The sequence below is a fragment of the Sceloporus occidentalis genome, unplaced genomic scaffold (assembly GCF_023333645.1).
Source record: "Sceloporus occidentalis isolate IW3139 unplaced genomic scaffold, rSceOcc1.0.p SCAF_5, whole genome shotgun sequence".
Lineage (NCBI taxonomy): Eukaryota > Metazoa > Chordata > Lepidosauria > Squamata > Phrynosomatidae > Sceloporus > Sceloporus occidentalis.
In genome coordinates this window covers 72,182,708-72,254,796 of record NW_028316985.1, presented here as the reverse complement: position 1 = coordinate 72,254,796, position 72,089 = coordinate 72,182,708, and the positions used below count along the sequence as shown (strand labels likewise).

The 72,089-nt window shown below is 39.2% G+C and overlaps 1 protein-coding gene across 4 annotated transcripts; it reads left to right on the top strand.

The window, feature by feature from the left end:
* The first annotated feature begins 25,358 nt into the window (after positions 1 to 25,358).
* On the top strand, positions 25,359 to 69,473 carry LOC149312319 (actin nucleation-promoting factor WASL-like). Of its 4 annotated transcripts, none has more exons than XM_089524391.1 (11): positions 25,360 to 25,686; positions 45,243 to 45,377; positions 46,205 to 46,291; positions 47,382 to 47,478; positions 53,253 to 53,276; positions 55,522 to 55,690; positions 58,702 to 58,744; positions 58,919 to 59,072; positions 62,531 to 63,051; positions 65,418 to 65,526; positions 66,550 to 69,473. In XM_089524391.1, the coding sequence occupies exons 1-11, from the start codon at positions 25,567 to 25,569 to the stop codon at positions 66,609 to 66,611; spliced, it is 1,521 nt and encodes a 506-aa protein (XP_089380517.1). In that variant the 5' UTR covers positions 25,360 to 25,566; the 3' UTR covers positions 66,612 to 69,473. The 4 variants fall into 4 exon arrangements, with proteins under 4 accessions (XP_089380520.1, XP_089380517.1, XP_089380518.1 ...); XM_089524392.1 differs by lacking the exon at positions 25,360 to 25,686 and adding an exon at positions 36,704 to 36,957; XM_089524394.1 differs by lacking the exon at positions 53,253 to 53,276 and having other exon boundaries at positions 25,359 to 25,686.
* Positions 69,474 to 72,089: the final 2,616 nt, after the last annotated feature.

Sequence of the window (72,089 nt, the reverse complement as noted above, 5' to 3'; positions counted from 1 at the left end):
CCAAGACATTTTGTCACCTGTGGCAAAGGTCAAGATGGTGCCCTCATCTTTTCCTGCATACAGAAGATAAATTGGCTAGACTAGCAGCTTGAAATGTACTTTGGAAGTTGTGAAAGGGTAATGTCCTCAGCCACATGTAAGATAATAGGCCAGTTTAGGGTACTTGAAACAGGTTGTATGGCATACAAAGTTTTGTCTTTCAACAGAGGAAGACATTCAAAAGTTTAGAAAGAATAGCCAGCTCTCCAATTTTCCTCCCAGCATTTGTTGCATGAGGCAAATGCTTCGCTCTGTTTAATAATAGAGACAGGCCTACTGATCTTGTGCTGTGTTGTAGGGGGCGTCAAACTCCCCAGCCAGCTTAATGGGAAAAGTTTGTTACTTTCCTGAAAAGTCTTGCCATATTGTGATGACAACAACCATCTAGCCACTATATTTAATGCCACGTACCAATGGTTCATTAATTTTGTACCATTAACATGAAGCAAAGAGTCTGGGGATGGGGCTCGGTCATGCTTTGCTCTCCAACCCAAAGAGCGCCAGACCTATTGCCCACTTCAGCATTGTGTTTGTGTAAAGGTGCTGAAGCAGCAGAGACAGGGAATTGAAGAGTGTAATGCACAGTTGTGTGTCTGTATTGTTTAGCTGTTGCAGTGTAGAAGTCTACAGTATAATCTGAGATCTCAATGGTCTACTAGCAAGAGTAAAGAATCTTCAGCTTTTCAGGTGTTTCGGCTGCAACTGCCACCAGCCACACCCTGCTGAGCAGTGATAAAGGATTTGGGGAGTTGTAATTCCAAACATCAAAAGATTGAGGGGTTCCCACCATAATCCAAAAAGTTATCAGTTTGGAATAAGGGAATTTCCAAGACTCTTAGTATTGCTCTGATTTCTACAATGAGAAGGCTGGGGAGTGTCATGTCGGAGGTTGATTGTGGGAAACACCCTCCCCTATGCACTATAATTCCCAGGGATTATGGGACATTTTAATTGAGTCTTCAGACCACTTGGGACAGATTGTAATATTGCTGCTCATGCTTCTGTTTGCCATCACTAGCAGGTCAGGCCTCCAGGAGGTGACTCTTGAGGGGCACTTCACCATGTAAACCAGAAAATATACAATCTAGCACAGAATTAATGGGCTTATGATCTTGGACATATCTAACAGTATGGTGGACTGTGGTCATGTGTGGTCAACTGATACCTTGATACCAGCAGTTTCTTTACACTCAAATCATTGTATGGTTCTTCTGTACTCTGGTCAATATACTTACAAAGTGGTTGCAAAAGTTAAATGTGCAATGTAACAATACTTTCCATTGTTCATTCATGAAATAAGGTCTCAGTACTTAACTATTTATGGCTACTTTCAAGAAACATTGTGTGTGCATTTGTACTCTGACATTGACATGAAAGCTGATTGCAAAGCAAAGTTCAATTTTGTAATAGAGCTATGGCCATTTAAAAAATAGTCTATTTTATTTTATTTAAAATAGAGATTTTAAAAAATATATGAAATTAATATATTCTTTAAAAATGTATATTCAGGTTTTCACATATAGTTCTGAAGCTGATAATAATGTTAACTGCTTTAGGCATCTCACATATTTGGCTTAGTTTTACAAAAGTTTCCTTAAGGTAACTGTTCAATTAGTTGGGAATAAATTCAACTGAAGAGCCAATGGGGTACAGTGGGTTTGACTGATGGACTACTACTCCAGAAGACAAGGGTTCAAATCCCCACTTAGCTATGGAAATCTATTAACTGACATTGGGCAAGTCAAATCCTCTTAGCCTCAGAAGAAGGCAATTGCAAAGCCCTTTTGAACAAATCTGGATAAGAAACCCCCATTATGGGTTCATCTTACGGTCAATTTGGAAATGACTTCAAGGTACAGAACAACAAGAAGTTCTACCATACTAGATGGGGATACCTCTGAGTACACATGTATGGGATTATACTGTTGATGGGTAAAGAAAATAGTCCTATTTATCTGACTAGTATTCCCAGGCAACTAGTACTGACCCTTTTGTTAACTGCCATTGTCTGACATTTGATTTTCAAAAAGCTAATAAAAATAATAAAATAAAAAGTTTATTTCTATCCCACTTTTCCAACTTTTGATCAAAGATTTAGATAAAAAATACATCAAGATAAAACAATTAAAACAGCATTTAAAAACAATCACAATAACAACAACAGGGCCAGCTGAGTGGGGGAATCCATAAACATTGCAAGGTCGTCAACAGAGGGGGTAAAATATAAAATGACATCTCATGGGGGGAAGGCTTGGGAGAAGAAAAAGGTCTTAAGATTCTTCTTGAAAAGATCTAAAGATGTGGTGGAGCGGAGCTCATCCGGGAGATTGTTCCATATTCTAGGGGTCGAGATAGAGAAGGCCCGTTGCGAGGTCCTCACATAACGTGTAGTTGGGACTGCCAGCAAGTTCTTCCCTGCCGACTTGAGTGTGCGGGACGGGTTATATGGGGATAGGCGGTCCTCCAAGTACCCTGGGCCCAAGCCATTTAGGGCTTTATAGGTCATTACCAAAACCTTGTATTGAGCCTGGAAGCAGATAGGCAGCCAATGAAGATCTTTCAAGATAGGTGTTATGTGGTCTGACCTGGAACACCCAGCGACCAATCTCGCTGCCATATTTTGCACTAACTGTAGCTTCCGGGTTTGGTACAAGGGTTGCCCCATGTACAGCGCATTGCAGAAATCCAATCAAGAGGTTACCAAAGCATGTACTACAGTTTCAAGGTCCCTCCGGTCCAGGTAGGGGCACAGCTGGGGTATCAGCTGAAGCTGATAACAAGCGCTCCTGACTGCCGCATCCACCTGAGATGACAGCTGGAGCGACGAGTCTAGGAGTACTCCCAAGCTGCGAACTGAGTCCTTCAAGGGGAGCGTGACCCTGTTCAGGGCAGGATGGCAAATCTCACCACCCGGACCCAGGGAACCTATCACAAGTACTTCCGTTTTCTCTGGATTCAGACTGAGTTTGTTTTCCCTCATCCAGCCCATTACCTAGGGCTTATTCAACATATATGCTGTAATTCTGCACATGTATTCAACAGACATAAAATTTAAAATTGAGGAAGATTCAAAATTCTGAGGATCTCCACCACCTTTTTAAAAGCCTTTTGTTTTTCTATGAAAATACGCTTGGGTCATTCATTGTCTGAAATATCAGAAAACATTGAAGAATTCAGATTTGTCTGAGTAAGATGTCCAGTAGTCAGGAGTTGCCTTCTTTATTTACAGCATTCATATTTCACTCTACAGTGGGAAGGGCTTCCGGAGCAGCTTAAATATCAGTCAAAATGAAATAAGATAGTCCCTTCCCTCAGATGTACAATCGAAAAGAAACAAAATATATAAGAAAAGGGGAATGGAGAGGAGAAAGGAAACAAAGAAAGTTAAGGTGGAAGTTCTTAATGCTCTAAAGTTTCTCAGTCTGGTGAAACAAATGCTAAATGACAGTTGGGGATCAAGCTGGTTTAAGAAGGCTGATGGAAAGATTGCTGAAGATGAAGAGGTAGCATCTGCATAGATTCTTCTCCTTCCCTATGGAGAACAAGAGCAAAGTAAAATAAGCAAAACATTAGTGTTTTATTCACTTGCGCAATGTATACAGATCACACAATTCAAATTTTCATGAGATAGAATTCGAGGAACAGGCATAGATCAATGGCAGGGCACATGCTATACATGCAAAGGAGTTTGAGTTCAGTTCCTGGTATCTCCAGGAAGATCTGGTAAAGACCTCTCCCTGAAACCTAGGAGGAAACTACTAATCAGTTTATACCAGCTATCCCTACCCTGGTGCCCTGCAGATGTGTTAGGTTCCAGTATCAACATCTCCTGGTCTTATCATCATTGGCTATGCTGACTAGGGATGACAGAGGCTGTGTCTGGGAATTGTAGTTTGGTTTGACACCAGGGCTCTCTGACAGTGAAGACTAAATATTTCCCAGACACTACAATTGAGCCATGCCATTTGTCAAACTATATTATTTCTGCAATGCAGACACAGCCAGAGTCATAGTTAAGGTTGAAAAAGTTTGGTACAGGCAATAAAAAGCTAGGTTGACCAATCATACAGTGGTATAAGGCAGAATCCTTCATTATTCTTTTTATACAGAGCATGCACAAAGCCCTAATCAGTGTAATGATGCAAACATTGAAGCCAAGACTTTTAAAATCTTTGTGCCATGTTCTGTTCTGATTTTTTTTAATGATATTGATTTATACACTACCACTCCACCCAAGCTCATGAGTAATGAAATATTTCCCAGGGCCAGAGAAGACTCGGAAGATTGCTGTTGATGTATTTCTGGCTGAACCACAAATATGAAGCAAGAGGAAATCCTCCACACAAACCTCTCTCATATTATTTCCTGTTTGCACTTGTCATAAAAAAAAGCCTGAGTAATTCAGAAAATGCTGTTTTGGTTAAATTTATGTGCCAGGAATGGTAGACAGAAGGTAGCTAAAATTAGTATTCTTTTAAATGGAAATACACACACACACACACTTATTAATGTGTTTTACTTCTTCCTGGGATTTGATTGAAGTCAGAAAAGATTATTTCATGTTCTATTGTAGCTGGTGGTGGCAATAGCAAAGTAGCATTCAAAGTTCATCTCTGATAGATTTGTCAGATCTGCAAAAAGAAAAACATTGTTAAAGGTAATTGCTTTCATTTTTAGAACCCCTAGAGGTAGAGAGAGGAAAGTTTAATCATACTCTATGCAGTGCCAGGCTATGTTGTGCCCTACACAAGGCTAACTACCCACACCCTGCACACTCCAAATTGTTAACTTCAGTTTTCAAAAAGAGCAATTGTTGATCAGACACCAGATTCACCCTGTACACAGTCCTGCTTAACAAAATCATCTATCAATATACTTCAGGAGAAACCCAGAAAGAGAATATAAATAAAACAGCTATTCCATGACGCTTATGTATAATAGAAAGGAATGGCCTTATGCATTCCTTGTTACATTGCACATCTTATTGTTTCAGCAATTTTGTTTGGTTTACTAAGAACGGGACCCTACAAACACTTACCTACAAAGTACCCTCCCAGTTTTATGCATAAAATCAGGCTGTATGTAATTACTTGAACCATAGCCACTGGGACAGTGCATTTTAATTCCTTCTGGTTGTCTTGAGCGGGTTACAGACCACCCATTTGGGGCGGGCTGTACCCGCCCCTTTCCCCAGTGTATCGGGGCCTTAGTGGCCAGAACGGCAGCCGCTGAGGCCCCGATCCGCCGCTTTTCAGGCATTTTGCCGCTTCCCCACAGCCTGAAAAGGGGTGTCCCTGGGGCTTCAAGCCCCAAGGACACCATGCGGTGGCGGGGAGGAGGAGAAAGGGGCCATGTGAAGGCTGCACCCAGCGGACCAAACCAGGAAGGAGCTCCGAAACGGAGCTCCTTCTTGCTCTGCACTAAGGGCGCACTAAGCGCCCTGGCACGGAGGGAGGACATCACTTCCGCGCCGCCCCATATAGAGGTGGTGCGGTCGTGACATCCTCATGGCGGCGACCGTGTGGAACGGCCGCCGCCATTTTGTGCATGTGGAGCACGCACTAGGGTTAGGGGGGTGCGGAAGCACCGCCCCTTTCTAACCCTAGTGCGCGCTCCGCACGCACAAAACGGCCACTTTTGTAACGGGCCTTGGACTGGCAAGCCTCAGGACATGGGGCTGAATTCAGCCCTTGTAGAGTCTCACTTCAGTTCCCTGTAGTTCCCCAGGAGACATTGCCCACTTCTTTCTGATACCATCATTTCCCAAGTATTTTTTTTAATTCTGATTCTAAAAGGATGAAGTGTCTGAAGCTAATAAGCAGACAAATTATTTCTTGAAGTTAAAATATGCTAGTATTTTGGCCCTACCTTTTTTCTTTTGAACCCATGGCCATTGCAACATTGCCCCCAAGAATGTATCTGAAACTGACTTTCATCCTTGGGCTGAAAGAGATACTCCACTCTTGTTGATCTATGTTTTCATTTTACAGGCCAATCTGCTGGAACATTTAAGCAGACATAAACTGGATAATGCCTGCCTTTAAGGCTCTGTCAGGTGATTATTAGCACTTGCAATCTGTCAAATAATTATGTTCATAAACTTCAAAATGCATCTAACCTCAATTCATGGTACTTAATATTGTTTTAGTATTACACAGTGGAGGCTAAACTAAGACCAGATTAACTCTTTCATTCCAGAAATGCAGATTTTCCATAATATTTTATATGCAAACACCAACATATGTATTCCCAGTTTCAAACCCTTCCTTTTGACTATATTCAAAGACTTGGTGCTTGATATTTAATTTTTTAAAATGTGATTTCTAATCACGTTCTAAAAATGTAATGTACCATTAGGCCTTGGGTTTTTCTCTGCAACAGCTCTTCTTGCAGACTGAGGTTTGGTTTTCAAATGTTCCATTAATCTTCAGTACCCACCCTATTACCTGACCAAGGCTGCTGCCACATTACAGAATTATTATAGTTTGATTCTGCTTTAACTGTCATGGCTCCATCCTATGGAAACCTGGGATTGGTAGTTTGTTGTGGCACAAGAGTTCTCTGACAGAGAAGACTAAGTGTGTCACAAAACTACAAATCTGAGAATTCCATAGCATTGAGCCATGGCAGTTAAAATGGTGTCAAACTGCATTAATTCTTTGGTCTAGATGCAGATTCAGTCAGCTGACCTCAAGAACCAATCTGTCTTTATCAAGCTACGGTTTATCTATCTGAAGAACATGTTTTATTTATTTATTTATTTATTTATTTATTTATTTATTTATTTGATCAATATACTGCCTTTCTCCTTGAGTGGGATCAAGGTGGCTCACGAGAAGAATCTATTAAAACCTAACAATAAAAAATGTTAAAAGAAATAAATGTCATCATATAAACAATTATAAAATCATTTAAAAGGTATGGCATATATCCAAGGCATATACTACAGAAATAATCGAGTTTGACAGCACTTTAGCTGCTATGGCTCAATTCAGGACATTGTAATTTTGTGAGACATTTATCCTTCTCTGTCAGAAAGCTCTAGTGCCCCAACAAACTACAGTTCCCAGAATTTCATAGCTTTCTGGGAACTGTAGTTTGTTGTGGCACCAGAGTTCTCTGACAGAATATAAATGTCTCACAAAACTACAATGTCCTGAACTGAACCATAGCAGCTAAAGTGGTGTCAAACTTGATTATTTTTGCAGTGCAGATGCAGCCAGAGTGTGTGTTACAATAGTCCAAACAAGATGTAATCAAGAAGTAATCTTAATGAGAGGACTGTTAAAACACCTACCCTCTTGACCGACTTGTTCTTATGAAATCTAACTTCCTGTCTGTCTATGATTAAATGACCTGCTTCTGGCCCTACTGTTGCTACATCTCTCATTATTGTTTACATATTTTGATGCTTAACAGCCTTGGTCCATACTATTAGTCACATGTTGCATCAAGGAATTGGCAGCTAGCTTTCATAGAAACCCAGAATCTGACTCCTTGGTACCCATCTACTGAATCTTGACACAGATACCAGAAGGGTGATAAAATTAGGGACATATCTATATGGTAGTACCCTATATTCCTGATGAATGGATACATCAAGAGCAGAAGAACTTGTCCAAGGAAAAAGCAGAGGAGTCGATTTGTTCAGACTGCAGCATTCAGTTTGTCAGGAGCCCATCCACATAACTCTCAGGCACCAGCATGGACCAAGGTGAAATATTTAAACCATCTAGACTTAGAAAGAGATGAAGGTTGCATGCTAGATGGGTAGACTCTATTAAGGAGGTCATGGGTATGAGTTTTCAGGAACTAAACGGAGCAGTAGAGGACAGGGAGTCTTGGAGATGACTTATCCACAGGGTTGCCATGGGTTGAGGTTGACTCAAGGGCAGTTAACAAAACAACAACAACAAAGACTTAGTTCACAATGAGAGGTATATTGAATGTACTAGAGAAATAATTCATCCATCCCTAAGCTCCCAACCTATCTATGACTATATGAACATCTCCCAGTCACTGAGAGTAACACTGAATCAATGTGGGGCTAGCTCTGACATTAAACAGAACAAGGCAACTGGTTTAAGGAGCTGATTTGAGATGCTATTTGATTTACTATGATTGTATTTTTACTTTCAAGGAAGGATGAGACATTTGTAAGACTTCATGCCAATCCACCTTGCCACTGGAAGAGGGGAATTTTCTGTTTCCTTTCAGGCAGCAAAATATTTGGGGCTGGCTCTGGAAGTCTCTGTACTATATATCTCTGCAGAATCCTATAAACAAATGGTTCATAAACAGTGGAGAAGAGCTCTTCACTGCTATCCAAGCCCCTATGCTATTTTCTGAAGGACAGAAAATATCAATTCTCAATAAAGTTTTATCATCTCTGTCCAATAACATCTCCAAGGCTCTTAAACTGAGTTACACAGATCCTACCAAAATGACAATCCTGTAACATACTCTAGTAATATAGAGTTCTCTCCCAGCGATATTAAACTGTAGCATTCTAGTTTCCTCAAATTCCTTCCATACAGTGAATGCATGCTATTTTTATCAAAGAACTGAGAATCCTAAAGGGAAAGAACAGTGATAACATAGTGCCTAAAGACATCCCAAACAGCATATTGCAAAATTAGAAACCCCACATGCACAAATGACCTCATGTGATCACTGAAATAAGAATTATGTCAAGCAGTGATTAAAGTGCATTGAGAAAACATCATGCCAGAATAGTAATAATCAAGCTTAAAGTAAATTATACATTAGTTTGTCACCACTTTTCCAACAAACATTCAATCACCAATTCTGTAAGTCGTAGCCATTTATAAGAAAGAAAGAAAGAACTTACTATTTATTTGCATATTTGATTGAATATAAAGTATGTGTAATTGCCCTTGGAGGATTTCTAATTCCTCCAAATCCTCAGTCATTTCAGCCAGGTGGCATTTCCAATTCAAGCTATTTTCTTCAAGTTTTTGGAATTGAAAACAGCTGTGCAAACTAACTGACCAAGTTACTCTGTACATGAAACTTTCAGAGAAAGTAGAATCAGGCAGCATGTTGGGCTATGTACAACTTGGTAAGTGATATATTCATAATCAAGTGGTTGCAGTTCCAATCCCCTCTAGAAAATTGGCTGAAACTAGGCACAATATGGACCAACCTTGATCTACCATGAATCACTGAATTTGTTTTGTGTGTGTGCGCATTTGCAAAAGTAGAATTGCACTGAAATTTCTCAAAAGACATTCTCTGTGAGGAAATTTCTGAGATTTTCTTTTGTAATCTCATCCCCTAAAAAAGGAGAGGCAAAAGTTTATGATGGCTGCTGTTTGCACCCACCAACTGCCCTGGAATGGTGATAGGACTGGGAGCAATGATGCTACATGGAAGACATAAAATGGTGGCTCCTAGGATCAGCAAAAGCAAGGAAGCAGCTATGCTACTAGATATTCTTCAACATTTCACGGATTAAAACCAAGACACATATGGCCAAATAACATCAGAATGCAATCAAAATGACAAAGGGTATTGATGAGGAAGACCACACAAGCTTAGAGAGGACTTGGCAGTGTGCTTTTAACTAAGACTACAGGGAAAGGAAGATTCCACTCCATACCCACCCATCCCCGCATTGTTAACTACTGCAAACTACTTTTTTGCTTTGAACTAAGATTGCAGCAATTGAAGTAAGCTGATGACAAGGGGAAAAGTGGGAAAGGGATGACAAATTGGGACAGTAAAAGGGCATTTTACAGCCACTCCAGCCCTCAAAAACCTGTCAGAAGATGTCTCTTCTCTATGGCAAAATACAGTGAAACAGGATAGAGATTTTTGAAAAGCCATTTGAACACAGCTATCATTTGGAACTATTTCCCCTGCCTGTCTGTCTGTCTGCCTGCCTATACATACACACCTCTAACCCTTACAGCATGGGGTACACTGCATTTTTGCAATGTGTTCCAGTCTGCTCCTAGGCACAAATTAGGGTATTATACAGTGATACAAATTGAAGTTTGAGAGTAGCAGACCTGCATCCCAAGAGACAATAAATATTGCTGTCACTGCTGAGCATGGAAAGTTGGGCATAAAATGACTGGGGAAGTAATAGAGAGGTACAGTATCTTCAGAGAAGTGGGTCTTAGTGATGAAGTCCTCAGAGTAACAGCTCCTGTACACTACCATCCTTATTATTTCACTCAGCAGATGTTGAAAAGTTATCTTTTCTGAACTATAGCTGTTACAGTTGCATCAGCCAATATGTCCAGAGGTCATACAAGCTAAAAGATTCTGGGAATAGCAGTTCAAAAACAGTAACATTTTGAAGTTTTGTGACTTCAGAGATGCATCTGTTGCTCTAATTCAGGTATGGAAACTTACCCCCAAAAGAAATATGGTATTTTCTGTGGTTGGGACTGGGCTGGGTAGAACTTAAACTTGAAATGCATGCCTCAATCCTATTGTTAGGTCTAACTAAAGTACAGTGGATCAATTGGGTTTATTTAACTTATGATTCACCATTCAAAATCTGATTTAATGTTGCTACCCTAGCTGGGTCTGTCAATAAAATCCAGGTCATAATAGTCTCCAGTCCTCATTATGTCTGCTGCCATAGGCGTGTTACAAACGTGCACAAAGTACGCGCTCTGCGCGTACTAGGGTTAGAAAGGGGCGTGCTAGGGTTAGGAAGGGTCTTACTTTCCTAACTGGCCCTGTCCCTAGTATGCGTGGAGTGCATAGTAAATGGCGGCGCCCGTCCACATGGGGGCTGCCATCTTTACGTCTCGGACACACAGCGTCCGGACGTGGTGCGGCGGAAGTGATGTCATGAGTGCGCGCGCGCCTTGCGCCTCGCAGCACCACTTTCGGGTGCCAAGAAGAAGCACCATTTCGGCGCTTCTTTTTAGCTGCTCCGGGAAGCCTCGCGGTCTGGCTGCTGGGGCTTCTCGACACAGCTAATGACGGTGGCAGCAGACCGCCCGCTTTAGGACAGTCTGTAATGCGCCTTAGGTTCTACAGTTAGCCTTCTTAAGGCTCTACTGCAGACCTGCACAACTTGGCAGCAGGAAGGAGCCAAAATTAAAATAGGTTACCTTCTTTGGGTCACAGATAGGTTTTAATTAAATATTAATTAATAATTATTAATTAATAATAGTTAAAATTATTAATACTAATTCCGTCCTCCTCCCACTCTGCCTGGCCTTTTCCCCAAGAGAAAGCCGAGCAGCGGAGGAGCATTGCAAGTGTTCCTCGGGAGAAAGCCTAGCAGTGGAAGAGCCTTTAAGTCATTCCACATCCTCGCAGGCCACCTGAAATCCTTTGGAGGGCCACATGCAGCCCTGGGCTACAGTATTATATTCTTTTAAAGTGTTTTAAACACATAGTTTTTTGTGGGTTTTTCAGGTTATGTAGCCATGTTCTAGAAGAGTTTCTTCCTGACGTTTCGCCAGCAACTGTGGCTGGCATCTTCAGTTTATTTCTTTAACTGTATTTTAACATGCAATCATTTCTAATATTGTAATAATTTAATTCTATGTTAATAGACCACTTTTGTATGGTTTTAATTGTACTCTTTTTAAAATCTGAGTCCCAATTTTGAAGAAAATGTGGGATAATAATAATAATAATGTGTTTATAATACCTCTCTGTTTATGGATAAAGGAACTATTGGTGGACTCACCTGCTTTTTGAGTTTATTGTGCCATGTGTTTTAAAGGTTTCTTGCTCTCAAAGTTTATAGATGCACTAGTTCCAAAGTCAAGTGCAGCCATTAATGGTCTAATGTCCTTACTTATCTGATCCAGTGAAAAAACTTTTGAACACATTTAGAAACTCAATGCCAGGGCTTTCCCCCCTACCCATATTCAAGAACACATGTCAGGCAGAGCATTTTTTAAAAAAGTACATAAAATTCTGTGTGTTCAAATTATCTAACACAAAACCATCTAATCTTAATTGTTCTTTATTTTAAGAAGGGAGAGTGGTTAGTAAGGCATGTAACATAAGAAGCAGCCATTTTAATTCAAAGAACAGTTTTGAGAAATGCAGCTTTTTAATCAAACTTAAAAATCTACTTGTGACAGGATTAATGATGGGAAAGAATATGCTCTCGAGATTTAACGTCAATCTACTACTGGCATGATGAGACTGCACTTTGAACATTTGTCTGTAACCTTGAGAGAGATGAGGCTTCTTGTAAGACTGAAATGCTAAAGGGTTTGTGTGGTTTTTTGTTGCTTTGGGATTTTGTTTTGTTTTTGTATTTTGAACAAATTACAAATGTAGTTTGTAACTTATGTAAAACTGATCAATAAAAATCAGCTTCAAATATCTGTTTATCTGCACATACATATTATGAAGGCATCACTTCAGCACTGTTCTTAATAGGCTGATTTGGATGTGATCACTAATGGCTGGGCTAAAAAAGCTTAGCAGACAAAAGGATCAGTATTCCATTTGCTCCTCTAAATATGTTTCTTCACAGAATGTAATGGGGGGGGGGGGGGGAACCATGAAAACTAACATGACTGAAGACATTTCCTTATTTTTACCAAACTCTCCACATATATACATTTAATGAGTAACTACCATATTTGTTTTATATGCACTGTTTTGAAAAACTCACCTCCTGTTATTTAAAATCATGGATGACAAGAACATCCTTCCCTAGAAGAGAAATACAAGATCTCTACTGCTAAGAAATGTCATGGTCAAATCAATATTCTGCATGGCTGTGTCCTTCACTAGTGTACCTGAAGTCAGCGAGAAAACACAACCTGGTTCGATATCAAGAAGTAACTTGGTAACATCTGCTAAGGTTAAAAGAGTAAAGCAAACAGATGAATGAAGATTCTTTCCTCACTATATAGAGGTTATGGGGGAGCTAGGCTAAGGTTTGAAACAGAATGTAATAACAAGCAGAAAAAAGTTCCAATGTCGTCGTAGCTGTTTTGAGGCAAAGTTGGTCATGTTCATCCCATTTGTTTTACTACTGTATTTCTGAGATGTCTGACCATTATAGGGTCCCAGTAGTGATGTACATATTTGATTATTTCATATTTGCAAACGAAGACACATAATTTCTGGGTTTTTTCCCAGAGAAAACAAATATTTCTGTATAGATCTCACCACATCCTCCCACATCCCAAAGTTTTCCAAAAAATTGTTCTGTGCTGAAATACATATGGGTTTTGCATGAAAATTGTGTTTTCCATATGACTATTTTTTGTGTGTGCACGATATGTGCTTTCTATTTTTTAAAAATGGCTATATTGCACACCCCCTCACCCCCATGGCTGTCTGGAAACTGTAGTGGTGAGGGGGTTGCAATCCCCCCCTCCAGTTTTTGCACAAAACCCTATTATATTTCTGTACAGAGAAACATTCCTGAAACATGAATGAAAACTATACAGTATTCTCGCCATTGTGTTAGTATTCATTTTTCAGCCAAGAAATGAATAGCAGCAAATATTCTTTCCAAGCCTGCTCCCAGGTGGAGAGTAGGTGATTGCTGACATTGATTCTCAAAGCACATTTTTGTGAAATATAAAGGGAGGGTTTTCTTAGATTCTGCAGAAGCAGAATTTCCAGGCTGTTCTATTATTAAGCTGAAGGAAAAACTGCCCCATAAATAAATCTCAGTCGTTCTCATTAACTAGTGAGAGCCTACATATACCTATTAGATGTGTGTTGGTATTGTTTGCCTTCAAGTTGTTTCCAACTTATGGCAATTCTAAAGGTTACCTGTCACAGGGTTTTCTGGACAAGAATCTTTGGAGAGGTTTGCCATTGTCATCTGGAGGTTGAGAGACTGTAATTTGCTCAAGGTCACCCATTGGGTTTTCATGACAGAGCAGAGATTTGAACCCTGATCTCCTGTGTTACAGTCCAACACTTAAACCATTACATCACATTGGCTCTCCTTATTTGATACTGGCCTGCAATGACATCTCCATTTTTTAAAAGAATCTAACTACTCTATATATTTATGTATAAGTCTAGAAATTTTAGCCAAAAAATTGACCCCCAAACCAGAGGTCGACTTATCCACAGATCAATGTTAGTACTGTACTTAAATTCTTATTTTTAAAAAAGGAAAGATTCACTGGCGATAGGCAAAATATAATTTGTCCTAAAAGCAGTCACTCTCCTCTATTCTCTCATCCATCCAGCTTTTAAGATGAGTACAAACAGTTATGCCTTCAGGAATTTTGTAAGCTCTTTGGCATTGTTTTTCTTTGCTTCATCTTTTAGATCCTTTCTCATGTGGCCCTAAATTTTAGCCTCGATTTATCCATGGGGCCTATCAAAATCCATAATTTTGGCCCCAAAATTGGACTCGGTAGACCATATGGTTTCTTCTAACTCTACGGTCCTATGATTCTACATTATTTGTTGCTTAATTTATCATGACTGAATTTTTCCTGTCAGGAGTCAGGTGAAGTGGTTGTGAGATCTGTGCATTTTGCTTCAAGATGTGAGAAGTTACATTTGCTGCTGTGTCTGAGGCAGCTGCATCATGGTTCAACCCTGCTTGCGTTGTTGTGTCCATTACAAAGAGCACTATGTTCCTGGACATAGTATCTCTTGCTCCTTCACTGCTATTTCCCTTCAATCTTTCTAGTGGGCTCGCAGCATCTCTAGAGCAGGAGCCTGTACAACTCCAGATGAGAAATACAATACTGTTCTAGAAGGGTAATGTCACCAAATGAAAGGAGCCAGACACCAACAAGTTATCATATATGCATATGATTTCAGTCAACTCTTTTTCCAACTACAAGCATATCTGTGTATGAAAAACAATGCATTCCAGGCAGCATTCATATTGACCCTGCATGATTAATTTGTAAGAGTACTGGAGTATTGTGACATATCAGGCCCAATCCATGGAAAAGTACACATGGAGGGAAAGATATGCTAGGCATAGAGTTTTTGTTTGTATATTATTTCCCATATTTCCTAATCTAATGCATAGGAAAGAGCACAGGAACAGCAATGTAGTAGAGTTGGAACTTGGAGACTGAAACTCCAGGATGTTTTGGTTAGCCGGTAAGATGACATCATCAGCCACTCCTCTTGAACTTCCTTGATCCTTTTGCATTTAGCTGCAATCTCTATAGCAGATGGGGAGGAAAGAGATCTTCCCAGCAACTGTATATTCTTATGAACTACCACAGTTGTTGCACTCTAAAGGATTTGAAGGTGGGTTTGTCTTGGATGGACAATTAAGCCCCCTTAGCATTATGAAAGACTTGGAGCCTTATCACATGACAAAAGAAAGGTGAAATGGAGCGACAGAGAAGTGGCTTTCTTCTTGCATGCTATAGTAGCATGGCCGTTCTCCCTCCCAAGGGAGACAGTTTTAAAAGCATGCCTTTTGCCAAACAGATATTTCCAGTGCAACAAAAGGCATCCTTTTATAACCATCTCCCTCAGGAAGAGAATGGAAGGGTTGAAAGCATGTGGAGAGGCAAGGAGAAGGCCATTTCTCTGTCACTCTATCTCTGCTTTCTTTTGTCATGCAAAAAAGCTCTTGGTCTTTGTGGAGATGAAAACAGATTTATATCATTTTTGACTTATGGAGACCCTAATGGGACGCCACCATGGGTTTTTAAAGCAGGATTTGTCCCCTGAGGCTGAGAGAGTGTGACCTGCACAAGGTCACCAAATGGGTTTCATGGCCAAACCAGGATTTGCTCCCTGGTCTCCAGAGTCATAGCCCAATGCTCAAACCACTGAGCCACACTTGATAACTACATACACACACACACACATACACACACACAGCGCCACATTCAGTTTTGACTCTCCTTGGGAGTATTACTTTAGGAACAGTCATGATGAGGGTCTGAACTTTAAATTTACTACTGCACCTTTTATCACCTTGTACTTGGGAACTACAGGTACTCATGGTTTTTGAAAATGGAGTGGGAGTTAGATGCTAAGATGTGTTCCCCCTTGTTCTCTTGCTCTCTCTCACTCTCTCTCTGATCAACAATGCCCTTCTTATATAAAGCACTTCTTTTGTAGGTGACTCATTCTGTGATGTTATAATTAGTATATCTAGTTACTGACACACTCCATTACAGACAACTTTATTTCCATGAAAAAAGCTTCCTGGGCTTTAAATAGCCTCTTTCAATCATTGATCAGAAGTAACAGCGCAAGTTTGTAGGCCAATGATCTATTCTAATTGGGCCACATCTGCCCTGAAACATGCTGGAGAGGAATGACAAAAGGTAGCTCACTTTGTGATTAAAATTTTTATCTGTCCCTCTAATGTTCTACAAATGAAAACCGGGACACATGTGACCAAGCAACATTAGACTGCAGTCAAGGTGGCAAAGGCTATTCATGTAGAAGAACAGATATTTTAGGAAAGGCTGTGTAGCTTGCTTTTACCTCAACCTACTGGGAAAGAAAAGATTCTGCCTCATTAAATTAAATTTGCATTTTATTGTTGTTCTTTGTTTTGTAATCCACCTTGATTCATTCTGGAAAAGGTGAAATATAAATTTATTATTATTATTATTATTATTATTATTATTATTATTATTATATAATTCGGTCTTCTCTCCCCCATTGAGCTAATTCAGTCCAAATTACTTTTGCACTTTGAACTCACATTGCTGCGATTGAAGTAAGCTGAATGCAAAGTGGGAGAAAAAGAGTAGGAGGAGAGAGAAACTGGGATATTTTAAAAGCAGCCGAAAAAAGGGAACAACAGTGAATTAATCAGAACTGTTGCTGAAAAGCTAGGATAATTAGAGGGTATGCTATCTGTTTCTTTCAAGATAGATATATTGATAGATAGAGGCAAGACTTATTTTTTCTTTTTCAAGACACAATCTCACTGGTGGTGTTACTTGCAACCATATACTGTATTCTGCTATCTCCACTTTGTTTTATAGTCATAACCTTTGCTTTTTATTCCTGCATGTTTTAAATGGAAGCAGAGAAAGCCCCAGTGTCCAGGACTTGCACTAACACATCTCACTTCCATTCCAATGCCCAAAATGGGATTCCAAGATCTAACTTATCAGAACTCATCCTTTCTGATTTGCTCAGATACCATCATGTTCCAAAAGAAGAAATTGCTCCTTTTTGTCCTGAATGTCAATCATGTAGGGGATAGAAGTGTTCTCTTGGAATACTGCAAATAAATGAAAATGTAACAGTTCTTCTGTTCTAAAATTTTCCTGTCCTTTAAAGAATGTGAATGGTATCATAAGTGACCCACCCTTCATTGCCCTTGCATCAAGTACCAATGTCTTTTTTTATATATTCTTAATACCACTTTAGAAACATCTCTTATTTCAAGGACTTTATCACACAGGAGAAAATTGAGGAAAAACAGGGAATTTAAAAGGCATTTTGCCAGGACATTTGTGCAACTGTGGGAAAGATTTCCCCACGATGTCACAATTAAAGATGATTTAACCCGGGAAGAACCAGGAATGCTCCATCAACAAATCATTCACAAGATTTCCCCGTGGTTTGTTCCTGGAACATTCCTGGTTCTTCCTGGGATAAGTCCTCTTTAATTGTGACATTGTGGGGAAATCTTTCCCGCGATCGCACAAATATCCCAGGAAAATGCCTTTTTAAACTCTCTATTTCCCCCACATGATAAAGTCTCAAGTTTACCTGTTAGGAAATTATGACAGTGTGGGAAACCACACTCCTTTTTTCTGTCTCCTCTCCCCTGGCAAATTTGCTGGCATCATTGGAAATTCTCAGAAGTTTCATGATAGAGATATATATTTAGCATTCATGATAGAGATACATATTTTGAGAGCTGTAGTCAACAGCTGGAGGGGCACATGTCTCTGGCCCTAATTTGCACAGCACAGTAATTTTAATGTTACAGGTGTCATATGTATTCATCTGCTTTATCATAGGGGTTGACTATACACCAGCTCTACATGAACAACTTACTTATCTACTTATATCCCACCTTTCCCCCAATCAAAGACTCAAGGTGGCTCACAACAGATCTTTTTTTTTAAAACAATCCAGCTCAGTTGGATCCAGATTTAGACATGCTTTGAAAACTACTGAAATTAATAATGATTAATTTGCCCTGTTGATTTCAGCAAGCCTACTTTTGGCATGTGCATAATTATTTGTGTCTGCTCAGAAACATTTATTCCTGAGTAAATATGCACAAGATTGCAGCCTCAGTAAACCTAACAGATGCTTAATCAAAGGTCATTTCAATAGCTGCAGTAGACATTGCTTTTAGTCTGATTTAGCAATCAACCACATACATCCTCTCTCCAGCATCCTGCTAAAGATTCCTTCAGAAACATCAGTTGACTTGATGTACTTTCCTCCTAGCCCTGATAATTTTTCTCAGCTGCCTTTATGCACAAATACTAGTTACAATGTGAATATCTTTTTTATGGATCTTTGACCAGCCACAATCCTATAATTTCTTACTATATTGCCATACCAGAGTATGTTGATGCACATTTGGATCTGGAGAAATTTAGATTTGATAAAAACATTCAATTGGCAAGAGAAATTTTAGGGCAATATCAACTGGAAACCATTCTATTTCTCTAAATTCTGTCCTGACAATAACCGCCTGTCCTGAGTGTTACTGAATATGCCCGCTATTAAATTTTGGTATAAATGATAGCCATATATGACCCCTAGATGAACTCTGGTTGTCTGTCTGAGAAGACATGTACTCACAACACCTAAAGGCATAGTCATCTTAAAACATTGTCATTCTGGATAGCAGGGGCGTAGCCAGGATTTTAGGAAGGGGGGAGTCCAGACTAAGTGTCACCATTATATTGGGGCTTGGGTGCGGCGGCGCGGCAGCACACACCATTCATTTTATCTAACGGAAGGGGGGGTCCAGACCCCAAGACCCCCCCCCTTGGCTATGTCCCTGTGGATAGTCCAGGAAGTCGCAAATGGGATTACCATTTTGCCCAAGAGGTGCAATGTTTGCCTTCCCAGAGGCGCTTACCCTCTCCCCGGGTCTGTTGTCTGAACAGATGAACAACACTAAAGAAAATTAGACCAGGTGTTAGACAAGTAATTATACACCTTTGCCTGAGGGGTCTTTTGCCCCTATAAAACCCCCAGACTTTTGCAAGTCAGTGTGCTATCTGAGAGGTCTCTGTACTCCAAAGATCACTTGGATCTTTGACTTGTAACATCAGCATTTCCGTTCAAACCCACGCTGCGGAACGGATTTGTCCCATCGCCATTCTTCCCCATCTGATTCCTGGAGACAAAGCTACACTCTGGTAAAGTATTGCCCTAGTGACGCCTGAACTCTTTATCTATGCTAACCTCTTATATTCCTGAGCCTTGTATGATTGTGTGTGTGCTAGTGAATTGTGTGTGTTTTTCCCTTATTAATAAATTGGATATTAGTTAAGCAAAGCCTGTTTCTGTTCCGCTTCTTGGATTTCCTGGTCCGCTTGTTATACACAATGGGAGGTGACCTCGCAGGGCTGTCATAGCAGGCCCCCTCTTGCATTATTGAGCTAATAACAATAAGAATAAAGTCCCCTGACCGGACCCTTGGCTACATGAGTACAGGTTACATATCAGAACAGTCAAATGTTGTGGCACACCCATATTTTTGAGAGCAATTCATAATTTTACATGACCTACACAATCAAAGGCTTTGTTATGATCTATAAAACTTAGACTGATTTTCTTCTGGAATTCTTTGGTGCACTCCATTATCCAATGTATGATTTTAGGGCCTCTTTCTTTCCTGAACCAACTTGGACATCTGGCATTTCTCATTCTATATGTAATAAAAGATGGGGGTTTTTGTAGAATTTTAGCGTCACTTTGCTTTCAAGGGAGACTAATATAATCATCCTGTTGTTGTTGCAAACCCTGCTGTTCCATTTCCTGGGATTGGAATGTATATTGAGAGGTTCCAATCTCTAGGGCATTCTATCATTTTCCTTATTTGTTGACAGATTTTAGTTGGAACTAGAGTAGATTATGTCTCTAGCTTGAAGTAGCTCTATTGATATGTCATCTGTTCCTGGTTATTTATTTCTCCCAAAGTTTTCCACTTCACTTTCTAAAATTGTACGTTCATCTTCAGATAGTTCTTCTTTTGATGAATCTATCATCATTTAATCTCTTTTATATGGTTCTACAGTCTGCTGTTTCCATCATCTTTTTATTTGTACTTGGTCATATAATGTGTTTCCCTGGTGGGGAAACCTCATTCGTGGTTTAAATTTCCCTTTGATTTCTCAGACTTAATAGAAGAGTTCTCTTGCCCTTCCTTTTTTGTTGTCAACTTCTATTTCACTGTATTGATTATTATAGTAGTTCTCCTTGTCACTGCACAAAAATTGCATTCAGGGTTCTGACTATTTCTGCCACTTTTTACTTTTGCTTCTTGCTTGTCTTTCATTTTGGCTGTAGCTAGTGTTGTGTTTTTACATTCTTCCCTCACAGTGTCCCTGGCTTTAGTCCAGACTTCTGGACCCTATCAATTAGGTTTAATAATGCAAGTCTATTTTTTTAAATTGTCTTTCAATTCTACAGGGATCTTCTTCAGGTTGTATTTTGGCATAACATTTGGTTTAGTGTTCTTCTTTAGTTTTACTCTAGTTTTGATATTTGCAGTTCATAGCCTGTGCCACAATCAGCTCCTGGCTTTTCTTGCAGAGAAAATGGAGCTTCTCTATCTTTTGCTTCCAGTTATGTATCTATTTGATTTCTATATTGGCCGTCAGGTTATGACCATTTATAGTTACCTCTTTGGTTACTTGAAGGATGTGTTTGCAATGAACAAACAGTTGGCTTTGCAAAATTCAATCAGTGGCTCACCTTTCCTGATCTTAGGCCAAATTTTCTTACAATCTTTGATTCAACTCTGTTTCCTACTTTTGCATTCTAATTACCTATGATTAACAAGAAGTCCTGTTGGGTGTGTGATCAATTTCCTCCTGGACTCTGGTGCAGAATCTTTTAATTTCTTCTTCTTCTGACTCTGTAGTTGAAGCACAAACTTAGATTATGGCTATATTGATGAGTTTTCTCTGAAGTCTTATTGAAATGATTCAGTCAGACTTTGTGTTATGTCCTTCAACTTTTTTTTTTTGCTAAATATCTCCTTTCTATTAATCCCACCCATTTCTTCTTAGATTTTTGTTTCCTGCATAAAACTCTTGTGTAATTATCTGATTCAAAACGTCCCATTCCTGACCACTTGAGTTCACTCACCCCAAGTATTATAATATCTATATGTTCTATTTCTTGTTCTATGATGTTTAGCTTCCCTTGAGTCATGCTTCTCATGTTTTATATGCCTATAATATATATTTTGCAGCTTCAGGCTTTTCTTCCATGTCAGCACTTCAACAGCTGAACATTCTTTTGGCTTGAATCCACTTGTATCACTGGCCATTTTTGTTTGTTGTTGTCTGCTTTCAAATCATTTCTGACTTATGGCAACCCTAAGGGGGCCCTATCATGGAGTTATCTTTGCAAGATTTGTTCAGTGGAGGTTTACCACTTCCTTCCTCTGAGGCTGAGAGCATAGCGCTACTCATAAATTTCTTCTGCTGTACCCCAATAGCTCACTGAGTGCCATCTGATCTCAGAAGTTCATCTGCTGGAATATTTCTTGTTTCATTTTGGATTGTTTCATCATAGGAGTTTTGTGGTAAAATACCTTCACAGGGGGTTTACTGTGCTTCCTTTTGCATAGTACTAACCAGTATTAGTTATAGTGCCACTGCCATTGTATCTGACAGATCCTCTGCCAGAGTCATCCCCCACTAGTGCTACTATCCAATAGTTTGGCACATTTAGTTTGGCTCCTCAGCAAAAGCCAGTCTAACATAGGAGACCCTACTAGCATCGCTGCTGCTGTCAGTACAGCCTCTTGTTCATAGGAGTACACAATCCCACACCACTGAAGGATAGTGTCATCGGTGGCAATTAAAGGCATGTCAAGCTGCTTTATTTCTGCAGTGGAGATGCAGCCAGTGTTTAATTTAGTGCCAGGGCTCAGATCTTGGCATCTGCTTTCAGTACCAGAGGCGAAGAAACATATGTAACAACAATGAAGAAAAATATCTGAGCATGTGTAAAGCACATTCTCCTCAGCACAAACTGATCACAGAATGTCTTGATAGGTCTAAATATTACGAAGAACTTCAGAAGTGTTTGACAGTGGAATACACTGCCTTGGAAGGAGATGGACTATCCTTTGGAGGTTTTAAACAAAGGCTGAATGTCATCTCTTAGTAGTGCTTTAACGGCATGTTCCTTTTATAATTAGGGCTTGAAACAGATGGCACTTCTGTTCCCTTCCAGCTTTATGATTCTAGTAATAGCAGAATCTAGTAGTACCATCTCAATTCCATCATAGAAACACACTTCACATCTGTATCTGTGGTTTGTACTATGAGAAACATACACCTGAGGCTTCTTAGCATCATCACTGTGAAAAGCCTCAATAAGAGTATGAGTCTGCAGGATTTTTACATGGAAGTATCCTCAATTCACTGTGAAAGTATGTCAGATCACATCCAGTTCTATGGACTGTACTGTAAAGAAAACCCACAGATCTGATAAATGGTATAATTACCACTTGTCATAGTAATCATGATACCACATTAGAATTAGACAGTTAATTGGGTATTTGCATGTAAAATAGAAGGGCCATCTGCTTCTGATCTAGGTTTTGGTGTTAGAGGATGCTGTAGGCATCTTTTAATGGTGAGGTCCATGGGCACTGACATGTGATTTGTTGGCATTGGGTAAAGTTTCCTTTTCTTCTGTCACAATGTATACACAGGTTGAGTATCCCTTACTGAAAACCTGAAAAGCTCCAAAATCCCAACCTTTTATCTTAGGTGGCTGATATACTGACACCTTTGCTGTCTGATGTTTTAATGCACACAAATGTTGTTTCATTCACAAAATTATTACAAATAATAATAATAATATAGTTTATTTATATCTCCCGCCTCTCCCATGGATCGAGGCGGGATTACAACCACTTAGTACAATTTACAATCAATACAACAATAAAATACTAACACTGAATTTACCAAGAATTCCTATTAGTTCTCTAAAAATTACAATTCGTCCATTAGCCAACAATCAGAGTCAAGGAAGAGCAGTCGTCATAACCTTTTTATACTGAATTAAATTACCTTCAGGCTACGTGTATAAGGTATACATGAAACATTAAGGCATTTTGTTTAGACTTGGGTCCCATCTCCCAAGACCAAGTCTACAAAAGCTTATTGCACAGTTAATCTTAAAGGTGCCAGAAGATCCTTTTGAATACTCTAATCATAGGGTCACCATAATCAAAGCTGTTGTTATTGTTAAATGCCTTCAAGTTGACCCTGACTCATGGTTACCCTGTGGAAGGGTCATCTCCAAAAATTCCTGTCCTTCACTGTTCTGCTAAGGTCCTGCAAATTCAGCCCCATGGTATCTCTAATTGAGTCTATCCACCTGGTGTGCACTCTTCCTCTACCTTATACCTTTCCTCGCACTATTGTCTTTTCTAATGAGTTGTGCCTTCTATGATGTGGCAAATGTACCATAGCCTCCATTGATCATCTTGGCATCCAGGAAGATTTGCAGTCTTGGTCTGTTCAAGGACCCATTTGGTTGTCTTTTTGGCAGTATCCTTAGCACTCTCCTCCAGCACATCTCAAATGAGTGGAGGGAAGTAGAAAGAGAAGAATACTATATGTTAGATGGAAAGACACTAGCAAGATCTAAGCAGAACAATGAGGCCAGGAAGGCTTGGAAATGTCTCATCGACAGGGTCACCATGAGTCAAAGTGGACTCAAGGGCAATTAACAACAACAAATGGAAACTCTTTATTTCAATTTCTTTGTGATCTAGGTTGAACTTATATAGATCCTCTGTGGTTATATTTCTGTTTCCTTTATGTTCAGCAGTAAGCCTGCCTTTCTACTTTGACTTTCCTTAACTGTTCCAAGACTGTGATGTTTTCCACTAGCAGTATGGTGTCATCTTAGGTTGCTGATGTTCCTTTCTCCTATCTTCCCCTTCTAAGTCCAAACCTGCTGTTTGTATATTTTGAGCATACAAGTTGAACAAATCGAAGCTGACCTGACATAAAAACAACAACACAACAATGAAACTTTTGAAGACTCATGATTCAAATTTATTTACTTTTGCTTGGGAAACACTTTGAATCTCTCTCTTTATACACACACACACAGACACATATGTATGTATATAATTCAAAGTGTCCCCCAGGGAAAAATAAATAAATTTGAAGCATGGGTCTTCAGAACTTTTTGTTGTTCTTGATGTCAGGTTAGCATCCTGTTTATTTTCAGCTGCAGCGTTGTTCCCAGAGGAAATTCATATCTCAAATTCTGGGACCAAGATTCTAGAATGAACCAAGTTTTTTATAGTATTTTGAATGAAGGAAACTACAAATCACATTTTCACCGGTTACGTCGAATTAAACATTTACACCCCTGTATATTCACGGGGTGTTTGAACATTACACCTAACGTATGTCTCTTATCTCTCGTGGGTTAGCCATCGACCAAACCCTTATCTATACGTTTTGTTTCACTGTCCTCAAACCGTTTATGCAGTACTTCCTTTTATTTGGGCTAGCAACTTAAAACCTGGAGCCATTTCCAAATTATATTGTTTTGTGTGGGTTTTTCAGGCTATGTGTCCATGTTCTAGAAGAGTTTATTCCTGACGTTTCGCCAGCATCTGTGGCACCTTCAGAGAAAGAAACATTTTGAAATTTTGACATGAATTTGAACCCTTGACCCTGACAAACTTCAGGAGTATAATTTCCAACTCCTGGATATAATAAGTCAAATTCTGAATTGTAACCACTCCACTTTGTGCCAAATAATTCCTTATGGGAAGGCCTGGCTTGTCCTTTTTGGCCAGAGAGACTGAGGCTGCACTTCCTTATTAACAGAAAGGGGAGCTGCCTCCCTGACAGTGATATTAGGAGCAGCCCAAAGAAACAGGCTTTACCAGCCAGGCCAGTACTGAAGGGCACTAGGCCTCAAACAGCAGCGCCACTCTCTGCTTAGAGCAGCAGTATGAGCATCATTAGTATTGTTCCCAGCAGCCCTCCTCCTCCTCCTCTTCAGACCCCCCTCTCCAGAGACGCCTTTTGGTCTCGCCCTCGCTTAGCCCCTGCCATGTTGGATTGTACCATCCCAAGAGCAGGGGGGGAGTTAGAAGTTTAGCCTTCCTGGGAGGAAAAAGAAGACGACTTTGGAAAGGGGGGGTGGGCAGTAAAAGAAGGCAGGCCGAGGAGGAGGAGGAGGAGGAGGAGGCTGGTTATTGACTGTCGAGGAGGAAGCTGCTTCCTTCCTTCCTTCCTTCTTCCTCAAGTCTCCTTTCGCCAAGCGGCCTAGAGGGCCCTCCTCACTCAGCGCAGCCTCGCCTCCTCTTCCCGGCCGCCCCGATGCTGCTGCACCTGGGCTGAAGGGAGCCCTCCTGCTCCTTCCTCCGTGGCTCCTCCAGGCCCTCCGCCGCCGGCCATGAGCAGCAGCAGCAGCACCCAGCCCCCTCCGCCTCGGCGGGTGACCAACGTGGGCTCCCTGCTCCTCACCCCGCAGGAGAACGACAGCCTCTTCGGCTTCCTGGGGAAGAAATGCGTGGTGAGTCCAAGGGAAAGGCCCTGGAGGGGGACCAGGGGCCTCCCTGGGACACACAGCCCTGGCCTCTTCTTCGCTGGGGAGGGGGCCTGTTCCTGGGGGAACTGTAGGGTTGGGAGTGGGGTTTGGAGCACCCCAAATAGGTCCGAGTGGGGTGAGGGCACCCCAGATAAATTGGCTTTGGAGCGGGGTTTGGGGCACCCCAAACAAGTGGGGTATTATGGGGCACCCCACATAAGGCATGTTTGGAGTGGGATTTAGGGCACCCCAAATAAGTGGGGTTTAGGGCACCCCACATAAGCCATGTTTGGAGTAGGATTTAGGGCACCCCAAATAAATTGTGTTTGGAGTAAGGTTTGGGGCACCCCAAACAAGTGGGGTTTGGGGCATCCCACATAAGGCATGTTTGGAGTGGAGTTTGGAGCGCCCCAAACAAGTGGGGTATTATGGCGCACCCCAAATAAGGCATGTTTGGAGTGGGATTTAAGGCACCCCAAATAAGTGTAGTTTAGGGCACCCCACATAAGTCATGTTTGGAGTGGAGTTTGGGGCGCCCCAAATAAGTGGGGTATGGGGCACCCCAGATAAGGCATGTTTGGAGTGGGATTTAGGGCACCCCAAATACATTGTGTTTGGAGTGGAGTTTGGGGCACCCCAAATAAGTGGGGTTTATGGCACCCCCACATAAGTCCTGTTTGGAATGGGATTTAGGGCACCCCAAATAAGTGGATTATGGGGCACTCCAAGTAAACCGTGTTTGGAGTGGGGTTTGGGACCCCTCAAATAAGTCCCAGCTTTCTCAGTCTTTCCTTTCCCCCCATCTCTGTGGGTTTTCCTTGTTGGAAAGAAAGGAGAGGGAAGAGCAAAAGAGAGCCCAGCCTCCCCTTGCTGAGCTTTGCCTTCCCACCCCATAGCAGCAGCTGGCTTCTTTTTTCTTTTCCTTTCCCCCCCTTTATTTTCCTTTCCTTTTCTCACTCCATCCTGGGAAGAAAGGGGCTCTGCTTTCTGTGACCAGAGCTGCTCACTGCCAAGGAGGAGAGCGCACCTCAAAATGGAGGGCCTTCAAGAAAAAAGGGAGGACAGGACCAAAGAAAAGCTTTTTTAAAAAAAACCCTAAACACCAACAGGAATATAAATGCATGCTCCTTAGTATTGCTCCAAATGGAGGTCATTTTAGAGTTTCTTCTGGACAGGAGGTTGAAATGGAGGACGTGTCCTGGAAAAGAGAGCCTCTGGTCATCCTGGTTTTGCTTGGTGGGGTTTGTTGGGAGGGTGCTGTTGCCTCCTTGTCACCCCCAAGGCTTCCTCAGCATCTCCCTTCTTTTCAGTTGGGAGAGTGGGAGAAATGCCTAGAAGAGGGCTGCCACTCCAAGGTGTAATCTTTTAAGAGGAGTAGTGGTCAGGATCACAGTTTCCCTCCCTAAGTCCTTTGCCAAGTGCCCCTATTCCTTTCCTCGGGCTGCATTGAGAATGCTGTGAAAGGAATAAAGGGGGGACAGGGGCTCTCCAGGGCTGAGTTTTTCATGGGTTTACAGTCATAACAGGTGAGTTTGTTTCACGCAGGTTTACAGGTACGCTGTTCGGCTATAACTAGGTCTCTTCCAGAGTTGTTGTTTCTTTCCCTCCCCTATTCTGCTTCCTCTTTGCCTCTGTCTGACAGGTATAGTCCAGAAGTGACTATCCCAGTAATGCTCTGCGGTTTGCAGTATGTGGTGTGTCAACAACAGAGCTGTTGCAACACCTTTGGGGAAAAGTTCAGCGGGTTGTGGCAGGCCTGAATAAATCTGCCTGGATTGCACCTGTAGGATTTTGTGAACTTTCGGGAAATGAGGTGGTATGATCTGGGCCAGGAGACACAGTCTTTTGTTTTCCACTTAAACAATAGTCTCACAAAATCCCCCGTGACATATTTAACTGAAAACAGAAATATCTGTTTAAGAACTTTTTAAAAAGCCTGGAAATCCTTAGTAGAATTATTTTTAGTCCTAATTATTATTATTGTAAGATTTTATGTATGTTCAGGTTTCCAAGTTCCATCTAGCATTTGTTTTTGGGGCATTATGTATGTAAGTACCTGACCAAGTAGGCTGAAATAGTCCCCCTTTATATTTGTTTCCTGACTTTGCCTTCTGTTCATAGATGAAGGCAATGGTAAAAAAAATATTAGGTAGAATTTTGACCTATGTTATCTTTGAGTTTTCCTGTGTACAGATATTTTTATACATTAGTGTTATCATCTAAATTGTACATAAATAAGTCTCTTTATAACCATAAGGAATCCAGCACAGGCAAGTTCTGAATCAGTTGAGTTTTAATCTTGTTTTGTAGGAAATAGAATAAACAGAGAGGCTTGCTATAACTAGATAGTGATAAAAGGTATATTTTTAAAATGATATGGTAAGTAAAAGGTGGTCAGGTATTCAGAACACTAATTTGAAAATGTCAGTGTCCGTCTGTGAGTTGTCTGAAAATAGTGAAGGTAAGCCACTTTATTGACAAATGCATACCCTGTAAGGACTACATCAGATTAGCAGTAACACACTGGCATTTGTAGAAGTCCTGCTTCTGCCTCTGTTAAGTGCATTTGGATAGAAGAGCACATTGTAAATCATAGTCTGTGCTACAGTAAAGACTTGCATGAGCTATAAATCCATTGCCTCCTTTTTAAAAATGCTAGTGAGAATTAATAAATACTTGCTGCACTCTTCCATGGCTTTCCTCATGTTACAAAATCTGTAGCAAGAGTATGCTTCTATTAGTTCACACAGACACACTGATCATACTTGAGGTATTTTTTCATAATACTTAGTAATACTCATGTACTTAGTAATTTGTATATAGGACAAGAAGCTACTGTTAGAATATTAAGAAACAGAATGGTTCTTAATTGACAAAGGGGTAGGTAAGCCAAGGCTGCATTCTGTCACCTTATTTGTTCAACTTGTATGCAGAAAATATACACAAAGCAGGTTTAGACACAGAAGAAGGAGTTAAGATAAGAGGAAGGAACATAAACAATCTAAGGTCTGTTACAGACAGGCCAAAATAAAGCTGCTTCGAGTCACTTTGGAGGTTTGGTGTTTCAATGATGCACGCATCATAAGAGTCTGGAAGCTGCACTCCAGTCCTTAGGAGTGGAGCGTGGCTTTGGTGCGGCTTCTGGACTCTTAGGACGCATGCATCATTGAAACACCAAACCTCCAAAGTGACTCGAAGCAGCTTTATTTTGGCCTGTCTGTATAGGGTCTAAGATATGCAGATGACATAATAATACTAGCAGAAAGTATCAGATTTGGAACAATTACTAGGGAAAGTTAAAGAAGAAACTGCAAAGGTAGGCTTAATGCGGAACATAAATAAAACAAAAGTAATGACCACAGTGTCTACATACATTCAACCTAGATAATGAGGAAATTAAAATAGTTAAAGATTTCCCGTACTTTGGATCAAACATTGATCAAAATGGAGATTGCAGTCAAGAAATCAGAAGACTAGGAATGGGAAGGGCAGCTGTGAAAGAACTAGGTGAGATTCTAAAGTGTGAATATATACAACTGATCACTAAAGTTAGAATCATCCAAGCCATTGTATTTCCCATCAGCATGTATGGATGTGAGAGCTGGAGAGTGAAGAAAACGGAGAGAAAGAAAATCAACTCATTTGAGATGTGATGCTGGAGAAGAGTGCTGATGATACTATGGGTAGCCAAATGGGTATTTGAATTACAAATAGGTATTGGAACGAATCAAGCTTGAACTGTCCCTGGAAGCCAAGATTACAAAACTGAGCTGTCATCCTGTGGCCACATAAGCACAAGGCATGAATCACTGGAAAAGACAATATTGTTAGGAAAGGTAGAAGATAGTAGAAAGAGAGGAAGACCACATGTCAGACGGCTAGACTCAGTCAAGGAGGTCATATGTCTATATCTGCAGGACCTAAGCAAATGGCCAATAGACCTATTCTGGTCCATGGGCCATTGGCTGTCAGTTCCCGGTGAGGATAATGGACTTGGAGATGTCTCGTCCAGATGGTCACAGTGAGTTGGGGTTGACTTGAGGGCAGTTAATAGCAACAAACTTCATAATACTACTGTAGCACTTTCTCATGCATGAAGTGTTTTAAAATCCTTATCACAGTAGCTTTTAAGCATGGTCTAGGCCAGTTCTACTCATACTGGTGGCCCATAAACCACCAGTGTTGGTCCATGGGCCATTGGCTGTAAGTTCCTAGTGAGTTTCTGGGAAATAAATAGTTGTAGCCAGTGGGTGGTACTGGTCTGGCACATGGTGGAGGGATAACTGCTGGTCCTGGGCTAAGCTTAAGAAGCATTGAACTATGCTACAGTTTCATCATTAAGTAGGGAATTTAACTTATACTTCTTTCTAATCCCATCTCACTTGCTCCGTTGGACTGCAGTAATTCTGTCATTGCATTTTTTTTTCATTATATGTGCATAACGTAAAGTCAAAATAGCAAGGGTTAATTTTCCAATGACAGAAATAGCTGTGTTTCGCAGATTTTTAAGTAATTGTTTCCTTCTTTATGCAGAAAAATTAATAGTTTTTTAAACACTATCTGAAGATTGTAGTATGTTAACATATCCAAGGAGAGTGTAGAATTGCCAGAGGGGTGTAAATATATCTTAGTGCTACGTACATAATGCCACAGTATTTACCTTAATTGCACCAAGTAGCTGAATGTCAACTTACTTGTCAGTTGGTATAGAGCAGGAGAGTGCTCCACCCTTTCAGTTAATACTGCAGTTGGCAACCCTTAGTTTTTTCAAGGTGACTAGACTTGCGGATTGAATAGTAGAACTGATGGCAAACAATAAAAATAGGTAATATTTTGTCTGGCTTAAGGGCTATGACACATGTTGGAAACTTTTTTAAACAGGTATGGTATCAGTTGTTAGATACAAATGGTAAAAGAAACACTTGGCTTCTGCAAAAGATCAATATTGTAATGCTCAGCTCACCTATATTTTTTAAATTGACTAATAGCAGCAGGTTTGTTTTTTAAGGAAATATAACTATTTTATTTTTTGTATGTACAGCACTGTACAAATCTACAGCACTATATAAATAACGCATAATAATAATAATAATAATAATAATAATAATAATAATAATATACAATATGGGTGACAGATAATTAATACTTTATTAATATGTACATATTTGAGCTTCTTTTTCTCTTGGCAATGGCAAAGCACACACTTTGCATGCAAAAATCCCCAGGTTTGTTCCCAAGGACGTTGGTACAACTGCTATCTATAACCTTGGAGAACCATTTCCTGTAAGTATAGACAACACTCAGCTAGACCAATGTGGCTTACAGCAAGGTGAATTCCTGCTCATACAAAAGAAATGCCTCTTCCAGAAATGAGCACGCATTGTCTAAATATGTGCATGTTTTCATCTTCAGAAGAACTGTTTTATTAATAAGCAGATTTAAATCAACTGATAAAATCTTAATGAATTATATCATAGAGGTTAAGAAAACTGTAATGGACTATGCTTCTAACTTTATAAAATAAAGAATAACCTGCAGAGAGGATGCCTTAAATGAAGTATCACAGAAATTTGTTAAGACCACCAGTTGTAGAGCACAACAGTTTTTCCTAAATGTTAGATAATGCTTACTGATAGTGTTCTCCAAGAACTACACTATGTGCTAGGTTTCAGAATGATGATATTTCAAATTTTAGCTGCCACCTGAGCAAACATTTGAGAATACATTGCAAATATATATGGGCCTGGTATGACACTTACAATTTTTCTATGGCCCAAAACAGACGGCCATTTTTTTTTTGGGGGGGGGGGATGTGACATGCAGATAATGCACACCCTGAAGCAGCCTGAAGCCACTCTGAGGCCACCAGCAAAAGGAGTGGCAAAAAATCACTCCTGTGAGCAGCCCATTTGGGACAGCGGTGGCTCACTTCAGGAGCGAGCCATCCGGTTGCCTCAGTCCCAGGCCGATCGGGGTTTGAGTGCAGCTGGAGGGGCCAGAGGCTGCTCCTAGCCACCCGTCTGCTTCACCCCTTTCCATTGTCAAAATCCTTTTTAACCTTTTCCAAGCAGATGGGACATTTTAATTCTCCAGATACCCCAGAGATGTTAAGACTCACACGAAACTAGACATACAAGGTGAGCATTATATGATGTCATTGGAAGAGAAGTAAAACAGGTGTGGGCATGCAACCCCCCCCCTCCCCAGTTCCCCAAAGCTCTTATTGCTACTTTCAACCCCACTTGGTCCTTGCTTTTTTTGGAGCCAGAAATAAAAGATGAATTTCTATGTCAAGAAGACTCCAGGGGTGACAGTTTGCCTTTTAAATACGATGTAGTGATATCCCCTGTAACATTTTCCATAAATACAAGTTTTCCAAAACCAGAAGTGAACTTGCAGCCACTCCCATTTTTTTGTTTTAGAGTATTTTTTATCATTTTTGGGGAGTCTGTGTGGTTCCTGAAAGGTCACAGGGGCAGAAAATTGGCCCTGGATCCCCAGTGTTGCCCACGCAGCCCACCCCTGTTGTAAACATCACGTTTCAGCTACCTGCAATGTACAGACAAAAAAAAAAAGTTGGAAAGAAAATTGACTCCCAACAAACATGTTATATGTGTCTTGATTACAGTTTTTTTGCAAGCAGAGATTTCGTCTCGTGAACCTTTTTTTTTTCTGGCTCTGAAATGATATGAATTATGGGATACTCTGTACCACAAATGTTCCAGTGGAAATGGGATGTTTTTAAACTCTATAATACATTGGAATTCTTATTGGGGTCATAAAATACCCCAGATTAAAACAAACTGTATATCATTATTCCTGAAGTGTTGAAAGTTACTAAAAGTTACTAAGGCCTGTTACAGACTGCCAAAATAAAGCTGCTTCGGGTCTCTTTGGAAGTATGCTGTTTAAATGATGCATGGGTCCTAAGAATCCAGAAGCTGCACCAAAGCCGCACTCCAGTGCTTAGGAATGGAGTGTGGCTTTGGCGCGACCTCCGGACTCGTAGGACCCATACATTATTTAAATAGCATACCTCCAAAGAGACCCGAAGCAGCTTTATTTTGGTAGTCTGTAACAGGCCTATATCACATAATTGGTATGCAGAAGATTCCAGGTTCAGACTGTGGCATTTCTGTCAGAAAAAGGTTGGGGAGCAGGTGACAGGAACATTCTTTGCCAAAGAGTCTGTAGGTTCCTCACTGTTCAGTATAGATCATTCTGGTCTAACTAGACAAACAGTCCAATCTGCTATAAGCTGTAGTATTGATTACCATATCATGCATATGAGTGCAAAAATCTGCAGAATTTACATGTGGAAAGCTAGATTGCTCAAGTGATCTTTAGAGTGAGATTGTGTGTGATACCCTTCCTTTGTCCAGTGCTAACAATTCTGTCAGACCTATCTTGGTGAGGTAGCCTTTAAAGAACCCTGGTGCTTTGCTTGAGCTAGAATTTGTGGTTTGCAAAAACTCCTTTATAGTGGTTGTAACTAAGGTCCAGTACAGATGGGCACTTTGCGCTGGCCTGGGCCCGGAATTAGGGCTATATAGGGCTGGGTGTCCACATGTGCCCAGCCCCACTATCGGCACCTGTGCGCCATCTTGCCGCTCCCCCATCCACACGGGAGCGTGCCATGATGACGCACACGCATCAGAGTGCCCAAACGGCACTTGCCAGAAGGGGCATCATCATGGCGCGTGAGCACCATAATGATACCCCTAAAAAGAAGCTGCTGCCATGGAATCGACCAGTGGCAAAGACGGACGGCTTTTAGCCGCCCATCTGTATAGCCCCTAAGTTTCATGGCCTGCAGCACTTAGTGCTTGTGTGTTTGGACCTTTATATTTGCCAAACATTGAAACTCTCATACTTACTTTCTGTTCCTCATATTTTTCTTATTATTATTATTCCTAGCATCCATCTATCCTTTGCAAATTTCATACAAAAGTGTCTGGATTCTTTAATAAAATCTGATCCTGAGACCTGATGATGGAAACTGGCATTTAAGACAGAGAAATTTGAAACTTACATAATGTTGCCCATTCTTAGAGGTGCAAGCCTAGATGCATTTTTGCCAGTTTGTATTGGGCAAACATGGGGATCTCTGAGGAAGATGGGGGGAAGATTTGTTCACATTTTCAGCCGTGAAACAGACATTACACACAGAGTTGAATATGAGGGAAGTCAACTGAATTTTTTTTCAGATCATCATGTATTACACATTTTTTTAACTGCATATGTTATCTGCCTATTACCAAAAAGAACCAGACCGTGTGGGTTGTGTGCACATGGGATTTCTGCAAACAGCAACATTTTCTCAGTCTCATCTGAAGAAATGATGGTAAGACCTTGCAAAGGGATCTTTTAGCACCTTTGGGGCTAACAGGCTGTGCAGACTAGCAGTAAGCACTGGCTTGGGGGCTAGGCATTTGGACGACACACCCTCTGATGCCACAAGAAAGCCGGTGTCATGCTGCTTGTCTGACCGCACACATTCACACGGTTCATGCCAAAAGAAGTGCCAGAAAGTGCCACATGGTGGCAAGGGCGCCCTTTTTCTGGGCCAAAAAGAAGCGGCATTTTGCTGCTTCTTTTTGGGCCCCCAAAAAGCCGGATTGGGGCTGCAATGTATGGTTGCCACAACCCCAATCCAGCTCTCAAAGGGGCAGTGGCAGGCCGCTCCTTCATGGCAGTCTGTTTCACCGCTTACTAAGCAAAAAAGTTGTTACATTAGCTTTTTTAGGCTTGGTCTACTTCCTTAGATGCAGTGCCCTTATAAGATTAAGAGAAATATTTTTGGGGGAGAAAAGTGAATGTGACCTCAGTTGGGTTTTTTAAATTATGCCATTCGAATAGACTTTTAAAACAAAATCACTGTGTTCCAATATTTCTAAATTCAAAGAGCTTGCAGCTTAGCAGAGGATGCCTATTATTTACACTGTTTCAGTATTTTCTGTGTGGGCTGACATTGCTTTCAGAGTATTCACCATTTGCTGCTTTCTTTGTCTGTGAATAAAAGTATGAGGTAAGGTAGAGATGAGAAGATTGAACTGACTGATTTTTCCAGAAGCCACTTCACCGCTCTTTTTTTTTGGGGGGGGGGAGTCATTTCCAGTCTTGTTAATAACCCCATATGTAATCAAGCCACTGATAAATATACTTTGAGATCAAAGAGAAAGTTAAACTTAAACTGAGCCCACAAATCTTCACACATAATAAAATAATATCATGCGAGGAGAGTGTATTGTTAGACAGCAGCTCCTATCAGCCCTGGCCAACCAAGGATGAAGAATGCTGAAAGTTGCTGTCCAAGAATTTCTGGAGAGCTACATTTTGTGTATCACTGGATTGGTTGAATTAGAGGTGTGGGGGGTGGTCACTAGACATGTGCATGCTTTATAGGATGCTTTAGACTTGCAGACAAAATAACCTTGAATAACAAGAATGGAAAGTACCTCTTGGCAGACGATGGAAGTGTTGGTTTGAAGAAGAACAGGGACTGAGTTCAGAATAAGTTGATGTACTAAGTACTTTCAAAAGATCTTTTGACTAATAGAGCAGTAACAGTTTGTCGAAAGTTACCTGTTTTGGATATTTATATCCTGTACAAAAGTTACTTAATTTAGAAAGACAGGCCCATCTAAATTATACTGTATTTGGAATGTCTTGCTATTGACCAGTTAAATATTTCTGATTGATTGCTAATGTGGTCAACTAGCTTGGTGGTGGTAGCTGAGAGTTAAATGTACATGGGAGGACAGTGGAGAGCAGAACTCAGTGTAAAATAGCAACAACTTAAATAAAAATAAATAAATTTAATAACATTAGATTAATAAATGAAGAAAATTAAAATCATGAGCAGTCATGGTGCCCTGTTCATACATATATTCTCTTGCTTATTGGTAATTTAGAGGAGACAGTTCCCTGTTGTATCCTGTAAGAGCAACCCAAAATATAACTGATTTGTCATTTATAGTGCTGTTTACCATAGAAAATCTATTTATATTTATGTAACATTGCTGGTTTTATAAATAACTAATCATAATTATTTTGAATTTAACTCTATTATATCACAAGCTAACCCGTTTTTGATTTTTATATTGTCATAAATCCCTTTCTGATAAAGTTGCAGTAAACTAGTGAATTGAATACTTAACTGATGCATAACTGTACTTCAGCCAATTTGTGAGTTTAACATAGCAAACTGTAGTCTTTCTCTTGTGTCCTGGTTTTTGTTTAATGAAATGTATTGTCTTTTTGTTAGTTAAATTAAACTATATTTGTAGTGTCCTACAGCTGTTAGATGAATGTCATGGACAATCTGATTGAGGAGGAGGGTCCTCTAGATGTCTTGGGCTGTAATCCCAAACTCACTTAACCACCATCGGTGCACAGACCTCAGCCTTGAAAGCTAAGCCAAAATCCCCGTACCACTTTTTAAAAATCTGGCCAGCTGTTTTGAGTGGCAGTGGACCTTATTGCTGTGGATTGGGGAAAGCAGATGAGAGAGCCCTTTGCATCGCATTTTGCAAGCAAAATTGCAGACAAAATAATCTTCACTCCCAGTTTGGATGCCATATTTCTGACAATATCAGAGATGGGTGGACAATTGATGGAATTAGGATTTAATTTAGTTATACTGTGATAGATGTCTTTCATCTTTTTATCAAGTGACAATGTAGACAAGCCTTTTGGAGGACTGAAACCTAGTGTCTCATCTTTGGATCTATACCCTTGTTGGCTGTTGAAAATTGGCAGAGATACAACATAACATTCTCTGAGATTGTTGATTTATTCCCAAGGTATAAATTGCTTCTCCAAAAAAGGGGGAAGGGGTGCTAAAACCTCTTCTATCGCTGTGTATTTCTGCTCCAAAGAAAGTACTACTATTTTGAAAGGTGGTTTAGTTTTGAATAATTAATATGTGTATATTTACATATAAGTTCAACTAATTGGACTTATTTTTGCATAAACAGGAATAGAATTGAGCAGTGTGCCTCTGATTACTACCCACCTTCAGCACCAAGTTTGGAGCAGTCAGGGGAGGGGATTTGCTAGCTTTCAAGATCCAGGAAGCCCAGCAGAAAATGTGACTGTACGACTTGAAGTGACTAACTTGAAGGATGAGAAGAGCAGAAGTTTATGTTAGTACTAAGCAGCCAAGGTACTCTGAACATCCTCAGCTCCCCACCACCAACAACTTCAGCCTTACATCATGAAATCAGGAACAAGTTGAGAGCTTGTTTGAACAGTGTAGGTAGTAGTTCACCCTAGAAATCCTCTGCTTTCCAAATGGCTAGCTCCATTATAGAGTTGGAGAGTGGATGTGGACTTTCCTCATAAGCTTGTATTGTAAATTGTATTGTAAATAAAGAAGACCAGGAGCTCTGCTTGTTACCATCACCAGTGATCATGATGATCGATTGGATCATGGTAGACTTGAAAGAAGAAGGTTGGGAGGAATGGGGGGCTATGCACAGTTTTTGCTCTGGCCCCATTCACTGCCACTATATGGCCCCTGAGGAAAATCCACATGTGGCCAGGAAAAAAAGGATTCCCACTCTTACTTTAGTTCATCTGTGGAATTTTTAATCCAACTTACTTTTAAACCTGTTAGCTTTGTGCATTGCTGTATTAAGGGAAGGAAAATCTTAGAACAACATTATGCCTTTTATTTGTTCATTTTAAAAAATCAAACATCTAGCATCTACATTAACTGGCCTGAAACTTCTCAAATCTTGTTTGTTTAAAATGTTCTGTTTGCTTTCTGGTTCTCTGATACAGAGCTGAGACAGGCATGTTACATAATTTTGTTAGAAGATCAAAAATTTCATGTTCCTTTAGTAACACTCAGGTATTGTCAATTGTCTAAATCTGGCAGTCTATTTTTAAACATTTCAGTAAGGTCTAGAATTTAATCTCTTTGCTTGTGTTCATGAAAGTCTTGTACCTGAAAATCAGTTTGGGTATGCCTATCTACCTTACATCATCTGCACTGATGATAGTCACAATTTATTCAGCTTTTCTGCAGTCATCTTATCTTGCTCTAAAAGCGTTCTTTTCTTGCTGAACCACTTCCCTTGCTGGCTTCCTGTTTTTGATGTATTTAAATAAGTTTTTATTATTGGTGTTACACTTTTAATGATCATCCAATTCCTTTTTTAAAAAATTATTATTATTATTCCTTTAATTAGTTGTAATGGCAATGGGGTTTGTGTTCCTTTGGAACACAGTAGGACAGGCTTTCATTTTCTGAAGAAACATTATTTGACTTTAAAACTTCCTAAACAGTCTTCCACACAGAAATGATAGTTCATCATGGTACATGGCTTCTCATTTTAATATAATTTCTAGCTGCACATATGCTACTGTATTTTAATGTGTGGTGAATGGAAACTGCATGTCAAAAATGTATGAAAATGAGAACAATATTTTTTAAAATGTCAGAGCCAGTGAAGTTTTTACAAGAAAGATGTTACTAATCCTACACTGAAATCCACTTGTTAAGGCAAATGATGTTGAAATTATTTTTCTTATGATTCTCAAATCAAAGAGAGGCACTACTCCTACTGTATACACTACATCAATCTACAGTGTCTGGTTTTTGCGGTTAGAATTGTGAAAGCTGGAAATCCTGTAGTATTGTGGCTTTGAGTGAAATACCACAGTTTTCACTTCCCTTTTCTTGGTCATTGTAGCATGTATAACTTTAAATGAATGTTAAATGCTCCTTTACTATCTCTGAAACATCCGTTAGAGGTGAGTGTTGAAAAAGAAAAGTAAGTTGCCTAGCAGGTTTTGCTTTCACAGTCACCTGTGACTGAGGCACTTTACAGACCGCCCAAAAGGGCGGTCTGCCAGTGCCAGTGTTTGCTGCGCGAAGGAGCTGCCGTGGACAAACCGCATGGCTCCTCCACACAGCAAAAAGAAGCCGCAAAAAGCGGCTTCTTTTTGCGGCACCATTATGATGCCACAAAGTGCCATTGGCGCACATGCTAAGCGTCCGCTAAGTCAAAATGGTAGATGCTAAGCGTCCGCTACGTCAAAATGGCAGCGCCCATGTAGAATGGGCACCACCATTTTGCACATGCTTGGCACGTACTAGGGTTAGGGGTGTCCGGAAAGGACACCCCTTCCTAACCCTAGTACGTACCAAGCACGTACTTTTGGGTGGTGTGGAGCCCACCATAGAAAAGTGCAGTAGAGCGCCCAAGATGTCTGCTGCAGAAATCTTTCCCAGCTGTGCTACCTGAAGTCATGTTTCGGAAGAAACTGAGGATTAAACCATGAACCAGTTACAGCTAGCAGTGATTCATCTATGTTATTTCTTTATGCCCCCCTTGCTACCACAATAATGCCTATTTAGAACTAATGAGTTTGGGGGGACCTCCCTGGAAAATTCTTTTTCAAAAGCAGAATTGCTTAAATATTGGTAGTATTTTTAGATTTGAGAAACCAACATTGTGTGCTGGACTATAACTGGAGATCAGGGTTCATTTCCCTGCTCAGCCATGGAAACCCACTGGGTGACTTTGAGCAAGTCATACACTCTCAGTCCCAGAAATCCCCCTTGTTTCCTTAAGGTCATCATAAGTGGGAAACAACTTGAAGGCACACAACAACAAATTTTTAGTGGTCTTGTTACTATGAAATCCTTTTATTTTGGAACCTTTCCAATTACTGACAGTCCAAAGCCAAGCATAGATCAGTAGTATCCTATTCTCCATCTTATTGTACAAGTATTTGAATCTGTATAAAGGCTACAAACAATTTTAGGGAAAATCAAAATAGATTCAGTATAAGACACCATGAAAGTTTCATAATTTGTTTAATCTGTTGGATTCTTAGTGATGGGAAGGTTTTTACTTAGTAGAGCACAGGTGGACACATGTGGCCATTGTAGCTCCTTCATGTGTTTTGAGCCCTTCAAATCATACATAACATATTCCCCCATGGGCATTTTTAGTGGAAAATGTGGAGTGAATTTGGAAGTAGAGACTTTTAGTTTCAGCTGTGGGGGATCCTAGTGGTCCCCAGAGCATCTGAAGCTGCCCACTCCCAAGGAAATGCACCTAAGAAGATTCTGAATGTTACAACTTGGTCCTATGTAGTTGTGAGATGTAAAATTTTATATAAACAAAAATAATTTAAAAGGGTTATCTTATGTTACCACTTTTCTTTTGTTATTTGTACTGAACTTCATGTTGAAAAGGATAAACAGCAAAGAGCTGAACAAAATTGGGCATTGGTTCCTGGACTCCATGTGGGTATCAAAATCTATGGATGCTCCAATCACATTAAATACAATGGTGTAGTAAAATTATGTCCCTTATATAAAATAGCAAAATTATTTTTTAGCATTTATATCTTTGGGGAATATTTTCTAACCATGGATGATTGAATCCGTGGATGATGGAGGGCCAACTGTGCATTCACACTTTTTAGAACTGATCGTATCTAAGAATTTAGTTTAGATAAAGCTAATAGACAAAGTTGGAGAGTTAGCATATCTTCAAGGTCTTTATAAGTCATATCTCTCCAATATAGTCTACAACAGTGGCCCCCCAACTTGGATCCCTAGATGTTAGTAAAGTTGAATTCTCAGCCATTGTGATCAGCATTCAAAGATTCTAGGAACTGTGGTCCATCAACATCTCTGAGCTCAGGTTTGGGAGCCATTGACTTGCATTAAACTGATTCAGAATTTTAAAATAGGAATATAATATTTCATGGCTTGAATGCTGTTTCAAAACGTGTCCATATAATGTTAGGCCAGTTGCATCACTGAAAAATGTAATGAAGGCCTGGCAGTAATCTGCATTACTTTACATAGTCTGTTATTTAGAATAGTCATTGTTGAGTGATTCACCCATTGTTTCCCAGAATACTTTAGAGGATATACCTTGCTACAGAATTGTGGAATTTGTGTGCAATTTGAACAGAAAACTAAATTAAAAATCCAATTTCGTACTACATTTTTATGAGGAAAATTACAGTGTTAATTGCATATTACTGATACTAAAACAAGTTTGTTTATACACTACTCTTCTTGGATAAGAGTACCATTTTTTTGTTTGTTTGCTGAAACTTGGAAATGGACTGAAATACCAATGATGGAACAATGGATTGTTAAGGTTGCCGAGTTAGCCCAAGTTGCCAAACTAGCATAGATTTTAAAGGACAAACCAATTGATACTTTGTTTTTTTATTTTAATTTAATTTAAATTAAATTTTTTGGGAGGGTTGAGGAGGAATGGAAACCATTTATGGACTTTTTCGGCAATTAGAAATCTAACCATGCAATAATTTGTAGCTACGGCTTCTCATAATTTTAGTACACTTGGCCCTTCTTATACTCTGATTTTTTATACGCAGATTCAAAATGTTCAAATATCAAACCTTGATTTTCTATTTTTTTATAAGGGACACCATTTTGCTATGTCATTATATTTAATGGGAGTTGAACATCCACAAATTTTGTTATACATGGGGGATCTTGGAACCAAACCCCAGTGTTTGGGGTCCACTGGAGTGGATTATTTAGTTGGAACTATAATGACAGAGTCACATATTTCATTTTTCTCTTTGCTTTTTTTCTTTCATTATAATCTGGATTGGGGGGGCAGAGCTAGTTCAAGAGATCAGTATCACTATCTTTTATTAATTAAACTGAAATAATTAAATGTAATAAAATGTTTCAATATTACAGTAAGCTTTCTTTTATTTTTTAGAAGCAAACCACATTTGGTTCTAAAACATCCGTTACCCTATTGTATCCTTCAAATCCTAGCAATACTTAATTAATACATAGTTTTAACTTCCTCAGTCATATTTGCTAGCTAATTTCTAGATTAAATCTACAGTGAATTTTCAAGCATTCCACATCATTTACCTGAAAACAGAATGTTCCATATTGAACTTCTCAGTGTTACATAAGCTATTGTATGCTATAAAAAGCTATGCACGTTACTTAATGAAGCACATCTTGAACAGAAGCCAGCATGCTATGGAGCAGGCATGGGCAACTGTGGTGGTCAGGGGCAATTTTCTGGCCCTGGGAACCTCCAAGGGTCACATGGATTACCAAGAAAATAACAAATGGAAATGCCTGGTATTTTAAAAACACTTTCTGTTTTTAAAAACAGCTTTAAAAACAGCTACTACACATTGCAGAAACAGGTTGTAGCCTAATTAAAAGGTCAGTTACCTTTTCTGAAGTCTTCCAGAGGAGGTAAATCACCCTTTATTTTTGGCTAGAGGAAAAGGCAAGACTGGAGGGGTCAAGGGCCACAAAAACAGCTTTCTAGGACCATGTTCAACACAAATCTGCATTGCACCTACCCCTGCTATAGAGGCTCACTGCTGAGGTACACAAGTGATGCTGCTGTTTTTGCTTCCAGAAGAAGGTGACTACAATGAAAGGAGAAGATTGTGATTGCTAGTCTGTCTATTTCTCAAATGAATGTGTTCCAGAAAGGTCCATGGAGCCAAAAAGCTGTGAGAGGGTTCACTTTGAACAGTTGTCTGTTTTTGATAGCCCACCTTCTCTCGCTGCCAATTTTATCTTCCTTCCATCTTTTCCATCACCTTTCTCAACTTGCCACCAACATCATCTCTGCTTCTGGTATATGCTAGCCAAAGGTGCAGGATCATTGACATTAATTTTAAAAAGATCTGTGTTTACAATGGGCTATGCCAAAGAACCTCAGAGTGTGATTTGTTCAGTATTCAGTACTGGGTAAGCATCCAAGGGTTATGGGAGTGGGAGGTATGTTGCACAGCTTAACCCTCCTCTATTCTACAGTTTCCCTCTATCCCTACCTTTCAGTTACTATCCAAAAGGTAAGGGGGCCCTTCTAAACAGCAGGGGAGGGGATGCAATACAAGGCAGGATTTGGGCAGAAGTGCCGGTAGAGCGTCACAGAAAAAGGAACAAAAAATAGGATATAAATATTTCAGTACATAAATAATAATGAAAAATTGCTTATTTTTAAATCCACCCCCACCTTCAATATTTATTTTTCCATGTCCTTAGAATTTCCATGATTTTTAATCTCTACCTTCATCCCCTTCCTCTAGACCTTAAGCTAGAGATGGGAAGCTAATTATACAAGGGCTGGGATACACTTTTTTTGCCCCTGCCCTACACACACACTCTTCTTTAGCAAATAACTTATTACCAGAGACAAAAATAACATGGGAACAATAAGAGTAGTTTCCTGTAGCACAAAAAGGAAGATCAGTTCAACATGTTTCAGAAAAAACAACAACTTTGTATCCAAATTAAGAAATGTGCACATGTGAAATGAAACATCCAGGTCAGAAGCCTTGCATATGTAAACAAAAACATTTTGAACTTTATAGAGACTGATTGAAACTTCTTTCAAAATGCACCCAAGCATTTATTTATTTATTTATTTATTTATTTATTTATTTATTTATTTTCTTTTGTGCCCACATTTATTATTATTTCTGTTTTGATGACTAAACTTAAAGATCTGTACTTCTTTAATACATTGCGGGGTAGTTGGTGAGGCGGGCTGGTCTTCTGAACCCTTGTCTCTCTATTTTGTTGTTCATACATGCTCAGGGCTTCTGAAGACAGCTGCTGTTAACCTTTTCTGCTTTAGATAGTCTCACACAGATGCAATGGGATCAACTAGAGAAGAGTTCTGTTCTTTCCCAGGTTGTTTTATTGCATTGTATACTACAGATACTGTGTTTGCAATCTGATGTTAGAAGTTTTGTTTCTCCAGCTCTCCCTCACCATCACCTAATGCTGATGCTAAGTCAAGGTAGACAAGAGGACAAGGAGAGGGTGTCAAAAGACTTTGTGAAAAGGAGTTTATTTGTCAAGGGCCTTGTTAACAGAGATATGCCTTGAAAACTGGAACATTCAATGTATGTTGTTTTTTTAAACGGAGTCTTAAATTAATATTGGCACCTCTAGTCCTTGAAATGGAAAGTCTGGTCAGGATGAATTACAGGTTCTGCCACAAGTATCCATGCTTCCATGAACCTTGAAATCATAAAGTACAAATGGCATATGCTGGCTAGTCTTGCAGAACCAGAATTGCAATGAAGTCTATAAATTACTGTGTAGAGTTAATGTTTGATTTTCTAGAACAGAGTCAAACCTAATAAACTGGAAAAACAAAAATCTGGGTATCCAGTCCCTGCTGGGTTAAAGATTTTAAAGAATATGACCCTGTTTTCTCCACCTATCTATGCTGGTAGATGTGTCCAAACCAGTGCTACCACCTCCCCTTGACTTGTCAGTTCCAGGTCATAACTGGCAACCAGGTCAGAGGCTATAGCTACCAAGAAAGGTTGAGCCCTGGCATTTCCTGGGTCAGAGTGCTGGGATGAGAGGTGAAGGTTTTTGGTTTTTTTAAGGAAAATGAATGAACCATTAGAATATTAGCAATGTTATTGTGGATCTCAGATATGTCTCCCTCAAAACTGGTGCTTCACTTTGTGGGAACTGAGAAATGCATTCCAGAATCACAATTCACTTGACTTATAAAGCTGAGAGAGAGAAATGGCCTCATAAGCACTTAAAGACATTTCTTTATTATCTTTGTTGATATCATCTTAATTGCTACTTACTTAAGTTAGATATTACTACCGTCAATTTTTTACCTCCTTCAAGCTTGCAATGCTTGCAGGTCAGTTACCAGTTAAAATATGTTACTGAAGTGGAGTCTTAGCCATTGAGTAACACAAATTTGCAAGTAACACAATGCTTTCTTTACCTTGGGAGCTATGGAATAGCTAGGCAGGTTACCTTCTAAACGAAAACAAAAAAATTCTTTTGCTGAATATTGTTGATTCATGTTAGACTGTTGACTGCATTAAATCTTGGCTATGCTAAAACTCTATGAAATACTGCTCCCCAATTAGAGCAACCCAGGCAAGTGCTTGTTCAATTTTGGGAGCACTATAGTTCTCCATGGCTGCATCCGCACTGCAGAAATAATCTGGTTTGTTACGACTTTAATTGGGTTGGCTCATTGCTATAGAATTCTGGGAATTGTAGCTGTGGCACCAGAGCTCTCTGACAGACAAGTCTAAATGTCTCACAAAACTACAATTCCCAAAATTCCATAGCTTTGAGTCATGGCAGTTAAACTGGTGTCCAACCAGATTATTTCTGCAGATGCCACCTGTAATAACAATTTTAGCCAGTTCAATACAGCAGCCTTAATTTCTGTAAGTAACATTTGATTAGAATTCTGTTGCTTTTAACAAACAGACAAAATGAAGCCTTTTATAACTAACGAAGGTGACTAGTTTTTCTTAACATCCTGAAATTGCATGCAGGTACAAAAATAAGAAGGATGCAAACCATCAGTTTTAATAACAATAAATAATAAAACTTAGAAGTCATTATCTTGCTTCCTTCTATTCACCAGAGTCACCAAAATGTGCAATAGCTTTATAAAATTAAAAAATAATTTTAATAACATTAAATATGTTAATATTAGAGAGTAAGTGAAATGTAACTTGCTAATAGTAAATCTATTCCCTCTTTTTAGACAATGTGTTCCGCAGTTATTCAGATTTATGCAGCAGATCGCAATGCCATGTGGTCAAAGAAATGCTGTGGTGTAGCTTGCCTTGTGAAAGACAATCCACAGAGGTCTTATTTTATCAGAATATATGATATCAAGGTGAGAATCTCTTTTTGTCTTCTCTAATACACATTTGTGTTGATTATGTCATAGTCTATTGAAAGGTTCTCAGTAGCATGCTTGAGTGGTATGTATTTACAATCAATTTTTGAGTTTATCAAAGAATAGCTCAACTCTGTAGAACCATGTTTTACTTTACTTGTGATGCATGGTTCCAAAGATGTGTATATGGGAATGACCTATGTGGAAAACAGCTCTTTCATTCTCAAAACTTCCTGCAGAAGTTCTTATTGCTGAGTAGAAAAGCTAGTATGTTTGCTCATCATTTTGACAATAGGAACTGTTGAAGGAAATATTCCATTATATGTCTAGATCTTTTTTACATGCACATGTCCTGTCCATGTCACCTTAAAACAATTTCTCAGCTCTTAATAGTTGGTGATACAAAACAAAGACAATTACCCAGGTATAGCACACTTCTGTACTGAATCTCTAATACAGAAGTCATTGTACAGTGCAGAGTAATGAGAAACAATAGAGGTGGGGTTCTATTTTCAAAATAGCATGATTCGCTTCACATTCAAATGAGATAGCATTTTTCTCTTAAGTTCTGAATTTTCATGCCTCTTATTTTAATCGAGCTTGGGTTTCAGTCCTACATCCACAAAATGATTCATTACTTCCATAACCTTTTTGACATTATTTGTAAAAGAAATAAATTGCTGGGTATCATCAGCATACTGATGACATCCAGTTCCCAAACTCCAAATAGCCTGTCCCTGCAGCTTCATGTACTGTAGATATTGAAAAAGATAGGGGACAGTATTTTTATTCTTTATTGTTCATCTATTTTGTTTTTCTTTCAGGATGGAAAACAATTATGGGAACAAGAATTGTATAATAACTTTGTATATAATAGTCCTAGAGCTTATTTTCACACCTTTGCTGGAGATGTGAGTATTACACTGTGTTTTTTGAAAACTTAAATTGTGTGCTTTATCTTGAAGTGGCCCCTCAAGTACTAAGTGGCATTTTTCAGCTGACTTATTCACTTTTGGATACTTTAGTATAAAACCCAAATAAAAGTCGGCCCTCAGTATCCACCGGGGGGGGGGGTATCAATTCCAGATCCCCACCCCACGGATACCTAAATCTGCAGATGCTGAAGTTTCATTGTCCCCAGTGGTGGTGCGGCCACATGGCCGCTCTACCATTGGGGACAATGGAACTTCACTGGGCCTCATGCATGTATGCATTAATCCTTCCTCCCTCCCTCTCGGCTCTCACCTGCACCTACCTTCTTTCCTCCTCTTCCTCCTGCCTCTTTCTCTTTCTCTCACCTTCTCTTCCACCAGCCCTTGTCCTTCCTTCCTCCCTGCCTCCCTCCCTCCTGGCTCTTGAACTCTGGTGGCAGGAGGACAGCTGGCAGCAGAGGGTCGCTGCCGCTCCTTCCTCCCTCCTTGTTTTCTCCCACCACCACATCCTCCCCTTCCTTTCTATTCCTCCAATTCTTCTTCCTCTTCTTCCTTTCTTTTTTCCACCTCTTCTTCCTCCTCTTCATCTAGCCCTCATCCTTCCTCCCTACCTTCTGACTCTCACTGGTGGCAGTGGGTAAGGTAGGCGGCTGGCGGTAGAGAGGCACCATCGCCACCTCTTCCTCCTCCTCTTCTTCCGCCCACCTTCTCCTCCTCCTCCTCCTCCTCCTCCTCTGCTGCTCCTCCCCCCCACACACACCCACAGGCTTGCTGTCCGCAGATAGCAAGGGCGGACTGTTCAAAGTATATAGTTTTAAATTATATCCTGATTTTTTAAAAGGAAAATCCATTTAACAGACCTGTCCTGAGGCCTTATAATTTAGTGGTTACCGTTGAAGGAAATAATCATATGCAGTTCATATTGAAGTTTGCAACAGATATGCTAAAACATGCCGGCCTCTTGATTTCAGTGGGACTTAAGTAAAGCTAAATTAAGTCTGCTGGAAATGTGCACCTCTTTATTCAATTTCTTACAAGAGTTACTCACAGGAAAATGATTATTTTTCAGGCATGTCAGGTGGGTCTTAATTTTGCTAATGAAGAAGAAGCTAAAAAATTCCAAAAGACCATAACAGACTTACTTGGACGACGGCAACGAAAATCAGGTAGATAAAAGTTTTCTCTCTTTTTTCCTTTGTGTAAAATTTATAACAGAAGTTGGGGAATCTGTGAGCCTATACACCTTTCTTGAGGGGTCTGTAGTCTTGCTCACAGTGCAACATTTAGGTTTGGGGAAAGCCTTCTGTTGGAATTTTTGAAGGTTTTCTTCAAACCTAGTTATAGGTTCACAGAATTAATTTGGATCGATGAAAAAAAATTACAATAAATGGAAGGGTTTGTTCCCAGACACTAAACTCTTTTCCAGTGTTTCTTCCCATGCATCAATAAATCGCCCACTGTCACACAGGTAAGCATTTTTAAGCCTAATAGCACACTAGATAATTGATTTTGGAGGTGGGATATAGTTGGGAGGGAAGATCCACAGGTTTCAGGTCCCCCCCCCCCCCATCATCTCTCTATGTTGAAAGTAGGGCAGATATTTCAGTTGTGCTATTATAAAACTTTTTTGAGCATTGCAGCAGGAAATCAGGGAGCCCTCCAAGATCTCCAGGGTGAGCTAGTGAAGCCCCCTTGTCTTCCACAACTTTCTGTCCCTGGCCTAGTGGATGTTATCTAGCAGAAGGAAGTCCCAGCTTTCTCCATGTATGCACATACAGCAAGAAACAGTATGTGAATTCTCAGGATTTAAGTGTACACCAGTTCAGAATACATGGGATGTATTGTACCCCAACACACATATTACAGTATAGTCATGAGGACACTGAGATACTGTAGTGGTTTAAGCATTGGCTATGACTCTGGGGACCAGTGTGACCTTGTGCAAGACATATTATTTCAGCCTTAAATAAAGACAAAAACAACCCCCTCCTCCGAACAAATTTTGCCTAGAAACCCCATGATACGGTTGATTTAGGATTTCCATAAGTCAAAAGTGACTTGAAAACACACAACAACAACAATAGAAACAAAATGGGAACACTATAGTTCACAATTACTTGCCTAGTGACTTTGTCCAGCTTGTTCTATTCTGTTGCATTATAGATTCTGGACTGTTAGAAAATGACTTTCTCATTCTCATGCATGTGCATACCTATGCACACACATACACACACACGCAGAGAGAGAGAGAGAGAGAGAGATATGTTCTTGTTGTTACTTATGTATATCCCACATTTTCCCAGTTTGAGAGAAAGACAAGTTATACCAATTAAAACAAATGCAGCTGAAAATTACAACATACAAAAATTAAGAATGTGATTAAACAATCAAAAATTAAAACCTGTTAAAACATAAACCATTCAAAGGAATACAGCAAGTAGAAAATCCAGCACGTTATTCCAGGCCCTTCCTTTTCCCTTGAGCAGTCAATCTTCCAAAACAAAAAAGTCATTATATGCCTAAGGAAAAAGTACAAAGAGGGGCCAGTTTTAACTGCTCTAGGAAGGGAGTTCTAGAGCCTGGCAGCAGCCACCAAGTACACTCTTTGCTATGTTCCTACCATATGTATGAGAGTGGTGGGGACAGAGTGAAATGCCTCCCTAGAAGATCTCAAAACATTGGTTGGTATGGGAGAATATTCACCTTCAAATAACCTGGCTTTGAGCTAGGAAGGATACCTAGGATTCTCCACAACCATGGACAGTTTTAAGCAGGCTAGGTGATTTGATACGTGTACAGAAGTCTTTTAATGTTAACCCTTTGTCTACAGCGAAATGTAGTGTCTTTGGTTCACTTGTTTTTCAGCTGCAAACAATTGGATCAAATCAAATAACCGAGAAGATATTTATACAAAGATTCATCCATTCTCTTAAACCTTTTGGCTTACATACAGAGGATTATTATGATGTTTATTATTGCATGTTAGGTGCTATATTGATTTTTATTATTGTTATCAGCAGTCCTAGTCTTGCCTGTGTTCAATTTTTTTCCTTGAGAAAAATATTTTTTGTTAGCCACTAGATGGAGTGCCAAATCCACTGATCCACCACTGAGAATAATTCTTATTACAGAATGAATGGCTCTTCTGACACTTGTGTTCCCATAAATAGGAATTTCATTTGCATTATGTTATGCAATATTGCTATTAATATAATGGTCAAGGCCTGCTAGCAAATAGACAATTCTAGGGCCCTCAATGTTAAATCTGATAACTGGAGCATCAAGGCTCTTGTTTTCTGAGATAAACTAAGAAGAGATAGACCTTTGCTCTGGGCTTTGCAGCAGATTGCAGGTAGGAGACTCGCATGATGTAATGTTCTTCCATATAGAATGTATATGAAATTCCCAAATTATTTAATTTGACCACATTCGCTCTAAGCCAAAAGGCAAAGAAAAGAAAACCAGTGTAAAAATGCAAACAAAAATCAATCAGTGATACCTTTAATGGCCAACCCAAATGCACAATATAGCTTTCGAAGTTCCGTGGGCTTCTTCATCAGGGAAGATGTTACAAACCAAACAGGAGAAGAAGAAGAAAGAATTGGAGCTATCAGTCCTTAGTAAAGATGATATGATGGGAACAATATCTTTTGCAGGCAGGCTCCTCCTCCTTCTGGCCATGTGGCAAAAGGGAGATTTTTTTAAACTCCTGGAAATTTAAAGTCCATTTGCATCTCAACAGAGACCTCTATTTTGCAGTCCTAAATGCCTGTACTGCAGCCATTCACTCGAAACCACAAGGTTGCGAGTTCAAGACCAGCAAAAGGGCCCAAGCTCGACTCAGGCTTGCATCCTTCCGAGGTCGCTAAAATGAGTACCCAGACTGTTGGGGGCAAATTAGCTTACTTGCTAATTAGCTTACTTGCTGTTCACCGCTATGATCTTTGGAATAGCGGTATATAAATAAAAAAACAAAAAAACAAAAACAAACAAACAGTCCAATATGTCTCCATTCCAGTGAAGTCACAGCCCTCTTTGTAGGCAGAGAGCAATTGATTCCTCAAGAAGTCTCCATGTTTTTGCATCAGCAACATTTTAATGATGTAGAGATAAAACATGCAAAATCAGTCCATTTAAGAAGGAAAAACATTGATTTACCTTCGTTGAAGTCCCAGTCCACAGGCCACTCTTCATGGTTCCCCTGTTGCAGCTACAATACGGTATTTCACAATACAGAAAACATTCAGGGGTAGCTGTGTTGGCCATTTAACAAATACAAACAAAAATCCATCAGTGATACCTTTATTGGTCAACTGAAAAAATATTTAATTATGTCCCTGCAAGCTCTCTGTGGGACACAGCTGTCTAATTAAAATGCTAATAAAGTGTCTCTGCATCTTTTTGTAGACACTATGTAATATTTAATTTTAAAAATAATGGCTGACATACTGTTAGTTGCAATGTTATACATTAGACTTGCAACTATGTAACTGCTTTCCTGTTCACCTTTACAACTCTGGTACCTTTGCCACAAACTTAAATATCCCTGAAACCCACTTGAAAAGCCAGTTAGCTGTATCGAATGACAAGAGTTCTGAAGCGCTGACAGGCAGGACACACCATAGGATGACATGCTGGGGAGCAGTGTGATACAGGATGGCGTGACCAGCCCCCCACCCACCCACCCACCCACCCACACACACCAGCAAGCAAAGGTGCAAAGAACAGAAGCAGAGACCCCTGTCACAACTCTTAGTTACATTGTTGCTTGCTTGCAAGAGGGGACTGGTCATGCCATTTTGTATCCCCCTGCTCCCCAGCATCACAAAGCTCCATCTCACAGGACACCTGACAGGCTTTTAAGGGGTGTTTCAGGGGTAGGATCAGGAGATGGAACATAGCTGTGATATTGTAGGTATGGGTCCAATGATGATCTTGGCCCACAGCTGAAAGGTAGCAACGTTTTTAAAAAAATAATAATATTATTTTGGCCTTTATATGGCCCAGGCAAACTGAAATAGCTAGCAAATTCTCAGATATGATGCCACCCAAGGTTTCTAGAGCGTGATTGCCCATTTTCACACTGAGTCTTTTTGGGATGGTTGGCTGCAGCCTGTCTGTTTCTAAGAGAAGATGAGAATAGCCACTGGATCCAATTATTTGACAAACCCTACTGTAAATGAAAGAGGCATTCAGTAAGGATGCATATACTTTCTTGCACTTTAATAGGGCAAGTAGTTGACTTCAGGAGAAAATCAAGCTTTAAATTAAAGGTAAAAACCCACCTTAAATGTATTCAGGTTAGAATTTCAAGTTGAATGCCTGTTTTAATTAAAAAGACAAAATGCACCTTTTTAGTGCTCCATGTGTGCATTGTGTGTGTTTTGGAGAAACAAATAAAATATAATTATGTGCTAATTATTAAACATGGCATCATGCATTTATGGATGACTTTGCTACACTGTAACTATATACTCTAATATTACATGTGGAAATAACACCTACCGACTGTTAACACACTTTGTTACATTAATATAGTAGTTCCTACATCGAAACAATTTGAGCTTGGCTTCAACCTGCGTAGTTGTTTAAAAAAACAAATCTCAAACAGTTCTATTAATTCAAGACACCACTCTTTCCTGTGTTTTTCACTTGGAGAAAATTATTGAACTTTAATGATTCCTAGGAATAGCATTTTTTTCCCCTTGCTACATCATCATTTCCGCACTTTAAGGTCCTCAGGGAAGAATCTACTTCAGCCAAAAAAAATCTAGACTAACCTCAGTTACCCAGAGGGCCTTCACCACTGCTGCTCCGAAGCTATGGAATGACCTGCTAAAGGAGATCTGCCACATTTCTACTCTTACAGCCTTTAAGAAGGCTCTTAAGATGGATCTCTTTTGGCAGGCCTTCCCTACCTAGTTCCTCTCCCCGTTTACTGTGACTTACGTCACTCTGTCCACCAATTTTTCTCTTAAATTTAATGAGAAGAATTAAATTTAAATTAATTCTTGCTTCAAGAAGAAGAACCCTTTCTCCGTACCTACTGTCATCATCAGACCTGGGAGGGAGTGAAAAAGACAGGTCCAGTTCCATCAGGTCTAGATGTGAATTCTGTGACTTACGTCACTCTTTTTCACCTTATTTTATTGTATTTTATTTTATTGTATTCTCTGTATTTTTATTGCTGTAACCCACCCGGATTCCTTGTGATTGGGCGGGATGATTATTATTATTATTATTATTATTATTATTATTATTATTTAGAATTACATAGGAACAGTTTAATTTTTACCCTTTTTACCCTCTTGAAGTAGATCAGAAATAGAACTGGGAGGGGGAAAGGATAAGCAAAGTATCATGGGTCATTGAGATTTTGAGAGAAGGTTGAAGAAATCATATGTCCAGTAAAATGTTCCAGTAGGAGACCTGGTGGCGCAGTGGTTAAATGCCTGTACTGCAGCCACTCACTCAAAACCATAAGGTTGCAACTTCAATACTAGCAAATGCTCAAGCTTGACTCAGGCTTGCATCCTTCCAAGGTCTCTAAAATGAGTACCCAAATTATTGGGAGCAATTAGCTTACAGTTGTAAACCGCTTAGACACTGCTAGTTCGGTATGAAGTGGTATATAAATGAAGCTGTTTGTTTGTTCTCTGGAATTTCACGTTGAATTATGATTTATGTTAAGAGCCAGGCTGTGTAATTCAGTCTAATATAGCAGGCAAGCTAATAAAGGAGTTTTAAAACAGTTACTAAAATGAATGAAAGTTTGGTTAGGGTTTTTTTTTTCTTTAACAGTATAGCTTTTATATCAGGATTTGAAAAATTAACTGGACAGATGTAATTTCCATGTACCAAGTCTGTGACGACCAAGAAAAAATATTTTAAATGCATGCATGAATGGAATGATAGTGTTTTGTGTGTTTTTCCTTAACAGAGAAAAGGAGAGACCTACCAAATGGTAAGATTTTTGCTTGCCATAACTATAAACATTTCATCTGTTCCTCTTAAGCATCTTTCACTTACTTCTAGCTCATCACCTGTTAACTCATAACTTGCAGACATGGTATACGTATATGTTTAAATATGTTCAATTGCAGGTTTCCTCAAAATGGCTTTACTACTGTAATACAAATTGAATAATGGAAAGCTGCAAAGGCAGTGGCATGAAGGAGGAAGAATAAAGTATCAACGAACATTATTGCTTATGGTATTAACAAACAATTCTTCCTAGCTCATACTGCTTATGTACAAGTAGCTTAGGAAGTCAGCTTTAAACCATTTGACATACTGGTACTAGATTGTTATCTATAGAATTCACACAGATGCTTCAGCTGCTAAAGCATGAAGCATAATCAAATGTCCATTCTTACAGGGGGTAAAAAAAGCTTTCTACCATTATATCTGTATGCATTTCAGCAGTTGCATTCTTTCCACAGAGGCACAGTATATCTCTCCAGATCCTTTAAAAGAAAACCACCCTTTTTGTTGAAAGGCTTGGTTAACTTTGTATAGTAAAAATTCTAGGATTAAACAGATTGGCATTAATGGTTATGTAAAATGCATTAGCCTGTAATTTCCTGGGATTTGTGTTTTTATTATTGTTGGTAATGGAAAAGACTTTTAAGTATGAAGCAGTTAGCTGTGGTTTTACTGACCCCTCTCTGATAATGTTTGGGATGAAAATGGGGATTTATCAGAATTAGTTTTTAAAAGGCTTGCCAGAAAGCATGTGACCCACTTTCATTTTAATGCATAAGCTAGAATCTGATTTAGTCTTTTGCAAACTGCCCTTCCAACAGGCAGCAGTTTTGGAACATACTGGTTTTTCACAGAACGCTGCCATGTTTTGTACTACATTTTCAGGAAACACTTCTGAAGATATGACAGATCTTAATATTAGTGGCTGCTTAGGACCACTATATTGTCAGGTTCTTCCTAATGATGAACTTTATAGACCACTTTCATCCTCACTAATTGAGTTATCTACAGCTGATGGGGAAGGTGCTTGTCTTATGATGGGGAAAATTTTGTTGGATATAAATATGGCAGTGTTAGAAGAAGATGGAGGTTCTTTAGATACTTGTGTTCCTCGTGGACAACCTCAGTCTACTGAGAGTGGTAAGAAAGGTTATTTGCTCAAGTGAATGTTGTTTGTGTATATAGGTTACTGGTAAGTGTCATTTTTCGATAACCTTATCTCATGGGGCAATCTTATTTGTACTTACCTAGGAGTAAGTCCATTAAATAATTCTTACTCTGAGCAAACATATTTAGGGTTGTGCTGTAGTAAAATTACACATACATAACTTATACAGTACAGTAGTTCCAGTATAATCTTTAGAAAGCTAAATCTGAACCAGTACAGTCATTAACTATAGAAATGTTCTAGCAGGTTGATTATGTTTAGATTAACCATCTTGTACTACAGTGTCTTGAGGTAGATGTGTATGTGTACATGGGTATATAATTATTTGGTTGACTATAGGCACTAAACAATGTTTGCATTTGATGCACTTATCAAAGGGCATTTCTCAGATCTTTGGTCCTAGAGGTCTTCTTCAGACAGTTTTAAGGCTTGGTTTTCTGTAGCACCCAGGAATTTTGTCATAGGGTTTTCATGTTTGATTTCACTGAAATAATTGTATAGACAGACAATGTATAACATTAATTGAAAATAATATCTGTCACTGTTTTCCAAGACGTTAATGGTATATTGTTCCTGAATTTCTTTTATTTTTTACAAGCACACCAGCTCTGTTAAGTTATCACAATATATAGTACATCTATAATACCAATGTTCTTCTTGACATAGTGTACCATGCAGCTCCCCTCTCTCATTATTCCTAATTGATAGGCCTTTAAACAGCAGCCTGTGAAATGAAAAGGGTGGGATAAGCATTCACTGTTGTATTTTTAACTATAAAACAACCTTATACTTTGTATACCTCAGTGTAACATAAGCATGAAGTACAGTCACTTACTTCATAATGTTTGCAAAGAAAAGTGTTAATTTGTTTTTTGTTTTTTGTTTTTTTACTTCTCTGTTTGTAGAAAAAGATAGTGCATAGCCAAATGTTATGAGTATAATTTGTTTCTAAACCTCTCTCTCTTAGATTTATAATACTTGGACTATGTCCAAAGGATGTAAGAAAGGAGGACAGATTATTGCAAATCAAGTATACATTCCATTTGTACTGTTATAGGTCCAAGTCTACCAATGGCAACTGTTGACATTAAAAATCCAGAAATCACCACTAATAGATTTTATAGTTCACAAGTCAACAATATCTCCTATACCAAAGAGAAGAAAAAAGGAAAAGCAAAAAAGAAAAGATTGACAAAAGCAGATATTGGAACTCCAAGCAATTTCCAGTAAGAGTGCCTGTTTTTCTTTTTCTTTTTTCATATTTAAATTTTTAGTAGATATGCTGAAATGCAGTTACATGCATTTCAGTAAAAAAAAAACCACACACACACAATGAAATGTTATTTTGTGTGAACTACAAGAATTTCCTGCATTGGTGTCTGTTTTATAATAATCATGTATATAGCAGATGAATGGTGTCCACATCTTCCCAAATTTTTTTTCCAAAGTAGTTTGCCTTTTTGTTGGATTTGGTCAGTTTCTTTGAAGATATATGACTGTTATGTTTTGTGACTCACATGGTTTAAACATTGAAAGGGTTGATACAATAAACTTTAAATTGCATAAGAAACTACAGAAGCAAAGTACATAGACAAGAGCCGCTCTGATAGCCTTTTGGCTGAAGAGCAGGGTATAAATACTATAAATAAATAAATAATCAATAAAAAAATCAGTTAAACCATATTATAGTGACGCAGTGGTCCTGAATGAGCCTCCTATAATATACTGTATAATCTTGCAGCAGGCAGGGCAGGGATTTTAGAAAACAGTTAAATATCAGTTCTGTTAAAAGCACATAGTCTAACAACAGTTTAGTCTCAAAACAGTCTAGAATGCATTTTAAAATACATTTAAAGCATAATTAAAACAGACAGAATAAAAACAGAACATACAACTCTGAATACTATTCTGCCATATGATTAAACTGAGCCAAAGGCCTGCCAAAACAACAAACAAGCATGCAAGCAAAAAGAGAGCAGGGAGGGGGCTTACTGGACTTTCCTTCCATTTCCATAGAAGGAAATTCCATAATGTGGGAACAATAACTGACAAGGTTTTATCCCATGTCCTTACCAACCATGTTTGTGAAAATAATGGGATTGAGAGAAAGCTCACCCCAATAGATCTTAGAACTTGGGCCAGCTCACACAAGGAGATGCAGTCTTTTAGATAGTCTGGACCCAAGACATGTAGGGCTTTAAAAGTCATAAGCAGCACTTAGAATTTTGCCTGAAAATAGGCTGATACCAGTGAAGTTGTTCCAACAGGGGAATTGCAATCAATCCCATTCAGGAACCTGACCACAGCATTTTTTACCTGGTGGAATTTCTGAAGAGTTTCCAAAGGCAGCCCCACATAGAGTGCATTACAGCAATTTAAATGGGGTGTACTCCAGGCCTGTAGCCAGATCAGTCTTCTCAAGGAATGGGTGTAGCTGCTGCAGTGGTTTTAACTGTGCAAATAGACTCCTGACAAACACAAAAACCTATGTATCTAGGCTCAGAGCTGAGACCAGGAGTACACCTAAGATGTGAATCTGAGATTTCAGAAGGAGCATAACCCCACCCAGCACTGGTTGAATCCCTGTTCCCTAACCTGCCATTTGACCCTGGATTAAATTTCATTTATTCATCTTCATTCAATCCATTGCTGACAGAAGATACTGGTTCAGGACAACAGTAGGTTCCTTGGAATATAGAAAGCTGCTGAGAGGTCCAGCAGAACCAAGAAGGACACACATTTTCTGTCTAGTTCCCTTGCACAGGGAAACAAAAGCTGTTTCTGCTCCATATAAAAGCCTGGAGCCAAATTGAAGTGAATATAGATAATCCATTTCATGCAGGGATCCCTAAAGCTGAGAAGCCACCATGTATTCTAGAATCTTGCCCAAGAAAGGGTTACTGTAGAATGGCTGATAATTGTCTAGTACAGAGGAAATTCAGGGGAGGTGTTTGTTTTTGCTTTACTTCCAGTAATGGCATAGCCTCTTTTAGGCAGGATACAGACTTGCCTTACTGCATTGAGCCATTCACCACTCCACATAACTACTTAGCCAGTCCTCTTCCAACTGCTTTTAAGAGCCGGGAAGGTCACAGATCCAGGCTCTCACCTCTCTAAGGATCCCGTCCACATCCTCAAATTGAACAGTAGCATAGGACAAGCAGGAGCTGAGAGGATGTTTCTCCTGGTATGAACCGGCCCGGACTCTAGGATCCTCTGGGGAAGCCCTTCTCTCTGTCCCAACATCATCACAAACATGGTTGGTGGGGACATGAGAGAGGGCCTTCTCAGTGGCTGCCCTTAGACTCTGGAACTCCCTGCCCAGAGTGATCAGAACGCCTCCCTCCTTGATGGCCTTCCGCCGGCAGGTGAAGACCTACCTGTTCACACGGGCATTTAGAGAATTACTATAAGGACAGGCTGGGATGTTCAATGTTGGACCAGTTTAAAAATTCTTTTCAATATACTTTTTATTTTATTGTATTTTTTTTTAATACTGTGAAGCCGCTCTGAGTCCCAGTCCTGGGAAAAGAGCAGGATACACACACATATTATTTTTAGCCACAAAGTATTATGCACATTCTCAATGGTGGACTGGTGAGTGGTCTGCATGTTGGTCTTGTGGGACAGAGTGTAAAAGGTGCCTGATTAATTGTGATAGTTCTGCTGGGCAACACTGTGCTGATGTGGTTTCAGAGAAGAATGAGTTCACTACTATCACTGCCACACTGTCACAAGATAGGCTTTCCAATGAGCTTGAGTCTGTGTTCAGTTAGAATTACTCTTGAGTCTTCCATCATCATTGCTATAATCTCCATCCCACTCTGAGAAAAAACATGAATCATTAATAGTCAAAGTTTTGTCTGGTACACAGTAAAGTGTGGTTGGGTCAGAATACCAGCTCCTCATTTCACAGTCTATCTTCATAATTGTCAGTCTGCTAAAAACAGGGGGGAAATAGGTTTAATCAGTATAGCTTGGACTTCTCAGGTTTTCAGGAAGGGTGTTTTGAAGGGTGTTAAAAAGCACTGAACTCAATAGGAGAGTAAAGACAATAGGCTATTGTCAGATATCTTGATGGTATGTGCAGAATCCATGGAATCAGGTTAGCATAAAACCCATCTCTGTCTTATCCTACCTTTTCCCATAGATTCTCTTGAGTAATCACTTGAGTAATTCTAACTCAATTACCATCTTAATCCCTGCTTTAATCCCATATTGTTTGTTTTTCCTTCAGACACATTGGACATGTTGGCTGGGACCCAAACACAGGTTTTGATGTAAGTAAGCATGGTGGTTGATAATTGTTCTAAAGATTTGATCATTTTAGCACATGTAGGTTTAATTCTCTGTCTTTTTAACAATGTTAAAAGAGGATTCTAATACAGGAATCTTTGTTATTGTTTGTTTTTTTAAAAAATAGCTGCAAATAACTTTAATAATGTTTCCTGTAGGTTAACAATTTGGATCCAGAGCTGAAAAATCTATTTGATATGTGTGGAATTTCAGAGGCTCAGCTTAAAGACAAAGAAACATCCAAGGTTATATATGATTTTATTGAAAAAACAGGAGGAGTGGAAGCTGTTAAAAATGAGTTACGTAGACAAGGTGAGTCATCCTTTATTCCACAGCCCAGTAATCATGTTTTGAGTATTTTTTTTTTAATTTTAGAAAATATAAAATTATTAATGGCAGTTGAGAAACATTTATCTCAAATCTGTAGGTATTTCTTAAATATATAATTACTACAACTGTCTTAGGTACCCTTACTTGGAAATACATCCCACTAAATTTGAAATGGAATACAACATAAAGCAGCAAACTATAGTCAATGATATCTGCTGTTGAGCAGTTTACATATATTTCAGTTTGTTTCTCCAGCAGTGGAAAATACTGAGCCAGTTCTAAGAAACTGTCTTAAGCTCTGTAAGAGTATTTTCCCCAAGGGCATTATTATTATTATTATTATTATTATTATTATTATTATTATTATTGAACTTGATTCTTGCACATACAGTGCTACCTCGGGTTACGAAATTAATTCGTTCCGCGGCGCCGTTCGTAACCCGATACATTTCGCAACCCGAAAAGCCGCTGGAAAGCCGCTAGCCGCGCTTCCGATTTGAATTTCGCGCCAAAATTAATTTCGTAACCCGAAAAATCTTTCGTTACCCGGAACAGTTTTTTTAAATCTAACTTTTTCGTACCCCGGAAATTTCGTAACGCGGTCAATTCGTATCCCGGGGTACCACTGTATATGGATAGTATTCTGTTCAGAAATTATGATGTCATAAGTCTGATTCATGCCATCACAGTTCATTTTTTTTTGGTACTTATATGAGCTAAAATGTTCTTCCAATCACACAATGACCAAAAGTCCTTCTAAAGTCTACCCTTTAAACAACACAGCTCTCCCAGCATGGTCATTTTCATGTTTCCAAATAGTGACTGAGCATCTTTTATGTGCTGCAACACTTGCCTGTCCGAGGACACCCATATAGCTGAAATCCCACATTGAGAGATGTAGGTACCAAAGCCTATCAGTTCAGCCTTCCCTCTCAAAAAAAAACAAAAAAAAAACCAACAATTTCTTTGTTGCTGGAGAAGGGGATGAATGGACACAGGATTTTAATTATAATTCAGTGCTTAAAATATGTCATCTCCATATACATAAAGAGTGGGAATCATGGTCTACAATCCATCTGTCTCCCAAGCCAGCTAGTCCTGGAGCTGGAAAAACTGGAACTTGTTCACCCCAGTATGCACCATAAAATTGGTTGAGTAGGCAGCATTGGTCAAAGACTGGCACTTTCATGGGGATACAAGTAAAACTAGGATGCTACAGAAAAAGTTAACATGTTACATTTATGATCTAGGTCCACCACGGTGGAATGGTATGTATGAACTTTGTTTTGTCCTTCATGTTGCAGTGGTGTGTAATTTATAGTACATAAACAACTGAACAACAGATTTTCAAGTCTGACATATTGGCATTTTAAGTTACATTTACTATATTGATAGGTTTTATTGCAAAAGAAGTCCTAAAGTTAGTCTTGCCTAACTTACTTACTTGTTTTACTGCTTCTGCTATATGCTATAGTAGGTCTTACTGTTTGAAGTGTGCATGTATTTTGCTTGGGTTATTTAGAATAATGTCTTTGTTTCCTAACAAGAGTGTTGATATTTACAAGTGGTATAAATAGTCTTTTATAAACGTAGTGTGTTCTGATAACCACTGATAAAAAATTACCTGCTCATGACACAAAAGCAATATTGATACTGTAAATGGGGAAAGGCTCGAGTCTTAATCATGTGGAGGGCTGGTGTAATGCTCAGGCCATTTGCTAATGAAGCTCTCTTCAAGAATAACTATAGATACTGGGAAATACAGTTGACCCTCCGTATCTGTGGACTTGCCACCAGTAGATTCAAGCATCTGTGGATGGCAAGCCCACGTTGCCCAATAGTGATGTGTGACATGGCCACACCGCCATTAGGGACAACCCCCATTGTCCCATGGTGGTACCAGCATGTGGCTGTACTGCCATTACGTCCCATTGCCCCTAAAGCGCCTGTGCAGCCACTGGGGACAAGGGGGGTTGTCCCTTATGGCTGTACAGCCACATGCACGTGCTGCCATTGAAGTTCTATTGTCCCTAATGGCAGCATGGACACATGCACACACCACCATTGGGAACAATGGTACTTGAGCATCCACAGATTTTGGTATCCACAGGCGGATCTGGAATGGATCCCCCGCGGATACTGAGGGCCGGCTGTATTAGAGCCTTATTTCATGTAATAATGAGTGGATGAATCAATCTGCTACTTAAAACTGATGTTATAAGTAGTCACTGAACCACTCCTGGCCCCAGAGCCATCAGCTGCTAATGTCTGCTATGTTTCAAGGAAAGAAAGAAATAATTTAAGCCAGCAGGCACAAATACAATAACAATCTTTGACACACTGAGGAAGAAATTAACAGTCTCCACATCAGGTAACTTGAGAGGTTCATTGTTAAACCAAAAGCCTCAGTTAGGTTGACCAATTACAGTTCTTCATAAATGCCCTGAGTAGTCTACATATTTATACAAAATCAGTTGGAAGGGGCCATAAGAGCTTTCTAGTCCAACCCCTATCATGCAGGAATGCATAACTGAAGTACCTGGGAGATGACTGTGCAACCTATTTAAAGATTTTATATATATCTCAGATCACCGTTCAAGGCAATCCAGTCTACTCTCAAACAGCTCATTGAGTCGAGAAATTCTTCTGTTCCAGTAGTAACTTTTTTTCTTGAAATTTGTATCATTTGGTTCATGTTTAATCTCTGAAAGTATGAAACAAGCTCACTCCAACCTCCATATCAGTGCTTCTACCAGCAAAGGGAAATTTCACAGTAGTTTACTGATTTACTGAATTTGACTTGGGGCTATATTTAAAGATTATTCAGATCCTTCAGATGATGTCTGTGTGGGAGTGGAGATTAGAGACCTATATTCTGCCATCTGTGTTGTATGCTTTATTCCAGTTAAAGATGCACATTAATCAACAGTACTTGTTTTATCATGATAAATGAGTAATCTTGGGCAGTATGTATAGAAGTCTTTCCCTTCTGAGGTTTTAATCATTTATACAAACACTAATTTTCAAATTTCAGTGAAACTTAAACATGAAATACTATTTTATTTTCTGTATGTAGAGCTTTTCTCTATATTTGTTCTACTACTGTATTAAAAATAATCCCTCCTCAGGGCTGTTAGTGTAAAACATCTGTCTTAGATAAAAGCCTTGCACTTCTTAGAATGCCACTTCTAAATATGGATATTGACCTGTGCAGAAATTTGAGGATCATTGTGCATTTTGTTATTTTTTGTGTGGAAACTAGTGTCTTTTTTCAGCTGTAATGCTTATTCAATGAGCTAGTAACCTCAACTGAAAATCAATATGAATCTTTGAAATGTGATTTGTAGTTAAACTGAGAATGTTCGTAAGAGCATTGTAGTACTAGTACCATAATCTGCTCTGGCTTGTGATTCACTATCATTCTGTATTTTTGATTTCAGCTCCTCCACCACCTCCACCATCTAGGGGTGGTCCCCCTCCACCTCCCCCTCCACCTCCACATAGCTCAGGGCCACCACCTCCTCCCGCTAGGGGAAGAGGAGCTCCTCCCCCACCTCCTTCACGAGCTCCAACTGCAGCACCTCCGCCTCCACCCCCTTCTAGGCCGGGTGCTGCAATGCCTCCTCCTCCACCAAATAGGATGTATCCTCCTCCACCTCCGGTTCATACTTCCGCTGCGCCTTCAGGCCCCCCTCCACCCCCTCCACCTCCATCAGGTGGTTCTGGTGTGCCTCCACCCCCTCCTCCTCCCCCTCCTCCTCCCGGTCCTCCACCACCACCTGGTCTTCCAGTAGAGATTGACCATCAGCTTCCAGCTCCTTCAGGAAACAAAGCAGCTCTCTTAGATCAAATCAGAGAAGGTGCCCAATTGAAAAAAGTAGAACAAAACAGTCGTCCAGTCTCCTGCTCAGGAAGAGATGCACTACTTGATCAGATACGACAGGGTATACAATTGAAGGCTGTGAGTATTGTTGAACTTTTTTAACATTTAAGACCAGATGAACCTAAGGAAGAAAGTTTTCTTCTTATTGCAAGATATACCTTAATATGAAGGAGAAATGGAATGAATATAATTTAAAGTATTAATGTTTAAGTTGCATAAAATATATTTTAGTATAAGAAAGGAATGTTTCTGGGTTGTTTGCCAGAATTATAAACTGCTTTTCAGCTTATTGCTAATTGCTGCCGTAGGCTTTGATCTATGGTGACACTATGAACGGTGTCTGGACACACCGTTATTAACAACCCTGCTAAGATCTTGCAAACTCAGCGTTGGGCCTTTTTTTGAGTCAATGTATCCAGAAATGTGATCTTCTTTTCTTAATACCTTCCACCTTACCAAGTGTTACTGTCATTTCTAATGAGTGATGTCTTCTTATAATATGTCTAAAGCAGTGGTTCCCAAACTTTGGTCCTCTAGCTATTTTGAACTTCAAAATCCAGAAACCCCAGCCATCTTGTCCAACAGTCAGGAGTTCTGGGAGCTGAAGTGAAAAATATCTGGAAGACCAAAGTTTGCAAATCAGTGGTCTAAAGTATGACAGCCACTGTTTTGTCATTTTGTTTTCTAGGCCAAGTTCAGGCTTGTTTTACTCTCGGACCCATTTATTTGCCCCCCCCTTTTTTTTTGTAGTCCATGGTGTCTGTAGAACTCTCCTTCACCACCCCATCTCAGATTTGTTGGCTCTGTTCCTGTCAGCTCCCAAAATCAAGCATCTTAAAATTCTAGTATAAAATCAAAAATGGTAACGTCAAAAGCAGAATTAAATCATGCTTACCTATTTCTACAATTCAATAAGAAAAGTTAATGGAGCTGGTTCATGAATAAGAAAACTGGTTTCCAAGAGGAGAGCTTTCTAGATGACTATTTCTGTCTGTCCTCCACATGAAATGGATTTTGAAGCAGGGTATCTTCAAATCTTAAAGTTACACTAGGGTCCTGGTTTTGCTACTAGCATCTGTTTCGTGGTCATTTTTCATGTTCAGGTGTTCCCTTCTCTGTTTTGGTTGTCTTTCTTTCAAGATAAACACACATGTACCATCTTCACTATGTTTATAAATATGTACTTGTCCCTCTGTCCAAAAAAATGTCAAGTGTTAGAATCATGACTAGGCTTCATATGTGGTACAAGCTGAGTCTCCCTTACCTGAAATTCTTGGGACCAGATGTGTTTTGGATTTCAAATATTTTAAGTGAGGAGATTTTGGAATATCTGTATTTGTATATACATATATAATGAGTTATTTTGGCAATGAGACCCAAGTCAAAACAAAAAAATTCATTTATGTTTCATATATACCTTATACACATGCCTGGAAGGTAATTTTATACAGTGTTTCCAGAATTTGTATACCCGAAACCCACAGAAAGCAAAGGTGTTACTATCTCAGCCACCCATGAAAAAGTTTCAGATAAGGAATGCTCAGCCTGCATAGATGAAGTGTGGGTACCTCAACTTCACTACAACCTCCTTAGAGTAAAAGTGAAACATGTGAGAAGAAATGCTTTTTTTTCTCATTTAATGCATACTTTACCAAAGCTGTTCTCTAGATCAGTGTGTGAGGATCTTCCAAGGACAGTATAAGGGCCAGCATGGGTGAAACACCCATCCTCTCTACTTCCACTCACTCCTGTGTAACTGTCCTGCTCAAAACATGCCATACACCCGTTTATCTCTGCAATCATTTGAGAGCATGTGCTTGGCAGAGGTAATTTTGATGTCTCTATTAGTTGGAGAAGTTCAACCCGTGCTACCCTGGTGGCCCCCTAAAATGCCTTTATTTGGGAGCTCTAAGACATTCTACAAGCTTCTAAAGCAGTCTTTAAAAATAAACGTCCCATATTTTTACATCCCAAAAATTTCTGGTTTAAAGAAAAGACACGTTGACAGGATGTTCTCAGGACTCTCCTTCCTATGCTTTCTTTATTTTTATTCTTTCTTTTATTACAGTAGTCCACCCTTATCTGCAGTTTCACATTCCATGCTTTCAGTTACCTGCTGTCAGCCATAGTCCAAAAATATTATGTAGTCCTCCCCCCCCCTTACCCATGGTTTCACTGTTAGTGTTTTCACTTGTCCACAGTCAATCACAGTCCAAGTTTATTAATGGTATACCTTTTGGTACTATCTGCAGTTTCAGGCATCCACTGGGTGTATTGAAACATATACCCCACAGATAAGGGGAGACTACTATATTTGCTGTTTAGAAGTTGCACATACTCCTTCAAGCTTTCTCCAAAATCTTTTAAAAGAAAAACATAAGAAATTTGACTTAATTTTGGTATTCTACTGTTTGTAATTGTATGTATTTAATTCCTCTTCCAAGGTATCTGATGGGCAAGAGTCTGCACCACCTACACCTGCACCCACCTCAGGTATTGTGGGAGCATTAATGGAAGTTATGCAGAAAAGGAGCAAAGCCATTCATTCTTCAGGTAAGCCATTAAATCAGTATTTTGGTTAGTTAAGTAGCAGTGACTATGAGCAACTTTGTCTAATCATTTCCAGTGTATTGTGTATCGATATATCTAATATTGAACTGAACAGGTGATATAAATCAGTTTGCAGTACAAAACTCTTTTAGTATACAGGTCTCCTTTCCCTTATGCGGGGATCCATTCCTCCCCCCCTCCCCCATGTAAGGGGAAAATTGCATGTGCTCATGCCCCATTGAAAATAATGGGGCACAGCATATGTGCCATGGGCGTGCGCACCATTCATAACATTGTACCGCAGCTTCAGCGTATGCTGAAAGCCACAGAAGAGAAGCCCGCATATGGCACGGGCTCACAGTATTTTCAAAAGACATACATCCCAGTTCTTTGTAAGTTCCTTACTAAAAGCAGGCTTGTAGCAACTATAAAAATTTGATTAAAGTTTAATAAATATACAGTTCTAAAACTATTTAAAACTATCCATTGTGGATTTTCACAACCATGAAACAGTGTGCAAATAGCTATAGCAGAAGGTACTAGTCTATTTGCAAAACCTAAAAGGTCAACATTTTTTGAAAGAAGGAGCAGACAGCATTGGCTGAACAAATTAGAGGTACTTGAAAAGGAATATACTTGAAAAATTCTAAATGTTGGGTACTGAATTAAGTTTCATTAAGGCGTTTTCAGGCAGGCTGACAATACAAACAATCCAAAACAAAGGAAAGTATTACATTGATTTCAGCAGCAGGAACAATATAAGCATTCTCAGGAAATAATAAAGCAAATTTAAATTCTAGTTATTTCAAAAGCCCTTCAGAAATAAAACTGTCTTAACTGGGTCTGGAATCAGCTAATGTCATCAGTGAAATAACTGTGCAAGCCCAGATCCTAGTTTTCACTCATATGTCTATGCATACAACTGCTAATTTCTAGATAATCAGTAAAAGATAATAGGAAGACCAATTTTTATTGTGAGTTACTATGTTCATTTGTTACAAAATAAGCAATGCTTCTTATCTTTAGATGAAGATGAGGATGAAGAAGATGAAGAAGACTTTGAAGATGATGATGAGTGGGATGACTGATCAATATATTATATCATATATATATATATATATTTTTAAGGTGAAATACTAAACTACTTTCTGTCTATGGATTCTGTAAAATTATCATGTAAATGTTCTACCAATTTGCTGTATATTTTTGTTGCCTTTTGCTTTTTTATTAATCTGTGCAATACCTCATTTAATCTGTAAAGGTTTGTCATAATTCTATACAATGCTACTCCCAACTTAATGTGTACAAGTTTACATCAGGTTGCTAAATGTACATGTGAATACTTTCCATTCCATCAATAGGGGAGTTTAATGTAATATGCGAAATTGACAAACACTCCTTAAATGTATTTAGTTATAATGCAAGAAGGAAAACACTATTTTCATACCCTACTTTTTCTGTATCTAAATTTTCTTATTGAAACCTAATATAGCACTACATTCTTAAATGCAATGCAGCTCCTAGTTTTAGTCCCTTCATCTTGGAAACTGTGCTAAATGGATGAGGCTGATAAAACAAGTGAACCCTGTCAGTTCATAACACTGCAGTTCAAATTTAGCATTTAAGCTGTACATAAAACAATCACTAGAAAAATTAAGCGGTTATGAAAATTTTCCCTGATTCTGGAGCATTGTTGCCTGCTGTCGGGAGAGCTTTTCACTTGAATGCTGAATTTAGGAACATCTCAGATGGTCACAGGGTGTGCCATCTTTGATGTAATTGCTTTTTTTATTTTTGCCAGCTACCTTTCACAATGAAGAGGAGTCTACATTTATGGCAACTGCTGCAGTCACTTATTTATTTTTATATAATGTTTTTTTACTGAAGGGCTGTGGTTGATGCTTGCTCTGATTAATAATGAGTTTAAATTAAAATTTTAAATGTGTAGGGCATCAGTATATTAATAAATGAATTTAAGTGGTATAACTCTGCATTTTTTGTGGGTTGTTGTACAAGCCAGCACACCTAGGCACCAGATCATCTAGAAGCATCTAGAAATCGAAAGTGTTTAAATAGAGTTAGGTGCCTTAAATATATGCCTCTCCTTACTCTGACAGGCTGCCCGAAGATGATGGGCGCAGTTGCTGGGAGGGAGAAGTGGTGCAAGTGCAAATTCCTCACTGATGTTTCCACTTCCTTCAGCCAAGTCTCTGTATTTATTTTGGCCAAATAGAAGTTGAGACTGGGTCCTCTTAGTGTCGCTGGTGCTGAGGTTCAGTTCAATATTTTCACTGGCTTCCCTATGGTTGTTCAAGCATTACAGTCAGTGTTGCCCCATATTTTCTTGACTTTAAATCCCTAGACATTGAAGCCAGAGTGGTTAGAGTTAATTGAACTGCATGCCTTTTACCTTTTGGGAGAGGCTCACTACTGCAGCATTTGTAAACCACTGCTTTTTATATGTACTGAACTTGCATATTTTCAACATTCGATTTGTCTTATGTTCAGAAATAATATCAGGGGATATGATCTTTAAAAGAAAAGGCCCTGTGCTTGGAATTGCATTCCAATAAATGATGGGAAAATTTGAGTTCTCATTTTAATGTTCATCTTTACTAATGGTTGCAATATTTGAAGGATTTGCCTATTTTTTTCATTCAGTAACTGCATTTGAGATAGGCATTTTCAGTGCTAATACTGTTAAGTACAGTATGAAAACATTTAAGTAGAGAACATTAGAAGTATCAGTTGTCTCACTGTTGCAAAATATTTCAAGTGAGACATATATGGAATACAATTAACACACACTTCTTATCTCCTCTGTTTCTTACTTTGTTAATGATATATTGGAGAAAATTGTATTTACTGAAATCCAGTGTTGGCCTGATCTTGGCAGGCTGGACCTGCATGATGTGGCTTGGCTATCTAGTGCAGTTATAAGGTATGTCTAGCATTTTTAATTGCAGAAGGAGAACAGGATATAAAAGGTTACGTTGGTGAAAGAAGGTGTGGTAAAGCAGAAGCTAAATTATTTAGAGAAAGATAGCTTTTCTTTTAAGCAAACAACATGGGCAAAGGAGATTTAGGGTTTTTTGCAAGTATCTTTCTCCTATTCAGTTGTATTTACAACTGCCTGCTGCTAAAAAGACTGTCAGCTAGCATTGCTGCTAGTACGGCTTGAGAACTTGGAACATTGTGGCTGAAGCCTGATTAAATGCTGTTTAGCAGGATTAAGGATGTGTGCACATGGGAGGGGGTATTAATGGCCTTCAGTATAATTTTTAGTGTTGTCTCTAGTTCTGATACTATAAAGGGCATTTTAAAGTGGATACTGCTCAGGTGGCCTCCAAAGATGTTTCTTCTAAGCATAAACTAAGCACAGGCTTCTGGAGCTGAGAGAGTTTAGGAAGATTTAATATTTTTGGAATATTTGTGTAACGCGTTAATCACCTGCCAAATGGGCTTTTTGTTGTTTTCTTCTATAGAAATTGTATCCACATTATTGCACAAAGTTCAGATGTTTTGCTTTCAATAGCATATTGTATGGTTTAAATTTTAAGGCATGGCCACAGTTACAGTTAGGCTAAGAAGTCACAGCTGCATGTTCTGCATTCTCCTACTTCCACTGTGGGCAGGAGACAGTGTTTCATGCCATTGAATCACTACTGCTAACCATTGTAACAAGGCAGCCTCTGCACCAGTTAAATTGACTGTCCAAGTAACTTTGGCAATTAGTACATGAGTGTGAGGACTATATCTCAACACTATGCTTAGACAATATCAGCTAGCCGCTTGTACTCTGAAAACATCTCAATCATTCAGTTTTCCGTTTCATCAAACTGAACTTCTTGGTATGTGAATTTTCTTTCTGGCTTTTTTAAATGTACAGTGAATAGGATGTTGCACTGGTGGCAATTCATCATGGAGCATAATAAAATTAATTTGACTCAGTATGTGGTGTGAATTTTGTTCTGGACTAACTTGAGTGCAAGTTATAATATTGGTAATGCTCTTTTAATGTTCTCATCAGGCATGAAATAGAACCACAAAAGTCAACATCTCCATCAGCAGGCAGTGACTGATGACCTTCAGTAAATGTTAATAGGGAATATGGTAGTCTTGTATAGGGGCAGATATCCATGGTAGCTTGCTACAAGCCTGCTGATATCATAATATATTATTGTTGCAAGGTCTCAGTATTGCAGAAGGGCCATTTAGCTTGCCAAAAAATAAAGCCAAATGTTTGGTTGCCTCTGCAGTTTGCTTGTGTTCCAGCCACTGTCTTTTATACACAACTTTAAATCAGTTGCAATATCTTTATAGCCTAATTGTAAAAACCGAAGTCAAATATCTTTTCAATTAGCAGTAATCACATTCTGATTAACCTCATTGGCTGTGATACTGTCATGATGCAAAGCTAGGGCCTAGCTGCTTGTGTTCAAACTTTGGCTCAGAGTATTTGTTTTCAAATCAGATATAAGTTTGGTAGGTCATCTTGCCTTGGATAGCTATACTATTAGGTGGTCTAAGTATGTGGCTCAAAGAGTAGCCACCATTGGCCTTTTTGCCTCTTTGCTTCTAAATCTGGGCCATGAGATGGCTCAAACAACACGGAGGCAAAGACTCTGGGACATCACTTTCTACACCTCAGGTTCAATTCTGTCACATCTTCCTGACCCAGTGCCTTAAACACCCATTATGTAGATACCTTCTGTTAGTCTTCTGACCTTAAAAACTTAATGGTACCAAAGTACCACATCTTGTTTTCTAAAGTGAGGTGCAATGTATTTCTTTCTAATCTACTTTTTTGTAGATACGCCAGGCTATCCACCCCTGCTAGGCTTTGCCCTTGTGAACAGCAAGTACTTCAAACACTATCATACATTTTGTTATCTTGTATTTTTTACATCCAGGACCGTAACCAGGTTATTTTCCCCTTCCTCAGCTGTTTGCTGCATTATTCTGAAATATTCTATATCAAAATGTTTCTGGAAGACAAACGTATGAACAGCACCATATTAATTGCCACACATTTGTCTCTGGCTGTTAAAATCAGAGAGAACAAATTATTTAAAAGGGGTCCTAAATGGTAACATGCTTTAGTTCTAAATTTAATCAATTCTATGCTGTAACTCATTATTTTAATTTAAATTTATGTAATTTTGTACTTTTAATGTATATTTTATTCCTTATGCTGTTTTAAGTTACAGCGTATTATGTTGGGTTTGTTGACCATAAATAAAGATTGATTTGATAACATCTTTTCAAGAGCCAAGTGCTTTTGCTACTGTCAGAAGTTGTTATGCAATTTAGAGGAATTTCTGATGGTTCTTAAAAGATTAACATTTGCAAATGCAGCAATAACTGACTTGTCCTACACTTAGAAGAGGTTCAGAAGATACTTTTTTCCCCAAGTAAGCATTGTAAATAGTAGGATTACAACATTTTCTATTCAGAAAACATGCAGGGGTAAGCTGTGTTAGCCATTTAACAAATTCAAGCAAAAATACACCAAACAGTGATACTTTTATCGGCCAACCAAAATGCACAATATACTTGTTGCAAACTTTTGAAGCTCCACTGGCTTCTTCATCAAGCAAGATGTTATAAACCAAACAAGAGAAAAATTAGAGATGTTAGTAAGATGCCTGCATTCTGTTGTTTCTGTCCTTAGTTAAAATGCTGTGGGGGAGGATATCTTTTGCAGGCTGGCTCCTCCTTCTGGTCATGTGGGAGATTCTCAAAGTCCAGGAAATTTATAGTCCATTTGCATCTCAATAGGGACTCCTCTCTTGGAATCCAATCTGTCTCCATTCCTCCACAGGCCTCTTTGTAGGCAGAGGACGATGTATTTCTCAAGAAGCCTCCATGTTTTTGCATCAGGAATAATTTGGTAGGTGTAGAGGTAAAACATGCCAATCTATTCAAAATTAAGGGGGGAAATTGTTTTACTTTAGTTGAAGGTCTCAGTCCACTGGTTCCCTTCAGGGTTCCCCTGTTGCAGCTACAATGTGGTATCTCACAATCCAGAAAACATGCAGGTATAGCTGTATTAGCCGTTTAGCAAATTCAAACAAAAATCCACCAAACGATACCTTTATTGGCCAGCCGAAATGCACAATATACTTGTTGCAAACTAGGCTTTTGAAGCTCCACTGCCTGATGAAGAAGCCAGTGGAGCTTCAAAAGTTTGCAACAAGTATATTTTGCATTTTGGTTGGCCAATGAAGGTATCACTATTTGGTGGATTTTTGTTTGAGCATTCTTTATTGTGCAGGTTTCACTTCTTTTTTCATGGTTAACATCCTAAATCAAACTGCTAGTCCCAGCAAGAGTAGACCTACCTTGATTCTTAATACATACAGTATTCCTATCAATGCAGTCAAAACCTGAAATTCATTATTTTCTTGGAGGCCCTTTTACACCAAATGCTTGTTTAGAATCTGAGAGTGTGGATTTCAAAAACATGAGCAGTGGGCTGCTCTGAGAAGGCTGTCACTGTGTCCAGTACAGATGTGCATATTCTAATCAAATGTTAAGATCTTTTTTAGAAAGTTAAAAGTTTG

Coding starts and splice junctions, on each gene's coding strand:
- LOC149312319 (XM_089524391.1), top strand. CDS start 25,567: ATGAGCAGCAGCAGCAGCACCCAGCCCCCTCCGCCTCGGCGGGTGACC. Junction 45,378..46,204: donor TCAGAATATATGATATCAAG/GTGAGAATCTCT, acceptor TTTTTCTTTCAG/GATGGAAAACAATTATGGGA. Junction 63,052..65,417: donor AGGGTATACAATTGAAGGCT/GTGAGTATTGTT, acceptor TCCTCTTCCAAG/GTATCTGATGGGCAAGAGTC.